The sequence below is a fragment of the Xenopus laevis genome, chromosome 3S, assembly GCF_017654675.1.
Source record: "Xenopus laevis strain J_2021 chromosome 3S, Xenopus_laevis_v10.1, whole genome shotgun sequence".
Lineage (NCBI taxonomy): Eukaryota > Metazoa > Chordata > Amphibia > Anura > Pipidae > Xenopus > Xenopus laevis.
Genome location: NC_054376.1, coordinates 123637877 through 123708582, shown reverse-complemented (window position 1 = coordinate 123708582; position 70706 = coordinate 123637877). Strand labels below are relative to the sequence as shown.

The following is a 70706-nucleotide window of genomic DNA, read 5'->3' as shown; positions in this document are numbered from 1 at the left end:
TTATGCATGGTTACTGATTGTGAAATCAAGAATGTTCGACAAGCCTAAAGGGAAATTAACTGTCAGAATATGCAAATGTTGAAAACGTCCCCTATAGGATGTTACTATTAGGGATGCACCGAATCCGGCCGAATATCAAACCGAATCTGAATCCTGAATTGCATATGCAAATTAGGGTGGGAAGAGGAAAACATTTTTTACTTCCTTGTTTTGTGACACGGGATTTCCCACCCCGCTCCTAATTTGCACATGCAAATTAGGATTCAGTCGGCCGGGCAGAAGGATTCGGCCAAATCCTGGCCAAATCCCGAACCGAATCCTGGATTCGGTACATCCCTAGTTGCTATACACCTATGGTGTTTATGATGTAAGAACTCTTATATTCAGTGTCGGACTGGGCCGGCCCCGGGCTCTTGCGGGCCAGATCTGCTTCCTAGTGTTGCGAAACCCCTCTTTGTCGGGGTCGCGGCAAAATAACATTTTGAGCATGCGAACAAACGCTGCGCCGTGCCCACATGCTGAGACCTGGCACCATGCGTGTATGCAGTAACGCGACGCATGAACTAGAGCGCCATCGGGGGGGCCCTCGCACAGTAGCCTCGGTGGGCCCCAAGCCCCCCAGTCCGACCCTGCTTATATTATGTTTCCTTTGTCTTTATGTGTTATTTTTTTAATGTATTGAAAACATAAAACCGAAAATAAAGAATATATGTATATAAAAAAAAGGGGGGAAATAATTTATGGATGATCTTCAACCAGTACATGGGCAAAAAACAGGAATTATTTATTATCTTTTTTATTACATAGTGTGGACATGTTTATCCAGCATTTTAAAGAAATTGTTAATCATTCACATCAGTTCCTGCCCCAGTGGAGCTTACAATCTAAGGACCTCATCACATTCACACTGGGGTCAATTTTATTAGAAGCCAATGAACCTGTCTGTATGTTTGCCGCCCGTAAGAATCGGATGCAGTTAGTCCTGCACTCCTTTGTGGTCAGTTTCCCACCAGTCTGACCACCAAGTAGTCAAGGAAGTTGTCAGGAGAAAGAAAGAGGCTGCTCTGATGTTCTTCTGCTTAGGAAAAGAATTAGAATAGAAACCTCATGTCTTTCCTAAGCAGAAGAACATCAGAGCAGCCTCTTCGAAATAGCTTTCTCAATTCAGACGCTGTGAATTGAATTAAGAAAAGCCAGTTGGATGACTGGTGAAACGTCTTCAAGGAAACACACAGCAAGTCCAGTTGATCTGACTTATTTCTACAGACACTATATACAGTTTGCTTATTCTATTTCAACTGCTGGGTTTGGGCTGCAATTACTGTAATCTAAATAATTAGCTGGTCTTACTAGTGCAGTTTGTGTAAATTGCAGCAGGAGGTTCAGCTCTGATGAAGCTTCACTTAATTAAAGGATAAGATGAAGGGGTTTAAGTAACAAGCCCATTACATCAGGACTTGTGTTTGGCACACCCAGTAATCAATGGAGAATCACTCTGTTCTCAAGGGAATGCTTTTCATTTCAAAGTAATATACACTGGGAGTGTGCATATATAAGGATACATCCTGCATATGAAGGTTTTATAAGTCAGGGCTGCAAATCCAGGCTCCTTGAAAAAAGCTGTCCCTTTAGATTTGGGGGAAAAGGGACTTGAAATCAGTTCAGGGAAAATCAAAGATTTGAAAAAAATAGCCCTTTCTTTCAAATTCAAAGGAGAGTTGGCCCATTTAGTACACATTGAAAATATCTTTTGACACACTAGTGTAATATTTAATAAATATAAGTTATTAAGTTCTAATGGAATAGTCAAACCTAAGTATTTTATCAGATTTTTTGGATATTTAAGTTTAAACTTTTTCAGCAGAGAGTTAGATAACGAACCATATAAGTTCTGATTTATCAACATTGACTTTATAACCAGAAATGACTGAAATCTTGAAGTAAGTAAATACAGTCGTAAAGAGATACTGACATCAGAAAATAGCCTTTTTTATCATCTATCTTATTCTGTCATAACATTGTATTTGAATTCTATTTATAATTTTGCCATAAATGTATTTTCCTGATGCTTTTACATTACCTTTTTTACTACCCTGTTCGTCTATGAGGGGGCTGCCATATTTGTGTGTCTGTAGCATTAGAAACTGTAACTGACAGGTTAAGAAGGGACAGTCAGGTTGGCAAGACAGTCAGGTTAAGGAACTTCAAGTAACAATTACTTAGGAAAGCAGAACTATCACCAAAAAGTGATCAACATGACCTAAAGGTAACTTTTAATGTAGATCAATATTTATGAGTTGTTTATCATTAATGTTAATTCCCTTAATTGATTTAGAAGAATCTAGAAATTAAATTAACGGTTCTAACGCAATATTGAATAACAGATGTGATAAGGGGCAGCCTTGCTTGGTCCCTTTGAATATTTCATATTGTGATGACATTGCCCCCCAAAGACTATTTGACTATAAATGGGATTTTTGTAGAGATATAATAGTAAAATGGACCTGTAATGCCAAATTTTTCAAAGGAGACAAGTGTTCCCAAGAAATATTATCAAATGCCTTCTCCACATCAATATTAGCAATAGAGATAGGAATCTTTTGTTTTTTAGTGACTAATATTATATGCATTAGAGCACTAATAGTCTTTACCCCTGATCTATTTTTAATGAAACCATTTTGGCCCATCAAAATCACTGAAGGGAGAATTAAAGAGAGCCTCTCAGCTAGGATTTTAGATAGTATCTTAATATCTTGATTTAGTAAGGAAATTTGCCTATAAGAGGAAGGAAGGGATAAGTCTTTATATTTTTTGGGGATAACTCTGAGATTTGAAAGTTCGCTACAGGGTAAGCTTTTTCTAAAAAAATAAGATATCGTGGAATAAATTTATAAGAAAGGGAGAAATTTTGTCTTTCAAAATTTTGTAAAAGGGGGGAAGGCCATAGGCCCCCTGATTTTGAAGCTTTCAAATTGTTAATAGTATTAGAAACTTCGTTTGTAGTAATTAAACTGTTAAGGCTCTCCAATTGTTCAATTGAAATCTGAGGGATATTGTTAACTTCAATAAAAGGACTTCATTTTCTCAGAATTAACTAATGGCTTAGAGTATAATTCTTTACAGTAATTCATAAAGATAAACAGTTGTATTGTGATAATTAGTCAGCACTTTATTATTATCTTTAATCTTTATAAATTTAGCCTATCTGTTCTCTAATCTAGTTAGATTAAAAAGTAGCTGGTTGGCTTTGTTACTCAAATTATTGGATTTAGCATACAAGTAAGAAGCAAAGAAGTTATTCCTAATTTTGATCCAAGATTTAAGATCATCCAAAGCTTTCCTATATCTTTGGGTCTTATCTTTTGAAGGATGTTGCTTAAATTTGAGAGAAAGAATTCAGGAATTCAGCATTTTCCTTAAGCAAATTTGGAAATGACCAGGTAATGTAGTTTTTGGAGGCTTCTGAAGTAAAACTGGTGTATGGACAGAAAGATCTGTATTACCAATATCAGATTCTATAATTCTATTAATTAGATGTTTGAAAGTTAATATATAATCTATTCTGGTGTCTATATTATGGGCAGATAAAAAAAAGTAAAGTATTTTTCAGTAGGATGGAAGAGGCTCCATACATTAAGATTTGTATCTCTCAAGAAATCATAAAGACTTTTAGATTTTCTGAAAAGACCATTCAGTTTCCAATCAGACCTATTTAATTTTTAAGTCTCCTGTCAATATAATATTGTTAGATTGAAGTGAAGAAACCTGATGTTTTAGGGGGTTGTTAGTTATTTAGCTTTTTATTCAGCAGATCTTCAATAAATATCTCATCTTTGGCTGACTTTGTTATTGCAACATTTAAATTGTGATGAAACAGAATAGCAACTCCACATTTTTTATTAATGGCAGAAGAAAAGGCTCTCTCTCCCACACAGTTTTTTTAACCACATATTCTCAGGTTCATTAAAGGGATACTGTCATGGGAAAAATTTTTTTTTCAAAATCAATCAGTTAAAAGTGCTGCTCCAGCAGAATTCTGCACTGAAATCCATTTCTCAAAAGAGCAAACAGATTTTTTTATTTTCAATTTTGACATCTGACATGGGGTTAGACATATTGTCAATTTCCCAGCTGCCCCAAGTCATGTGACTTATGCTCTGATAAACTTCAATCACTCTTTACTGCTGTACTGCAAGTTGGAGTGATATCACCCCCTCCCTTCCCCCCCCAGCAGCCAAACAAAAGAACAATAGGAAGGTAACCAGATAACAGCTCCCTAACACAAGATAACAGCTGCCTGGTAGATCTAAGAACAACACTCAATAGTAAAAACCCATGTCCCATTGAGACACATTCAGTTACATTGAGAAGGAAAAACAGCAGCCTGCCAGAAAGCATTTCTCTCCTAAAGTGCAGGCACAAGTCACATGACTTGGGGCAGCTGGGAAATTGACAATATGTCTAGCCCCATGTCAGATTCCAAAATTGAATATAAAAAAATCTGTTTGCTCTTTTGAGAAATGGATTTCATTGCAGAATTCTGCTGGAGTAGCACTATTAACTGATGTGTTTTGAAAACAACATGTTTTCCAATGACAGGATCCCTTTAAAATGCATCTCTTGTAAAAGGCAATGTCACACTTTAAGGGACTTATTTATCAAGGGTTGAATTTAGAGTTTATGGAAGTTTATAAAAACTCCCATAAACTTGAATTTTATATTCATTTAAAAATTCAAGTTTTTTAAGTTTGGGTGAATAGGATCAACCTGCAAACTCAAATCAAATTCAATTCTAAAAGGGACAGTACATGATAAATTTCAAAATGTAAGTTTCAATTTTTTTTTAAATCAAATCAAATTTGGACTATTCCCTAGTCGAATTACACAAAAAAAACCTCAAAATTCAAATGTACAATTCGACCCTTGATAAATCTACCCCTAAATGTTTTAGTTTATTAAGTACACAATTTTTCTTGAAGCAATGATTTAATCCATTTATGTTCCGAGAAACAACGGATAAGGAATCCATTTTATGTGAGAACTTCGACAGGTAAGATGAGCTTGAGCGGACTTCAGTAGAGCAATATAAAGACTGAGTCATCCATTAGGTTAAACAGAATAATAAAGCAAACAATAATCATTTTTGCAAGCATATTAACCTGGAATCAGTAACTTTATAAAACTATAACAGAAAATCAACTTTGTCAAAGTGAGAAGGTACTTCCTTTTTTCCCTAAGGATGGAAGACTGAAAACTCTCTAAATAAGATGAGCTAAACAGAGAACACAACACCTGCTACAGGGCCTTAAAGAAATTAATAAAATCGAATTCCTTTCAAAGTCAAATGTCAGAGATCATATCCTCTTCACCAGAGTGTGGAGGGTTGCTCGTTCTAGGAGGAAGAGGAGATCTAGATCTGAACCTGGATTTAGCCTGAATTTGAGAAGACTGTAAATTGTTGGTAAACAAAGTGTTTCTCCGCCATCTTTGTTCCTCAGAGGAGGAGGAGCTATTCTAATTGAATGTAGAATCTGAAGTAAGGTCTCCTGAATATGCCTCTCTAGGGTCACTAAAAATTCTGGCTCCGGAAGGCAAAAAGATTTTTAGTTTGGCAGGGTACATCAAGGAGAAGTTAATATGCAGATATTATCCAGATTATATTATCCAGATATTTTACTGGTCTCAAGGGTTGTAAATCCTTAGGGGTCCAATCATGTGGAGTCTTTCTATCTTGAAGTTGTAGCATTCCTGAGAGAAACCTAGCTTTTGTGGAAAAAAGCGCCGGCAAAGCGAAACGCCCCACATTCGCCCATCACTATTTGTTTATATTAACTCCTATATTTAGTATGTTTTAGTCAGAAAATGTGTACAGTAGTAATCATAAAACTCTTCCTCTTACTATATAGTCTATAGAGTATATGTAAACAGCCTCTCTTATGGGGAGTCCCAATGTGACATTAAGCGGGCAAGTTAGCAGCAGTATCAAGGGATTCTAAGTGACGGACAATATTTGCTTTAGTAGAGTATGAAGTGCAGAACCCAGTGCTCAGAATATGTGAATAAATTCTTACTGGTCAAAGTGGAATTCATGTGCACTCCCTGGCCTTTCCGTAATGCAATAATCTGGTGCTATTTAAGGGCTGTTTTTATTAGCTTGCCACATCACCTGACGAAGGGGCCTGCCCCCGAAACGTTGTGCTTGTTTGACACAATAAATCCATAGGGGTATATCCCCTTTTGCATTCAACTCTGTGTGCCGTTTCCTCAATTGTTTGTTTCCAATAAATTCTTACTGTTATGAAAAGTCACTGCAACGGAGATCTCACATCACTGCTGACAGTGGCGGAACTACCGGGGGAGCAAAGGGTGCAATCATACCAGGGTCCGCTCCCCCTGCGAGCCTGCAGGCAGTTCGCACAAGCAAAAAAACTGCTAAAAAAAAAAATGATGAAGGTGGGTTTCTCCATATTTACGTTACTGACTGCTGATCCTTATTCGGATACGTCATCTTAAGTCTTTATTATATCTTTTCCTTTTTCCAGCCACAAACCCCTGGCAAAGAGGGCCGTCAGCACCCTGGAGGCGCCCCATAAACTGCCAAACACCAAGTAGCACCAGCTCTCCAGGCGGTGACACATTAAAGTGCGCGTTTTTTTGGAAATGGCGCCCCCCGAAGCAGCTCCACAAGCACTCTGACAGAGTCTAAAAACCCTCGTGCACAGACACAGACAGTGTATCCTCACCCTTCCTGGATTCCCATTGAGCTCCAGAACCCAGTTAGTAAAGATTTCAGGGGGGAAGCAGCTTCGTACAGTGGATTTTATACCCCAACAAGCAGGAGCCCTAACTCTGTGCCACTATCTTAATGGGTGTCAAACCGGAAGTCATATCAGCTTCCTCTATAGCATTTAAACTCCCACACAAGGCCCCTCTGAAGTTGCAGATTATGCAGCTGGACTGGAATGATTTACATTTCAACAGTTTAAAGGGGAAGTCAAGTCTAAAATAGAATTTGGCTCAAAATGCTGTATTTTCTATACTAAACATGAACTTGTTGCACCACAAGCCTAATCAAACAAATGATTTATGCTTTCAAAGTTGGCCACAGGGGGTCACCATCTTGTAACTTTGTTAAACATCTTTTCAAGGCCAAGTGTGTGTGGTCTGGGCTGCTTAGCGATCGTAAATAAATTATGACCACAGCAGTAAATGAAGGGAGAATTTCACTGCATACAGTCAGGTTTCTTATTAAAACGGTACACGTTTTTTAATTAACGTATATTGGAAATCGGTTTCTTTTTCATTAAAGAAAAAAAGTAACAATTGGATTTTATTTTTTTGCCTTTACATGCCCTTTAAGGTCCAAGCATGCTCTTCACTGACACACGTGCATCTTTAAGTTTACATGCACCATGAGCCACCTCCTAGGATCATAGACATTTTTTTCATTTATTTACTTGTAGCTGGTTAAATAAATCGTACATCTCAATTTTCTGACCTGCCACTAACCATTCAGATTAAATAAAGTAGTAAAAGAACAAATCATATGACGTTCTGGCCGTGAGAGCAATCGTATGAAAGTTATGTCTGACAAATAGTATTGACAGTCACCCATTGATATTGTCAGATACAAGGCAATACATGCAGAAATGTTATTGTTATCCAACAAAAATCTTCTAACCTGTCTGATCGATTAAACGACTGCCATGGTACTACAAATGTTGGGACAATCCACATGTGGTCCAAAATCGCACGACCCCTCGATTTGTACAACTTTATCTTTGCGTCTATGGCCAGCTTTACTTTGAGGATTCATTCATTCCTGGCTAATTTAAAGGAAAATTAGCGAGTTGCACTCGCACACCCTGGCCTTCAATTGAAGATAATCCCTGGTGCACAGCGATGGTGGAATCGGCGTCCCACCTTATAATGACGGATCAGAAGAAAATTCACTGGCACACAGGTACTGCTAGCAGGGTAAACCCTTGCTGATTTATTCAATGGTTTGCAGCATGCAACGTTTCGGGGTAACCCCCTTTATCAAGCATGAAAGTACAAACTAGCCAAGGTATGGATTTGGGCTACTTCAAGCAAGCAATGGGGTTTGCAACAAGCTAAGGCCTCTTAATTGGCAAATTACAAACACCTGTGGTGAGCAAGGAGGAGGAGGAGGAGGTGAGCAAACGTATAAGGTAACAGAGTGTCTTTAATCATACAAGTAGAGTCGGACTCTAAGGCTAAGGCCACACTAGGCGATAGCGCCGCGATTTGACTCGCGGCGACTTTTCGCCGCGACTTTTAAGCCGCAATCGCTGTAGCGAGGCAATTTCGAGCGACAGTAGAGAAAAGATTGCCGCGTGTGTTTTTACGCTGGCGATTTTTCGCGATTCCCCATAGACGCCAGCGCAAAAGTTTCCCCAGCGATTGCGGCTTAAAAGTCGCGGCGAAAAGTCGCCGCGAGTCAAATCGCGGCGCTATCGCCTAGTGTGGCCTTAGCCTAAAGGTCTCCAGTGGCTCGATGAAGCAATGCTGAAGCTTGCAAGTGTACAGTTCAGAGTTCATTTCCGAGTAGCTCCTGACAGTCGCAATAGGAGGCAAATTTAAAGTCCTTAAGCCACGAGTTTAATTTTTCTGAACACCAATGTTTTTGTTTAATTTTTTTAATCCCCTGGCCACCATAATACTCTATAGGCCCCTGCCACCAATGTTTTTTTTTTAAATATTCTCTGGGGCCCCAATTTTATTTTTACTTGTAAGGGGGGCCCTGGCACCAATGTTTTTTTTTAAAAAAATATTCTTTGGGGCCCCAATTTTTTTTTACTTGTAAGGGGTACCCTGGCACCAATGTTTTTTTTTAAATATTCTTTGGGGCCCCAATTTTTTTTTTACTTGTAAGGAGGTCCCTGGCACCAATGTTTTTTTAAAAAAAACTTTTATGGGGGGTCCTATTGACAATGTTTTTTTTTAACTTATAAGGGGGCCCTGACTATCAATAGCTTTTTATAACTTGTGTGTGTTGGGGGATTCCCTTTTTTTAGCACTGATGTCTGTGTGGTCTTTTAACCGTGGTGTGGAGTGGGTGAAACTGTTGTACGGGGCCCCGTGATTTCTAATGGCGGCCCTGGTTACGGGCAAATTTTTCCCATTTTGCTTCATGGAAATGGATTGGTTTCCAGTTTCTTCTTTCTTCGCTCTGGTACGCATGTGCGGTAAATCAAAAAGCCAAACTTTAATAAAGAAGTCAGCTATTTCCTTCTACTGTGCATGTGTCTGTCCCTGAAAATTTAAAGAAAGAAGAAGAAGGAAGAGGATCACGCCGTGGTCCCCATTGGAAGAACCCGCGGACCAGTGCAGTTTTCTGCTGATAGGAGCACCAGCCCGGAGTGTGAGATAAATATATACAATCAATTGGGCACCCCCAATTAAGTATGCCTTTCCTTCTCCTTTAAGATTAAAAAAGGTAAAAAAAATGTCCATGTGGAAATCATGTTTTAAGTTACAAACAGCTTCATCATTCTCATATCAGTCTGTCTATATACAGAGCTGTCAACCTTGCAGAGCCTGCAGCCGGGGAACTTGCAGCACAAACCAGCATGCCGCAGTAATATCTCCAGATATATGATGTAAGTAGATGTGACATCAGCGGAATCTACATCACACGCATGTGCACAACTACTCCTGTAGCCACAGAGACATCGCTACGCATGCGAACATTAGATTTTCGTGAAAATTGTGGAAAATGGGGGGCATGGTTTCTGTCTCGATGTGAGAAGACGGGTTTTTGTGTGGCTCCGCCGGCCTGTGCTAATAATTCCCGTGAAAGAGGCTTAATTACGGCCATCTCTGTGCTCGGTACCCTTGGTGCTACAGAATGGGCCCAGGCAAGTTACCTAAAAAGAATGTGGAGGCTGCATCACGGCTGGAAAAGTATGCCCATTGCGAGAGACTCAACAAAGATGGCGCCGCTCCACGTGCTTCTTCGTCGCCAGGCTCATTGCCTCCGCATAGCCGGCAGCGCTAACAGAGCATACGCTGGCTGACTTGCTTGCGGAAATAAAAGCGTCCAGAGATTCGTGCACAGCTTTAATCACTGAATGAGTCATTTGATGTCGCCATGCTTTCTACTACATTCACTGTAGAGCGGTCCCACTGGATCCCAATGTGCCCACCAATTCCAAGTGCACCTCCAGGCGAAGTACTTACCTTCTCTGCTGTAAAACACAGCATGTGAGCAGTTAAATACGCCCTACTAAAATGTGTTTAATCTGTTTGTTTGGGGTACAAATTCTGCCTCAGTTTGGGTTGGGCAGAAAGGGTGGGACCCTCCATAACAATAGGAGGGGTAAGGGAGCTGTTCTGTTGAATGTTTTCAGGGTCGGACTGGGGGGCCCGGGGCCCACCGGGACTGCTGTCCAGGGGCCCCCCTCCGGCCCCCTGCACCCCTACTAAAATGCGTCGGCCCAGCAACACCGCCGCTTGGCGCGTATGCGCAAGAGCGCCGTTCGGCGCGCATGCGCAAGAGCACCGTTCGGCGCGCATGCGCTGGCGGCGCTGCGCATCGCCGGAATTTTTTTTTTATCTAGAAATATCTAGAGAAGGGTTCTGGCCCGGCAGGGGGCCCACGAGGGTCGGGGCCCACCGGGTTTTTTCCCGGTTTCCCGCCGGGCCAGTCCGACACTGAATGTTTTGAATGTTACACAGGTAGTACTATGATGTTCTTATGTCAGGAATGCCTATAAGCTAATTTGGGGGTGTCGGCCCTCTGCAAATATTATCAGTGATATAACACTATCAAAATGTCTGCTAACTTAAAACCCTCATTACTGTCCTGGAATGTAAGGGGCCTAAACTAAGGGTTAAGAGGAAATTGGTACTGGATCATGTCAAATCACTGGGGGCAGAGATTATAATGTTACAGGAGACCCATCTCACCGGTAGCAAGATCTTGGCACTTAGGAGGCCCTGCAGGGGCGATCCTGGCCCCTCCGCTGCCTGAGGCAGCAGCCCCCCTCCCCCGGAAATTAAAGTACCAGGAGCAGCATTTTGCTGCCCCTGGTACCTAGTGGGGCGCTGCTGCCTGAGGCGAAAGCCTCAACTCGCCTCATTGGCAAAGCACCCCCAAGGCCCTGGGTGGGTTGGGCCTTTCATGCCACGCACTCCCCATACACCGGTGGTGTCTCAACTCTGAATAAAAATCAGTTAACTTCAAGCTATTTGCTCTAAAATCTGATCTGAAAGGGAGATTTCTTTTTCTTAACTGCCTAATTGACTCTGTTCTAACTATTCTGGCAAATATCTATATTCCTCCCCCTTATACGGATGACTGCATTGTGCAGTTTATATTATATATAGCTGGTTTCCCACATGCCCAAAATATTTGTGCTGGTGATTTTAACACAGTTCTCAATGAACAATTAGATAGTTTGAAAGGTGTGGGTACTACTTCCACTAACCGCACAACAAATTTAGCGGCCTTAATGGCAGACGTTTCCTTAACGGAGGCCTGGAGGTATTTTCACCCAATACAACTGGGACATTCCTGTTTCTCAGTCTCGCATATGGCTCTATCTAGAATAGATATGTTGTTTCTGTCTAAAAACTTGCTGCCCACTGTTCAAACTGTGCAATACCAAACTAGAGGTATCTCAGATCATGCCCCTCTCAAGTTAACATGGCATACAGATTTAGTACAACAGGGACATAAAAGATGGTCCTTTAATCCTGTCTGGCTAACGATAATTAATAATGACGCAGCTATTGCCAATTCCATTAAGGAATATTTTACTTTAAATCATGCCTCGGCATCTCCTGCAATGGTATGAGAGGCATTTAATGCTAAGCTAAGATCCACCCTACACTCTGAAATCAAAGCAGTTAAGAAGGCGTCGCAACAAATGGAACAGCAGTTGGGTAGAAAAGTGGATGCTTTTACTTTGCAAACAAATACACAACCCTCCCCCTCCAATCTGGCTGCTTTAAAACTAGCTGAACAGGCCTACTCATCTCATTTGCAAAATCAAGCCAAAAAAAAAGCTGTTTTGGCTTATATATCTAAGGCTCAGACCTCCCTTCCAGTAATATCCGAAATTTATAACTCATAGGGAGTATTACTTCACAACCCCAATGACATTATGTCTTCCTTACAAGAATACTACTCCTTCTTATACACTTCAAGGTTAGCAGTTTCCCCAAAGGATTTGCAAAAATACTTTAGGGATATGAGCTTACCCACTTTACAGCCTGACCAAATTGATATACTAGAGGCAGACATAACAGAGCAAGAGTTGATAGAAGCCATTGAAGCTTTTGCCTCTGGGAAGGAACCTGGTCCAGATGGGCTTCCCATCAAAATTTACAAACGCTTTCAAAAGGCAATTACCCCTGCAATAGCTAAAACCATTGAGAACTCCATGGATACTAAAATCTTACCCTCCTCTATGTATGAAGCCACAATAGTCTTGCTGGAGAAACCTGGCAAGGACCCAAGGCAATGTGAAGCTTATCACCCCATTTCATTGTTGACAACGGATACTGAAATCTTGGCAAAGGTCCTTGCATTAAGGTTGGCCTCAGTAATTCACCATTTGATCAACGAAGACCAAAATGGTTTCATACCAGGTAAATCCACAGCCCTATATATATACGTAGACTGTGTATATATATATATATATATATATATATATATATATATATATATATATATATATATATATATATATATATGTATATATATATATATATATATATATGTATATATATATATATATATATATATATATATATATATATATATATATATATATATATATGTATGTATATATATATATATATATATATGTATATATATATATATATATATATATATAAAATGATTGAAGGACTCGCACACCAAGGATACAGTGCATATGTTAGTGTGGCTATTTATACACCATTTGAATTTGGCGCCAAGTATGACGTCATAGACAGTGCCAGACATTCCAAAAAGTACATATCATTGTACAGACTTAAAAATGCAGTACCTAAAATCCACCACAAGATGCCAGTGCTGTGCAAGTGCTTGAAGTGCTCTTAACGTGTTACAAAAGTGTCCAATTGGCTTATTCTTTTTTCATAAGCCTGCAAAATTTGTACAAAAAACAGATACTTAGTTTCACCTTGACAGAATATTATTAACAATGTTATACTTATACAGTCAAATAATTTAACAATAAAGCTTTAAAGCAATCTTTACAAGCAATCTTCGATATTTTTCAAAAAACATTTCATGGTATTCTGTCATAGTGTGTCACCATGGGAAAGTTTAGTTTTTAGAAAAAAAAGAGCCAGGATGTGGCTCGAAACGTTACTGTATCGTTGGTCGTAGCCATGCAACAATAAAGGCTTTTTATCTATGAAAAGGTGCTGTCCGTTATCAAGAAAGTTTAGTTTTTAGACAAGAAAACAACTTAACACCTGTTGTCCATTTAGCCCTTTCGGGCTAACGCAGTCAAGCTCATAGATCCAAAAAACCTCTCTTTTTAGTAAAATGTTATCAAAGTTTCCACCCCTCGCCCTCACTGGTATTTGTTCAATGGGCATGCACCTAAATGCTGATGGGCTATGTTTGGCTTCCGCCCAGTGTTTTGCCACCAACTGCTGGGATATGTCCTGTTTTTTACTTTTGGCCTTCGATTCTCTGTCAGGGTCTAACGCTTCCCTAATGCTGGCCCTGTGCATGCCCATACGTTCCTTGAGCATCCTGATTGTCTTCCCACAGTATATTAACCCGCACGGGCATTTAATCAAATAAATCACCATAGTAGATGTACAGGTCATCCTTTATTTTAGCTCATATTTTTTGCCCGTTCTAGGATGTGAGAAGTAACTGCCCAAGATCAAACTGCTGCACATAATGCAGCCACTGCACTTGAAAACCCCGGGGCGTTGGACCAGAAAATGTTTTACAGGCGGGCTGACATATTTATCAGTGGGGTCAGATGGGCTTAAGATGTCCTTCAGGGATCTACCTTTTTGGTAGCTAAATCTGGGTCGGGATGGCAGCTTTTTACACACACTCTCATCACTGGTTACCAACGGCCAATGTTTAAGCACACAATTACGCATGAAACTTGAGCCTTCCCCATATTTACTTACATAGTAGATATGATTAACACCAGAACCACCCCTCCTCTTTTCTGGTGCCTGTCTGTTGGGTGCTGAACTCAAAATTTGCGAGTCCCCTTGCTCAAGATTTAGTGCCCATTTTTTTGTGGTTAAAACCAAATCGGGTGGATAAGCTCTTTCTAAAAATTTATTTGCCATAACCTCCAGATCCTCATCCCTCTTTTCCTTCTCACTGGTAATTCGTATTACCCTGAGCATTTGTGATTTAGGTAGGGAGTTAAGTAAATGCTTCGGATGGCAGCTTTGATAATGGAGAATCGTATTTCTATCTGTGGGTTTCACATATATGCACGTCTACAATCGGGTGGCACCTTTATAAATTTTAACATCCAAAAATTCAATATTACTTGCATTGTGGTTTAGCGTGAATTTCACCGGGTTATTCATAGCATTCAATTGGCCCACCAAAATAAGGGATGTTTCAAGATGCATTCATTTTCATAGACATGCATGAAAGAATTGGCATATGCTGGTGCCACTTTACTTCCCATTTCTGTCCCTGTTTTCTGTATATAGAATTGTTTTTCAAATTTGAAGTAATTTTTGTAAAGAATAAATCGTAACAGGGACAGCAAAAATTCACCCGGGGGTCCTTTATAACATTGGTTCTCATTGATCATCATAGAGACTGCTTCAATGCCCCCCTCGTGCGGGATGCAAGTATAAAGACTTTGCACGTCCATAGTAACTAGGGATGTCGCGGACTGTTCGCCGGCGAACTTGTTCGCGCGAACATCGGCTGTTCGCGTCTGCCGCAAGTTCGCGAACGTCGCGCGACGTTCGCCAATAGGCGTTCGTGTCAAAATCATTCGACCATTCGATCGCTAAAATCGAACGATTTTCGTTCGATTCGAACGAAAATCGTTCGATCGAACGATTAAAATCCTTCGATCGTTCGAATCGAACGATTTTCGGATGTTCGAAGTTCGCAAACTGTTCGCAATTTTTGCCGGTGTTCGCGAACACATTATCGGCGGTTCGCTACATCCCTAATAGTAACTAAAACAAAGTCTGCCACCGGTATATCAATGCTTCTGACCACACTCAAAAAATCGTTAGTGTCTTTCAAATAGCTCCCCATCTGGTGTATGCATGGCTGGAGGAGGTAATCAACAAACTCAGCAATATTTTCATTTAAAGAACCATTGGACGAGATAATTGGTGGAGTGGTAAGGCTTTTTATGTATCTTAGGAAGCGTGTAAATTACAGGCCTAACAGGGTATTTGGGCAAAAAGTATTCCATCATGCTTTTAGTAATATAGCCATTAGCAACCCCCGTATCAAGAAGGGCTCTTAACTCCTCTTGGAAGGTATCAGTGGGATCACAAGACAGTTTAGCATGGTTTTCAACATTATTTAGCTGGGACAATAGTTCCTCTTTATAGTACTTATAGTCCATCAAGACCACTCCTCCCCCTTTATCAGCCTTTCTAATGATAATGCTTTTGTTCTTTTTTAACACATGCAATGCTGTCTTTTGTACTGCCGTCAAGTTGCCCCTCCTTTTGTTCCCTGTCCTATACCACGCCGCCATTTCACAATTGAGAATGCGATTCAAAGATTTTACAGATGCATTATTACTAACTGGGTCATAAATACTTTTGTTTTTAAATTTGGCCGACATTTCACTTGGGATACTTAACATATCAAAGTCTTTCCCATTGTCATTAGTTTCTGCAGGTAAATCTGTCAAGGCTGCAGTCTGATATGTCCCCAATGCACCATCAAAGTGCTCCCTTAACCGCAAATGTCTAGAAAACTTGAAATTGTCAACAACATGTTCAAAAGGTGTAGAACTCACCGTTGGAACAAAGCCTAGGCCCCTCTGCAGCACCGATTTCTCTGCTGCTGTAAGCTGATGGGAGGAGAGGTTGAAGATCATTTCCCCCTCTTCGGCTTGCCTTGCTGCTGCTGCGAGCGGGTCAGCACTTGAGCCGCTTCTTTTCCCCCTGTGGGTGGCCTTCGTGCTCTGGCGCTGGTGCTGGCCTGCGTCGTTTCCTCTTCGCCGCTCGATGTGCGCTCCTCTAAAAAAGCCGGCCGTCCTCGCAGAGATCCAGATGCGCTCCGTTCTCCCTCACTGTCTGACGCTCTATTTCCGGCTCTACGCGATGGTGAACCAAGTGGGCGCCAATCCAGTCTTCTCCTCCTGGGTCCTAGTGCTCCTCCCTGCTGCCAGCGATACACGGAACCCTCTCTGTAGTCCTGCTGTACGTTCAGGCGCTTGGAGTTCTTGAAAGCCAGCAATTCGGATCTGTATCTGTTGGTCTGTTCTTCTAGCCTGGTAAGCCAATCTGTGCCCTTGTCTGCATGCAGGACAGCCTGGTTTGTTGCTTCAAAGTGGGATAGATCACTTCTCACTGTCTTTAGCTCCCGACCTACTTCTTCCACAACCAGTAATATCAGCTCCAGTGAACAGCGGTCAAGAACACTGCATATATATATATATATATATATATATATATATATATATATATATATATATATATATATATATATATATATATATATGTATGTATGTAGACTGTATGCCAACCTAAGTCTCCCACATGACAATCAAGGCCACAGAACTGCACTAGCTTTGGATATCGCCAAGGCGTTTGATATGGTAGAGTGGGGATACCTATGGCAAATGCTACAGTCATTTGGATTTGGTCCCAAATTCATTAATATGATTAAATTTTTATATGCGGCCCCAACAGCCGCGGTAAAAATCAATAATTCCTTAACAGCTCCCTTTCAATTACACAGAGGAACCAGGCAGGGGTGCCCTCTCTCTCCTCTCTTGTTTGCCCTGGCAATTGAGCCCCTAGCCCATCTTATCAGGAAACATGAGAATATCTCTGGTATTAAATTTGGACATAGAGAGGACAGGATTCAATTATATGCAGATGATGCTTTGCTTTACTTGGGGGACAGAGGAGACTCTTTAAAAAATACAATGACCATTCTGCCAGAGTTTGGCACAATGTCTGGACTAAAATTTAATCAAACAAAATCTATTGCACTTTTAATAGACCCACTTACAGAGCATGAAAGATTGGCTAGCTTCCCCTTTAAAATAGTAACTGAATTCACTTATCTTGGGGTGATAGTGACGTCTACTCTTAGGTCTTACCAACACTTAAATCTTGACCCACCTCTTGACTGGATGCCGAACAAGCTGAAATCATGGTCCAATTTACCCATTGGTCCTTCAGGAAGAGTCCAGCTTATCAAAATGCTGTTCTTGGCCAAACTCTTGTACATGTTTCAGCACGCTCCGGTGGGGATACCCAAACCCTATTTTGCTAAAATAAATGCTCTTTTTAGACAATTAATTTGGGCTCAGTCCAGACCCAGGCTAAAGCTGGAAAAACGAATACGTGCTAAATCTAAAGCAGGTCTGGCCTTACCAGTGTAAGGGTTTAGGTAGCTGGGATCAGTTTCCTGGGGATAGCACAGCCCATGGCACAAGCACAACTCGTGAGAGTATAGTCCCTTTTTGGCAGTTCATTATCACTTGTAGCGAACGGCGGAAAAAATGTTCGCGAACATATTCGCGAACTTGCGTCCAAAAATGCGAACGGTTCACGAACGTCGCGAACCCCATAGACTTCAATGGGAAGGCGAATTTTAAAAGCTAGAAAAGACATTTCTGGCCAGAAAAATGATTTTAAAGTTGTTTAAAGGGTGCAACGACCTGGACAGTGGCATGCCAGAGGGGGATCAAGGGCAAAAATGTATCTGAAAAATACATTGTTGACACAGCGCTGCGTTTTGTGCTGTAAAGGGCAGAAATCACACTACGTCACTCAGGTGATGTTTCTGGACATGGAATGTGAAAAAGCTCACACAGCTAGGTGGCACTTGGTTAAAGACTGGGCAAACAATGCCTGCAAGGGCAACGTATACAGTAGTGGATACAGAATATATTATTGCTGCTGTAAAAACATCACTCAGGTGATGTTTACTGACACGGAATTATTATTCTTATTTAGACAGAATGTGAAAAAGCTCACACAGCTAGGTGGCACTTGCATACCTCCCAACTGTCCCTCTTTTGACCACTCAACCCCTGTCCCTCTTTTGTACTGGAAAGTCCCTCTTTTCTCTGCACTGAACAGCCAGAAAAAAAACAGTTTCTAACTTAATTAGCTTTTGGCAGCGAGCTCAGAACAGCTAACAGGTGCAAATAAGATACTTTGTAACAATTTTGACTCTGGTTGGTGCTGGTGGTGGTGAACTACTAGGAGGAGCAGCACACCAGTCCCTCTTTTCTCTGCACTGAACAGCCAGAAAAAAAACAGTTTCTAACTTAATTAGCTTTTGGCAGAGAGCTCAGAACAGCTAACAGGTGCAAATAAGATACTTTGTAACAATTTTGAATCTGGTTGGTGCTGGTAGTGGTGAACTACTAGGAGGAGCAGCACACCAGTCCCTCTTTTCTCTGCACTGAACAGCCAGAAAAAAACAGTTTCTAACTTAATTAGCTTTTGGCAGAGAGCTCAGAACAGCTAACAGGTGCAAATAAGATACTTTGTAACAATTTTGACTCTGGTTGGTGCTGGTGGTGGTGAACTACTAGGAGGAGCAGCACACCAGTCCCTCTTTTCTCTGCACTGAACAGCCAGAAAAAAAACAGTTTCTAACTTAATTAGCTTTTGGCAGAGAGCTCAGAACAGCTAACAGGTGCAAATAAGATACTTTGTAACAATTTTGACTCTGGTTGGTGCTGGTAGTGGTGAACTACTAGGAGGAGCAGCACACCAGTCCCTCTTTTCTCTGAACTGAACAGCCAGAAAAAACCAGTTTCTAACTTAATTAGCTTTTGGCAGAGAGCTCAGAACAGCTAACAGGTGCAAATAAGATACTTTGTAACAATTTTGACTCTGGTTGGTGCTGGTAGTGGTGAACTACTAGGAGGAGCAGCACACCAGTCCCACTCCCCAACACAGCTAGACTAATAGCACTGGGCTCTTACAGTAGCAAAGTAAAAAAACAAAAAAGAAAATAAAAGCAGTCCTTACAAGGACTATTGGGTTACAGGCAGCAGTCAGCAGATGAGATCAGAAGCAGTGCCCACAGCAGCTACATACAGAGCACTGCAGTAGGAGGTAGATTACTAGTCAGCAAAGCTAACTAACCTAAACTCACTGTCCCTCAAATCCCTGCAGAGTTCTGTCCCTACAATACAGAGCAGTATCAAGTAGATTACTAGCCAAAGTTACTATCAACTGTCCCTCAAATCACTAACCAGCTCTCTCCCTACACTAGCTCTTCCAAGCAAACACAGGCAGAATGAAAAAACGCTGCAGGGCTTCAGTTTATATGGAAGGGGAGTGGTCCAGGGGGTGTGGGGGTGGTCCAGGAGGGAGAGCTTCCTGATTGGCTGCCATGTATCTGCTGGTCTGGGGTGAGAGGTCAAAAATAAGCGCCAGCTAAGGCGAACCCAAATTGGCGAACGTCGCGCGACGTTCGCGAACATTCGGCGGACGCGAACAGCCGATTTTCGCGCGAATTAGTTCGCGGGCGAACAGTCCGCGACATCCCTAATCACTTGCAGCAGAATAAACAAAACAAACAATTTAAAATAAAATCCTTGCCACTTAATGGGCTTCTAACTAGGGATGGGCGAATTTGACCCATTTCGTTTCGCCAAAAATTCGCCGCCAGCGAAATGTCGCAGACGCCCATTAAAGTCTATGGACGTCAAAAAAATTTTTGTTGCGCGGCGAAATTATTTTGACGCGCATCTTTTTTTTTTGACGCACGCCGCCATACAAGTCTATGGGAATCATTTTTTTGGCGAAACGAGGCAAAAAAATTCGCCCATCCCTACTTCTAACTAATACAGGTCAGTTCTCCTAACTAACCAGGAGTAGGCCTACTGCCTGTCTCCTCAAACCAAATGAAAAGGTAGTACAAACAAAGTTCCAACCTTGTAGAGATTCCAAAATCTCTCTGTGCTCACACAGACAAGAGCTTCGCTGTGTCTTTCTTTCTCATACTGCAGCTCTCCCACTCTGGCTTGAGCTGCCTTTTTAATTATTCACCTGAGATGCCTCAGGATAACACAAAAAACCTGGGCTGGATTAACAGTCCCCGAACCACTCTGTTAGGAACCTGGGGCATAAATAAGCTCCGTCCTGGACTTTCCCAGGTATCCTAGTGGTGACCTCACCACATACCCCCCACTCCTTGTTTCAACCCAATGGTTGGAACAACTGAGGCCCAACAGGAATGAACCCAGGACCGGGCATCAACATTGCCCATTTCTGACCCAGGCCTTTGTTTCACTGTGAAACAGTAGTCCTGCAGCGTGAGGAACCAACGATTCACTCGTCTATTGGTCTCCTTCTTTTGGGCCATCCATTTTAGAGGTGCATGGTCAGTAATAAGGTCAAATTTTCTGCCTAAGAGGTAATACCTTAAGGCGTCTAAGGCCCACTTTATGGCCAAACACTCCTTTTCAATCGTGGCATACTTCTTCTCACAATCATTTAGCTTTCTGCTTAAGTACACCACTGGATGCTCTTCCCCGTTATAAAGTTGGGATAATACTGCCCCTAAATAGGGATGTCGCGGACTGTTCTGCGGCGAACTTGTTCGCGCGAACATCGGCTGTTCGCGTCCGCCGCAAGTTCGCAAACGTCGCGCGACGTTCGCCAATAGGCGTTCGCGTCAAAATCGTTCGACCATTCGACCATTCGGTCGCTAAAATCGAACGATTTTCGTTCGATTCGAACGAAAATCGTTCGATCGAACGATTAAAATCCTTCGATCGTTCGAATCGAACGATTTTCGGATGTTTGAAGTTCGCAAACTGTTCGCGAACTGTTCGCATTTTTTGCCGGTGTTCGCGAACGGCGTTCGCGAACACATTATCGGCGGTTCGCTACATCCCTACCCCTAAACCCACATCTGATACATCTGTCTGGACCACAAAGTCCTGTGAAAAATCTGGTTGTGCAAATAACGTATCATTGAGGGCCTGAAAAGATTTTTCTGCCTCAGGGGACCACTTGACCATGACAGAGTTTTTTTCCCTTTGTTAAGTCTGTTAAGGGAGCAGCCAATGTGGCAAAATGAGGAGTAAACCTCCTGTAATAGCCAGTGATAATTCCTTAAATAGAGTAACAGAGAAAGTGCTACTAAGTATCCGCACACCCGCATGTTAAATTATGTATCTATGCTTGAAAACGTTTGAGGAATTGCTAAATGGAAACAATTATATCAACTGTCGCCACCCTGCAGTCCTCCAGTTAAACCAGTTAAGGTGCTTACAAAAATTTTTTTTGCTCAATTTAAAATTCAACTTTTATTTCTCTCATTTAAAAAGCATGCCACGCTGCCTACTACACACAACACAATGCTGAAAATCCATTTCAGAGAAGCTGGACCATGTTAAAAAAAAAAGTTTGTGTTTTTGTAAGCACCTGAACTGGTTAACTGGAGGACTGAAGGGTGGCGACAGTTGATATAATTGTTTCCATTTAGCAATTCCTCAAACGTTCAAGAATAGCCAGTGATACTCAGAAAAGCTGCTTCTTATTAAGAGGGCGTGGCCACTGTTGAATGGCTGCTGTTTTATTTACCTGGGGTTTTACCACACCTCTGCCAATGGAGTAACCTAAATACTTGGCCTCCTCCAAACCAATGGCACATTTCTTGAGGTTGGCAGTAAGGCCTGCTTTACGGAGGGAATCCAACATAGCTTGAACTCTGTGCAGGTGAGACTCCCAATCTGTAGTGTGTATCACCACATCATCTAAATATGCAGCTGCATTCTGTTAGGGAGGTCTTAATATTCTGTCCATAGCTCTTTGAAACGTGGCAGGGGCATTTTGTAGGCCAAAGGCCATTACTTTGTACTGGAAAGAACCACCTGGAGTGACAAAAGCAGTTTTTTCCTTGGCCTGTTAAGACAATGGTATCTTCCAATACCCTTTTGTTAAATCCAATGTTGTCAGATAACGAGCAGTACCCAGCCTGTCTATGAGCTCGTCTACCCTAGGCATTGGGTAAGTTCAAACTTGGATACTGAATTAAGCTTGCGAAATCATTACAGAACCGCCAGCTACCATCTGGCTTAGGAACAAGAACAATCGGGCTAGACCAGTCACTATTGGACTCTTCAATTACCCCTAACGCATTTTTGCCACTTCATCAGCCACCACTTTCCATCTAGCTTCGGGAATCCTATAGGGTTTGAGTTTAACACGAACCCCCTGCTCAACAATGGGAGTCTTTCCTGGGAGGTCAGAGAAAGTATCTCTATTCCTCATTAAGAATTCTTTTACCTCCTGTTTATGGGAGGTGGACAAAGTTTCTGCAATGGTAACCTCAGGGACCAGAGGAGTCTCGCGAGTTACCTTAGGAACAGCATAGGCTGGCACTGCAATCAATGATATCCTGTCTTTCCAGGGTTTAAGTAAATTAACATGATAAATTTGTTCTGGCTTCCTCTTGCCAGGTTGGTGTACCTTGTAATTTACCTCTTTTGCCATTTTGCAAGGAGCTTATGTTCCACCGTGGGGACCAAAACTAGTACTCTGTCTCCAGGTGAAAATATGTATTTTAGCATTACGGTTGTATATCCTTTGTTGGGCTGTCTGGGCGTGGGCCAAGTTTTCTCTTACAATGGGCATAATTGAAGCAATTCTGTCTTGCATTTGTGAAATGTGTTCGATTACACTCCTGTGGGGTTTCACTTCCTCTTCCCAGGTTTCCTTGGCTATGTCTAAGTGCCCCCTAGGATGTCTTCCGTAAAGTAACTCAAATGGGGAATAATCTGTGGAAGATTTGGGAACTTCCCTAATAGCAAACATAAGATAGCAGTCCCAGCCTTTTCCATCTTTGTCCACTACCTTTTTCAACATACTTTTTAGGGTCTTGTTGAACTGTTCCACAAGACCATCTGTCTGAGGGTGGTATACAGAGGTTCTCAATTGTGAAATTTTAAACAATTTACAAAGTTCCTTAGTTACTTTGGACATAAAAGATGTACCCTGATCGGTGAGGATTTCTTTAGGGATCCCAACCCTACTGAACACATGAAGTAATTCTTTGGCAATTGTTTTAGCAGAAGTGTTGCGCAAAGGAATAGCTTCCGGGTAGCAAGTGGCATAGTCCATGATCACTAAGATATATAGGTGACCGTGGGCAGATTTTAACAAAGGGCCCACCAGATCCATGCCTATTCGCTCAAAGGGTATTTCAATAATTGGTAATGGGATTAAGAGACTACGAAAGTGTGGTCTTGGAGCAGAAATCTGGCAAACAGGACAGGACCCACATTAATCCTTTACCGGGTGATACACTCCAGGCCAAAAAAAACCTCTACAACACTCTCTCGGTAGTCTTTTCAACACCTAAATGTCCCCCTATTACATGTCCATGGGCAAGGTCCAACACCATTTTTCTGTATGGTTTGGGTACCACTAACTGTTCAATCACCTCATTTAATTGTTTTGATACTTGGTACAGTAAATCCCCTTTTAAAGCCATGTGAGGATAGGATAACCTGAGGTCTGACTCAATGGGTTCCCCATCAATTACTTTCACATTTTCTCTAGCTTTTACAAGACTAGGGTCTTTTAACTGTTCTGTACCAAAATTCTCTTTGTGTACCTCCAAGAGAGAGAAATCCACAACATTGTCATTATTAACTGACTCACTGGTTTCCCCACTAGGGTTTGGAACATCCAGGGGTGCTTCGCCAATGAGGCGAGTTGAGGCTGTCGCCTCAGGCGGCAGCGCCCCACTAGGTACCAGGGGCAGCAAAAATGCTGCTCCTGGTACTTTAAGAGAGAATTTCTGGGGGAGGGGGGGCAGCAGCAACTGCTGCTGCCTCAGGCGGCGGAGGGGCCAGGATCACCCCTGGGAACATCTTCAGGGTCCTCCAAGTCTCCCGCTAATACAGAGAAAGGGAAGGCTGGAGTTTCCTGAGGAGGATCCTCTGAACCTGTTACCTCTGAATTTTCTGTGGGTACATGTCCTTCAACTGCTGCCTCTGAGCAGGGAGAAACGGATTGATCCCAGAGATCCCAAAACTGGGGAAAATCCCTCCCAATTGTAGCATCATGCAGAAGGTGTGGTTCTATCCCTGCAGAGTGAGTCACTGTACCAAGGCCCGTTCTAAACTTTAGGGTTGCCACGGGATACTCCCGTGTGTCACCATGAATACAAACCACACCAACCCTTTTTGACTGGAACTTCACAGGACCTACTGAGTCTAACTTTATCAAAGTGACTAAACTACCGAAGTCTAGCAATCCAACCAATTGTTTCCCATTCACACTCACTTTACACATTTGCTTTTCTTGAACCGGCACCGCAGTGCAGGCAACCATAGCAAACAGGGACAGGCGTCTATTCCTGGATGAAAAATCACACTGCATGGGATCATCAAGCAAAGGGCAATTTGCCGCAATATGACCAAAATCATGGCAACGGAAACATTTAACAGTCTTGGAATTAAATCTAAGAGTCTCAGACTTTCCAGTCTTAGATAGCCAGCCTCCCGAGTTTTTGCCAAAATTCTCTCCCTTTAAGGATGACTTACTTTTACCACCACCCGTGTCCCCATGAACAGTCTTACCTGTTGCCAGGGTGTACCTCCCTTTCAGGTGTGGAGCCCGGAATGATGAGGGAGGGGTGCCAAAGTTCTCAGTGGCAAAGTACCTTTCCACTTACTCCACAAGGTCATCTGCAGTTTTAGGGTTTCCATGGGTCACCCATTTGCGCAGGGCAACAGGAAGGGACCTCAGGTAGCGATCCAGCACCACCCTCTCAATAATCTCAGGTCCAGTCAGGGACTCCAGCTGCAACCATTTTTTCACCAGGTGGATCAGGTCAAACATCTGGGAGCATGGAGGCTTGTCCGGGTGATAAGCCCAGCTGTATACACATTGGGCACAAAGCGCCAGGGTAATGCCAAGGCGGGCCAGAATCTCTTTTTTCAGTTTCTCATAATCCTTGGCAGTAACAGAGTCAAGATCAAAATATGCTTTTTGCAATTCACCGGGTAGCAGGGGTGCCAAAAGACCTGCCCACTGCTCTTTAACCCAACCCTCTCTTTCGGCGGTCCGCTCAAATGTAGATAGATATGCCTCCGGGTCATCTTTTGGAGAAAGTGGCTTACATTGATTTTGGATACATTGCTATGTACTACTGCAGGTGGCTCCTGGGGTTTCTGTGCCAACTCTTGGACCAATCCTGTCAGTACCTGCTGGTCTCCCTCTGCATCTTTTGCCAGCTTTTTAAACATGGCCATCATCTGCTGTTGCTGTGCCTGTTGCTGAGCCATTGTCTGTTGCTGCAACTGTAAGACCAGCTCCTTATGGCGGGCTTCCACTTGTTGCTGTGCATGTTGATTTGAGGCATTTGTTGCCTTCTGTTCAGCATTGGCTTGCTGAAGTGCAGCATTAGACAGCATTAACTGTTTTACAATCTCCTCCATGCTGCACAGTTCTTAAGGGATCACCACCCCTTTATTTCACAGTCTCTGCAATATTATACTGGCTTTTGTTGCTTTATTTTGTGCCAGAGCACCTCCACCATATGTAAGGGTTTAGGTAGCTGGGATCAGTTTCCTGGGGATAGCACAGCCCATGGCACAAGCACAACTCGTGAGAGTATAGTCCCTTTTTGGCAGTTTATTTTCACTTGCAGCAGAATAAACAAAACAAACAATTCAAAATAAAATCCTTGCCACTTAATGGGCTTCTAACTAATACAGGTCAGTTCTCCTAACTAACCAGGAGTACACCTACTGCCTGTCTCATCAAACCAAATGAAAAGGTAGTACAAACAAAGTTCCAACCTTGTAGAGATTCCCACATCTCTCTGTGCTCACACAGACAGCTTCCCTGTGTCTTTCTTTCTCATACTGCAGCTCTCCCACGCTGCCTTTTTAATTATTCACCTGAGATGCCTCAGGATAACACAAAAAACCCGGACTGGATTAACAGTCCCGGAACCACTCTGTTAGGAACCTGGGGCATAAATAAGCTCCGTCCTGGATTTTCCCAGGTATCCTAGTGTTGACCTTACCACACCAGATATTTACTTATATTATTTGGCAGCCCAATTGGGGCATTTAGTCACTTGGGTAGAGAGTGCTCATCATAGAATCCTCCATTTTCTTTGGGCGCAATTAACTGGGTTTGATTTAAACCTGATAAGTTGGTTCCTGGGTAAGCCCATGACTACTCCAAATCAGGTGCTGAGCTTGCCCCTATTCCAACCACTGCGTAAAACTTGGCAACTAGCTAATAAAGCAATAAAGTCTTCAGTTACAGACCCTCTCACGCCACTTTGGAACAATCAGCACTATCCAGCTATTGGCAAGCTCGGCCCCATTCCTCAGTGGGTACAGTGTGGTATTATTACAATTGGGGATGTGTGGCAGGATGGTAAGCCAATGCCCTTTGCACAGTTACGGGATCACCAATACCTCCCGCAGAACCAGTGGCTTAATTTTTATAGGCTCAGTCGTGCCCTTAAGGTAGCTCACAAGCAAAGTAATATCATTCTTTCTACTCACCCGCTCCTGTCATACATCAATAGGGGACACACTAAAGCAGTGATCCCCAACCAGTAGCTCGTGAGCAACATGTTGCTCTCCGACCCCTTGGATGTTGCTCCCAGTGGCTTCAATGCAGGTGCTTATTTTTGAATTTGGGCATTGGAGGCAAGTTTTAGTTGCATAAAACCAGGTGCACTGCCAAACAGAGCCTCAATATAGGTTGACAATCCACATAGGGGCTAGTAAATGGCCTATCACAGCCCTTATTTGGGTCCTCAGGAACATTTTTTATGCTAGTGTTGCTCCTCAACTACTTTTACTTCTGAATGTTGCTCACGGGTTCTAAAGGTTGGGGATCCCCGCACTAAAGGTTTGGTTACTATGCTGTACGCTAGACTACAACAGGGTGTCCATGGTAACAATCTTCAGGAGCTATATCACAAATGGGAAATGGATGTGGGCAATATTTCAGATGAAGAATGGCAGGAAGCACAAGAATCTATTCTTTTGGTATCCCCCAACTATAGACTACGTTACATTCAAATGTATATCTTACATAGAGCATATTACACTCCAGCCAGACTTGACCTTGTCAATGTTGATACTCCTGACCTCTGTACCAGAGGTGCCTTTGAAAAGGGGTCTCTCGACTCTCATACATATGTTGTGGAGTTGTAGCAAGATCACTCTTTACTGGGGATCCATTTTAGATACTTTGGATGTGATTATACAAATTAAAATAGATAGGTCACCGAAAGTGTGTATCTTGGCTTTACTGCAAGACCTTAAGCTGAATCAGTATCAGTTGCTTTTCCTGCAGGAGGCTCTGTTACTGGCTAAGAGACGTAGAACTCAGAATTGGAGGAATATGGCCCCTGCTACATTTGCTAGCTGGAAACAAAACATGCTGGATATATGCAATATTGAACAACTGGTGTAAATAAAAAGGGGGGTCCCTACTAAATTTCACAAAATTTGGGGACCAGAAAAAAATGGTGTAAATTCCAGAAAAATCAGGGAACTGTATTATGCATAATATATAGGTGGGACCAAAAAACAACAATGTAAAATGACGGAAAACTTAAAATCAGGGGATGTAAAATTGAGGTTCTACTTGTAAGGGGGGATAAGGGTTAATGCCCGCCATCACCATGGCAACCAACCTTCACTGGAATGATGGATATCCACACGATGGTAAAATCACAAAAATTAAGAACTTTTATTGGTAATGCTTTCCAGTATCCATTAACTTTGTACAGTCCATACACAGTCCCATGGGTTTCACTTACTCCCTTCCTTGCAGAGCAATAACTTCCTTTTACGAACCCCTCACACGAAATCACTGGAGACACAGGAACACCCCTTTCCAAGGCGACTTACCACCTTCCTACTTCAGTCAGGCTGACACCACAGCAGTGCACCGCTGACCTTTTAGGATAGGAATTTTCCACCTTCTGGTCCTACCAGTCCGGCATACGTCCTATGCCCCTCTGGCCTACTCCAGATAGGATTTTCTTGCGCCCCTCCTTCAGGATGTTCGTGTTCCCCCTAACACTTCAGCCCTCACTGGCAAAGCCTTGGCTCCTAAGCCACTTACTCCTCGTTGGGGTCTTGGCTACCCATTCTAGTGGTCCACTCACTATCTATAGTACCTAGTACTTTTACTGTAGCCCTGTCACTATCTACTTTTCTTCAGAAGCATCCACTGAGCACCCATTACTGTGTTTCACCCCTTTAAATACTATCCCTAATTAACCATCCCCTTAACATTCACTGTACATGTGCTTTTAACATTTCCCTATCATATACTGTCCTCACTGCAGTGCATGTGCCTTTCCCCAGGTCACCACATGAAATCTTTACCATTCATTTGCATGACAACACTGCCACCTTGTGGTGCATTTTACACATTACAGTCTCCAAAACATTTAACACTTTCAATCATTTACATTTAACACTTTCAATCATTTCAACATTTTTACAACACTCACATTCACTTTACACATACAATACACATTTTCATGCACACAACCCCAATCACCTTCTTACATACTGTATTGTATATGGTCCTGCCAAGGAAATGTTATGTAGGTCAGTGGCATGTTCATTTTGTAACATGTACAAGGCAGAAGAGACACCGCCTTGAAATTATGCTACAGCCCTAGGCATTGACCTCTTCTATCCCTAGTCCTGGCCGTGGTTAGACAAGTATTTCATACTGACTTGCCTCTCAACTCTCCTGACCTGTGTGTGCACTTAGGAAGAGGCAAATCACGTAAAGCCAAGAAGCGGGGAACAAGACTCAGTAAAAATCCCTCCCTGTCCCTTCCTCCCTCATTTAAAACCAGGTATCTCTATGTGCTGCATTTACCATATGAGATCTGCAGGCTGACTGCCAGGTAAGAGACATAAAAACCCCCCTCCCCCAGGGTGAGATGGTCTCTCCTCACCTGCTCCTACCTACTCTCCCAATAACTTCACCCACCCAATAACTTGCTTTATTTGCTTTGTATTGTACAATGATTCTGCAAAAATTCTCTTTTTCTTTTACCCTCTCTCACCTCTTTTTATCTCTTTTTATCTCTCACCAATGTCCCTCCCGGCCTTGTACTTAGGGTTGCCACCTTTTCTGGGAAAGAATACCAGCTATCCAATATATTTATGTTTTTTTCTCTATTAAAAACATTGGAATCAACCATCATTTTTACCAGCCAGACCGGTAAAATACTCTCTACTCTGAACCCTGAGTTGTGCCATTTCTCTTTATATAGAAAAAAGAACTTGGGACAATTGCAGACCTCCCAACTGTCCCGTATTCTGTGGGACAGTCCTGATTTTGACAGCTCAGTCCACAGTCCCGGGTTTCTTACTGAAATGTCCCGACTTTCTCTTTATCTCCTGCACCGATGCCAGAAAAAGATACAATGTTTCTAATTTAATTAAAATAAGAGTTATTTTGGCAGAGAGCCCAGAACACTGAGCAGCTGTACTTGGATATGTTTGTAACAATTTAAGATAATTAAAGAAACAATTGTAACTATTTAAGATAAGCAGGTCTCTTGGGAGAACTCAGCTTAAAGGGCAATTTCACTTTCATTAGCAAAACTGTTATAACACATAAAACATTGCATTAAAATGCCCAGAAATGTGTTCAAACTTTCATAAAAATGGACATGGTAATTAAGGGGTGTGGCCAAAATGTCCGTGTCCAAAAATTCTCAACGGCATACATTTTTGTCCCTCTTTTTATTTTTAAATGTTGGGAGGTATGAACAATTGTATATTACCTGATTTTTAAATTATTATTAGCTTGTAGAAAAACCTACTGATTCCTCAGTCAGAGGCCAGCCCCACTTATTTGTTTTAAAAAATCCCTTTCTCTTCCCACTTTTCTCTTTTCTTTTATTATCTGAGCCCTCTGCTCCCTTTTTACTTCCTTTTAAATGGCAATTAACACAAAAAAGTTTTAATGTAATTAAAATATAGCGCGCTGGTAAACGGGTGTGGTCAGGGCCGCCACAACAAGTCACGGGGCCCCGTACAACAAAGTTTTTGGGGCCCGCTGGGCTAGAGCCAGTGATTCTAGTGTTTGTGTTTGAAACAGTGGCTGGGAAAAGGTTACAAAACAATTTCTAAAGAGTTTGGACTTTATCAGACCAGGCAGATCCTGTTCCAAGTGAGGAACTTTGACACCAGTCTTACCCTCCCCAGAATTGTTCCTCCAACAAAGAACACACCAAAATCAAAATGTCATGTATTACTCTGGAAAATCTCAAAGAACCCTAGGCTAATTTCTATGGAACTAAAGGACATTCTTGCACTGACAAGTGTCAGTATCTATCCAGAACGCTGACATTTGTTTAAGTTGTTTCCTCCCCAGTTTGTATTATGGTGCCCTATAGTGAGAAATATTTCTAAAGGGGAGTAAAGATAGATTTTTTGTTATAAGAAGATAAGGAAAATGGGTAAAGGTGGCCATAAACGTAACAAATACGATTTTTCCAGGAAAAGATTATACACGTGTAGAGCTGAATGGTCACTCGTCAGATATACAGGTAGAAACAATAGAATTCTACCTGTATCTGACAATTCAGCACTAAACAGTGGCCAATATCCTGGTGCCTTCAAAGGAGCCCAATCAAAATTTCTGACCGATATCCAAGCATTCTTCCAATATCAGTCGACTTGTCTGCCGAAATGCACGCACCGAATATTGTACAAAAATGTGTTTTGTACAATAATATTGGTGTGTCTATGTAGTAATTTACTGAATGTAGTAATTTTTCACACAGATTATCTGACTTGGGATACTCATTCCAAGCAAACTTTCTTTTACTCAAGAGTACTCATTTACACTTCACATAACGTTGTTGCATTCTTCTAGATCAGTGGTCCCCAACCAGTTGCTCACAAACCAGTTGCTCACAAACCTGTTACTCACCAACCCCTTGAAAATTGCTCCTAGTGGCCTCAAAGCAGGTGCTTATATTTTAATTCCTGACTTGGAGGCAAGTTTTGGTGCATAAAAACCCATAGTAATGCCAAAGAGAGCTGCCAGTTCCCACAGGGGCTACTAAATAGCCAATCAAAATTTGGCACCCCTGGAACTTTTTTTTATGCTTGCGTTGTTCCCCAGCACTTTTTCCACTTGAAAAAAGTTTAAAAGGTGTGGGGTCCTTGTTCTAGATAATTTCATTGTTTTGAAGAAAATTCAGAACAGGATTTCCCATTAAGCAAGGAACAAGAATAACAGGATTTTCTAGCATCCATGAAATGTCAAGGATTTTAGTTACATGGTTTTATAGGCAGATGTCTAATTGCTAAACATTTTTATCAATAGGGGCTGTGGTATTGTATAAAGTGAAACAGGTGTCACAAATGTGAAACTATAAACCAGTTTTTCTCACTACACAAACATACCCACCGCCTCTGCCCAGACCTGTTGTAAAGAGTCTTTTTGGCATCATCATACAGTGGACCAGAAGTGAGAGCCATTTGACCATCTTTCTAGTGTTTCATCAGGTTCACACAATATAACTAAGTGGAGTTTTCTTGTCTCGGGCTGATATACCCAATAGTTCATTTACTTTTTGCATTTCTTGGAACACATGGATACCGATAGGCTAGGCCGATAAAATACCGGCCAAGTGGCAACCTTACATATGAGTGGCATCCCTGCCGGTGCTGGGCCAAGGTAGTTTGGCACCGTAGGCAAGAGCTTCAATCAGCGCCCCCCTGTCCTGCATTACCATTTCCCTCCTTACCATGATGGTTTTTAAATAAAGAGAGCAAGAAAGTGTAAAACATTTTCTCATTTATATTACTGCCCCTGTACCTGTACCAGTAAGCTCAGCAGCCCTCCATCATACAGCCCTCCTGCAGCCATCACATTGCCCCCAATCTTTACCTGTGCCAGCAGCAGCCAAAAATAAATCTGATCACATCATATTGCTCCCAAGTATTTATGTACCTGTGCCAGCGCCCAGCCCAGCAGCAACAGCAAATATATGGCCCCCAAATCTGTACGTGGCTGTGCCAGCAGGAAGCTTCACACTTTACAGTAATAGAAAGAAAGTCTTCAGTTCAGTGCAACTGTGCAAGTCTGAGAGCAGCGAGAGTCACACCAAGCAGCCCCCCAGCTCTCTGCCCAACACATCAGTGATGTCATTGACGCGTATACGCACGTAGCGCCGCACCGCACAGAAGCAGCTATTACTTGCTGGCAAGAGGGAGAAGGTGAAGGAGGGGGATTCCACCTGAGTGACAATGATTACTGAAACAAATTATTAAATAAATGCTTGAAAAAAAGAAAAAGTGAAAAAAAAAACACATTAAAAGTGCGCCCCTCAATGATGGCTTCCTAGACAGCCGCCTACTCTGCCTTCCCCTAGTTCCAGCCCTGATCCCTGCAGTGAGCACCAACCATCTGGTTTTTTGGTGTGCTATTAATGTGGACATGTTCTAGCGGTAACATGGGTGTGGTCTAAAAACAGGGAGTGGCTAACACTGGCTTCCATTCCATTATCGGCCCTCCACCATGTAGTTTAGAAATATTCCAGCCCTCTGTACCATAAAAATTGGACAGCACTGTTCTATGGGATTTATTTTCCACTTATAAGGCTGTTGTTACCAGCACTTGCACAGACTTCATTTTTTTGGCTTTGCCCGCTTCCAATTTTTGGTGTTTCATTTGCACTAGTGATAGGGAATAGGCCACACTTACTTAGGTGCCTCTGAGAGGACAAAGCGCCAGTTACTCTATGCACACCGTATTGGAAACTTATATGTCTGTATAATACTGCAAGGTCCAGTACACTGGGTCTGTCCTCCGTTTGTATGCTCTACCTTTGGTTATTTACCCATTGTGTTCATGTCCAAACTTTTGGTGTTGCTTTAACACAAGACATAGGGAATAGGCCATACCTACTTAGGTGCCTCTGAGAGGACAAAGTGTCAGTTTACTCTCCCTGCACAACATTTTGGAATTAACACTTGTGCGATACTTCAAGGTCCAGCATACAAGGTGTTTGTTTGTCTGTTGTTTTTCCCAAAATGGGAGCCACCCAATTTCTTTTACTATAGACACCCTCCTGCTCCCCTCCCCAACTCATACTACTACTAGAGGGCATATAGGCTGATGTAATGATCTAGGTGGGGCCAGTATTTTCATTACTCAGATATACTGTAATCCTCACAACTGTGAAACCAGATCGGGATACATCATAATTGTAAGTGTTTTTATATTTCATCAATTCCCTCTTTTGATTTTAAATGAACTATTAAATGTTATGTTTTATTGGGTGATTCCTTCTTCTACAGACTAGTGGAATGCGAACTGTGGCTTACGTAATTAGCACTCCTTGCACTATTGCACTTTATTAATTTATTACTCTTAATTGTTTATCACAAGATACAATAATGACAACATATCAAAGTGTGGACACAATGAATTTATTTTAAATTAATTTATTTGCACTCATCAAAAAACATTTTTCAAGGTATTAATTATTCCTGTTATGGTTTCCAAGTTACACACATAATCAAATTTTATTTGTTAACAAGGCTGTGCGACCTCGTTAGCGCTTCTTTGCAGTTCCTTTCTTTTGGGTGCAAATTTCATGTCAGTTTCCCACCAGTCTGGCCACCAATATTGTGATATTGTGTATCTGCTGGTTCTGGAAACTAATTAAGCTTTTCTTTTTAATATTCTTTTGGATTTGCATTTGAATAGATTCAACGCATGGACTTTTTCAGGTATACTGATGACACCTAGTGGGGGGACTGCTAATATGTTTTCACATAAGTAATTTTTTGAGAGATTTTTGCACCATTATACTATGTCTATGGTTATGACATCATTTTGGCACTGTTTTTGTACAAGGGGATGGGTATATAAATTGTTATTTGTATCACTAGCACTTTATCCTTGATAAAGGCCCATCGTGGGCCGGAACATTGGATGCACAAATGATGGCTTAATAAAATTGTGAGATTTTTGGTGTGCTGGTCCTTCTACAAGCATTATACATTAATAATTGACCAAGCACACACAACCGAACAATGGAAAAAGAGTGTGAGTAATTACTAGACTTTTATATATATTTATATTTATATATATATATATATATATATATATATATATATATATATATATATATATATATATAGTGAATAAAGTACCCCCTTTTGTAAAATATAAGGATATTATAAGTTACCGAGGAGTTTCATGACCATATAAAAGTACGAGGCCGAAGGCCGAGTGTTTTTATACAGGTCAGGAAACTCCGAGGTAACTTCTAATATCCTCATATTTTGCAACTGGGGGTACTTTATTAATTATAATACACAAGTTTCGGTGAGTCATGTGACAGAAATGACATCAGAACTCACCGTTTATAACTGATGACATCAGAACTCACCGTTTATAAGGATATAATTTACAGGATATTCAAGGCTTTTGTGTATTATATATATATATATATATATACACTATGTATATTACATTAACACTAGGCTAAATGTATGTTCAGGTACTATTCACTGCACTTATGTTTCAAAGTTGGCCACAGGGGGTCTCCATCTTGTAACTTTGTTATACATCTTTGCAAGACCAAGACTGTGCACATGCTCAGTGTGGTCTGGGCTGCTTAGGGATCATCATAAATTATCAAAACAGCACAAGTCAAATAATATCTGCCAGAAGCCGATACAGCAAGACTGATTAATAATCAGAATATACAGACTGCACTGGGTCCTGTGTTGTCATGTAATCTAATGTGGATTTTATAGTTTTTGTATTGTTTAATACAAACTTTCTCCAACTCTGCAGAACCAGTGGCTGCAGCAAAATAATCCTCCAAATAGAATCCCAGTTTATCTGTTTAAATCTGGCTCCATGATCTTTGTCCCTGCAGCTGGAGTTGGAAACAGTAAAGGGAATATAAAGGCAAAAACAAAATCCAATACAAATCACTACACAGTCACCGACTGCTCTACAGGGAAACAAACAAAGCTGCTTGAGTTCTGCATGGCTGGGAAGATGAGGGCTCCCCCTGCTGTTCATAAGTATGATTGTTTCTCTGCAGAGCAGTTAGGGACCGTCTGACAATTCCTATCCACAGCAGTAAATGAAGGGAGAATTTCACTGCATACAGTCAAGTTTCTTATAAAAATAGTACACATTTTTTAACTAAAGTATATTGGAGATAGGTTTCTTTGTTGTTTTGCTTTTACATGCCCTTTAAGGTACAAGTATAGGACCCATTATCCAGAAACATGTTATCCAGAATGCTCCAAATTACAGGAAAGCTATCTCCCATAGACTCCATTTTAACCAAGTAGTTCATTTTTAAAAATGATTACAGCACTATGCAATATGTTGGCGCTATATAAATACATGTTAATAATAATAATTTCATTTTTTTCTGTATTAATAAAACAGTACCTTGTAACTCATCCTTACTAAGATATAATTAATCCTTATTGGAAGCAAAACCAGCCTTTTGGGTTTATTTAATGTTTAAAGGAACAATAACACCAAAAAATGAAAGCATTTTAAAGGAATCACAGTATAATATAGTGTTTCCATGCACTGGTAAAACTGGTGCATTTGCTTCAGAAACTCAACTATATTTTATATAAACAAGCTGCTGTGTAGCCATGGGGGCAGCCATTCAAGCACAGGATACACAGTAGATAACAGATAAGTACTACTATAGTTTATATAAACAAGCTGCTGTGTAGCCATGGGGGCAGCCATTCAAGCACAGGATACACAGTAGATAACAGATAAGTACTACTATAGTTTATATAAACAAGCTGCTGTGTAGCCATGGGGGCAGCCATTCAAGCACAGGATACACAGTAGATAACAGATAAGTACTACTATAGGTTATATAAACAAGCTGCTGTGTAGCCATGGGGGCAGCCATTCAAGCACAGGATACACAGTAGATAACAGATAAGTACTACTATAGTTTATATAAACAAGCTGCTGTGTAGCCATGGGGGCAGCCATTCAAGCACAGGATACACAGTAGATAACAGATAAGTACTACTATAGTTTATATAAACAAGCAGCTGTGTAGCCATGGGGGCAGCCATTCAAGCACAGGATACACAGTAGATAACAGATAAGTACTACTATAGGTTATATAAACAAGCTGCCTAATTTATCTGGAGACAGAATGTGTGACTCGTTAAAATCATCCCCATCATGCAGGAATGTTGTTACCTGTAGAATTATATAGAGGAAAATGAATCTTGTCTAACAGGTAGGACCTGATTCTTAAAATATAATGAAACTCATGATAATGATCTTTCCTTGTACAGATATCAGACCGGTTATGCAGAATGCTCCGGCGGGACCTGGGGTTTTCTGGATTATGGATCTTTCTTTAATTTGGATCTTTATACCGAAAAATTTGTGAAACGCATTGAAGTCAATGGGCGTCAAAATAATTTTGACGCTCGACAATTTAGAGCGATCGACAATTTTTTACGTGCGACTGTTTTGTCCAAGTGCATTAAAGTCAATGGGCGTCTGAATCATTTTGAAGGGCAGTAATTTTTATTAATTTTTTTTTGCTGTGGCGGATTTTTCATTGCAGTTTCACGAATTTATTAGCTGATGGCAAAACGTGGAAATTTACCGCAAATCCTTGCCTGCCAAATTTCTGACCCCATCTAAAAAAACAAATGCTCTGTAAGGCTACACATTAAGGGGCAGATTTATCAAGGACATTTAAGGCTTATAAAAAAAGACCAACCGAAATTTATTTAAAAAATGTAAGTATTTTAAGTAACATTGTTTTCCATCGGATTAGATTGAAAGTTTTTTCTAAAAAAAATTTAGATTTTTCAAAGTCCACTAATTGACTCCAGGTGCTAGGAGGTCCCCATAGGCTAGAACAGCAGTTCAGCAGGTTTTAGATGATGAATGGTCAAAGTCGAACTTTTAAAGAGACAGTACATTTAAATAAATTTCATTAATTTGGAAATTCAAATTTTCTAATTTTTTTTCAAATTCAAATCGAATTTGGACTATTCCCTAGTCGAAGCTCGAAATTCGAATTTTTTTATTTCGAATTTTCACTTCGATCCTTGATAAATCTGCCACCAATTGTTATTTCTGTTTTTTACTCCTTTTTTTGTAACTTATAATTTTATTAGAGAGAGAGCAGAAAAAAAAGATACAGTCGTACATGTAGAATGCACTTGATCATCAACATTGTTAAGGACAAGCATATGTTATGTAATATCGAAGGATAGTCAATAATATCACAAAACAGATTAACTGTGTGTACAGCTGAGGAGGCTCTAATTTTTATCCAGATTCAAAGGCAAAGAGAGGAAATGTGAAAAAGGTAGAGTAGGGAAGGGGGGGAAGAAATAAGAGGGAAAGAAAAAAGGGGGGAGAAAGGGGAAAGAAAGATAGAACAGGTATGCGCCCAGTTTTGAATTAAATACATGAGAGGTAAGGACAAAATTATAGCAAAACATAGGTTCACCAATCTAAAAGAACATCACTATGGAGGTTGCAGAGTCAACAAGTGATAGCCGGGGTTGAGGCCAATGGAGGGTGAATATCCGTCAGTCCACGAATTTCCCAGATGTCCCAAGTGTCTAGATGTTGTTGGACTTGAGTTTGTATCCATGCAATTCTAAGTTCAAATTCCCTGTTTGCATTGGTTCTCTGCAGTACTTCAGTGATGGTAGGGTATATATTGGATTTCCAATTCCTGGCAATTGTCAATCTAGCTGCAGTGAGGATATGGTTAGCCAATTTTTGTGATTGCCAGGGTAGGTGTGGGATTGGTTTTCCTAATAGAAACGTTGTGATGTCTTTTGGGATCGGAAATGGCATTACTTTATTTAATAATTAGGATACATTATCCCAAAACGGTTGAATTATATTGCAGTCCCAAAATATGTGTTCTAGAGTCCCTCTATGTCCGCAACTTCTCCAGCAATTTGAAGGTGAATTTGGGAAAAGCTTGTTTAGTTTGTCTGGTGTATGGTACCAGAACATCATGATTTTGTATATATGCTCCCTTTGTTTGGTGCAGGTTACCATTTTTTGGCGTTTCTCCAGATCTGATACCAATCGTCATTGGTCAGTGTGTGCTGAGTTATGTTGTTCCATTTGACTATATAGGAGTGTTGTGGGAGGGAATCTTCGGCTTGATCATTTAAAAGTCGGTAGAGTCGAGATATTAATCCTTTTTGAGGTAAACCTTGCAGTGCTATGTTTTCGAATGACGTTGGGGGTGTATGAAGCCTATGTTTGGCATAAGCTTGTATGAAGTGCCTCAGTTGGAAGTATTCAAACATTCTGATGTGTGCATCTGGTGCCCTTTCGGTTATTGCCATATAAGGTAGCATGGTGCATGATGTCTCATGTAGTACTCCTCATCTTTCTATTCAGGACTCTCCTATTTATATTCCAGTCTCATATTCAAATCAGTGCATGGTTACTAAGGGAATTGCAAGCTGTTTTATAATATCGCTCTTTTCATCATACTTAGGTGCAGATTTATCAAGGGTCAAATTTCGAAGTAATGGGAGTTTTTTTTGAACTCCCATAATTTCAAAATTTGAATAAAAAAAGACCAACCAAAATGTATTAAAAAGATCAAAGTTTTTTTCTGCAGGTGAATAGGCTGTATTCGATCATTCAAATCGAAGTAAGATCGAATTCAATTTGAGATATTTTCAAAAAAAACCTTTGAGGAGAGAGAAAGAGGCTGCTCTGATGTTCTTCTGCTTAGGAAAGATGTGAGAAAGGTTTCTAATTATTCTCCTAAGCAGAAGAACATCAGAGCAGCCTCTTTCTTTCTCCTGACAACTTCCTTGACTACTTGGTGGTCAGACTCGTGGGAAACTGACCAGCAGGTGGCGCTGTTGTAACAAAATTCATTCATATTAACAGTACATGTATCCCTTAATATCTTGGAATAAAAACAAAATAAATAATGAATGTAAATTACAAAAGTGATAAGAATTGCACCCTCATTAATTTTACGTTCACTTATTTTTAAGGTTTACTTATCCTTTAAAGGGGACATATAGCACATAGTTTAACAATGTAAAATGGAAGAAATAGCTTTTATTTTAATACCATTTGGGTCAGAAACATCTTTTTTAGCTTGAAAACTGCTCAGCCCTCCCCCTTTAATGTCCAGGATTTTCCAGTATCAGGCTCTGAATATGAAGGTTATATTAAATGTCTCCTTTAATTAACTTTTAGTATGTTAGAGAATGGGCAATTCTAAGCAACTTTATAAATGTTTGCCTAACTCTTTCCAGCTTTCAAATGTGGGTCACTGACCTAATCTAAAAACAAATGTATTGTTATTGCTACTTTTTATTTATAAAAAAATATTTGGATCAGGCTGAATAATATATAGCCTTTAGCCCGCAGGTTGGTAACAGTCTCTAAACAAAAAAAGGCAAAAAAACAGCTACTGTACATTAAATAATGGAGAGTGACACACCCATCCAGTTATAATGCAGCCAGCAAACCAGCAAACGCGTAGGGCGGCGTAGGTGGAAGGTGGTGTGAATAGCTCCCACTCTTCCCAACGTAGCCAGGTAGAAGGAGAGCTGGGGGAAGGGTGGAAGGGTGGGAACGTATGCTAACTGTACTCTGATAAGTACCCCTGCTGAGCTGGTACTGACAATGGATATTTGAATCCGTTACTTAATATATTTCATTATCCACCACCATTTCAGCCTACGCATTGGATTTTAGTTGTGTGTTATTTTAGGGACCTATGTACCTATTAGTTTAGGGACCTATGCCACCCTACGCATTTCGCTGGCAAGCGGCTTCGTCAGGGGCATAAATGCTGGTCACGCTCCTTTCTCCCCTTTAAATAGGCATCTTCCTCGAGTATCCGCGTTCCACATTCGCGTGTGGCAGCGTGACGTCACTTCCGTTTTTTTGCCGATAGTACTGCTCAGTACTGGCGGAAGTGCGTGTCTTTTACTTCGACCATTAGCAATACAACAGTAGTTTGCCAGTGCAGCTCCGCACAACGTACGTTCTACACGCTGTGAATGTGTATGTTGGTGTTGCCAGATATTCCTTTTTTTAATACAATTTAAATTAAAAGTTACATTTTAATACATTGTTGCAATCTTGGCCTGAACTGGTTGGCTGGCTGCATTATAACTGGATGGGTGTGTCACTCTTCATTATTTAATGTAGCTGTTTTTTGCCTTTTTTGTTTACTTTTTATTTATCTCATATTTCTATTCAGGCCTCTCCTTTTCATATTCCAGTCTCTTATTTAAATCAATGCATGGTTGCTAGGGTCATTTGAAGCCTAACAGCCATACTGCTGAAATTGCAAACTGTATAGTTGTTGAATAAAAAGCTAAATAACTCAAAAACCACAGGTAATAGAAAATGAAAACCGTTTGCAAATTGTCTCAGAATATCATTCTCTACAACATCATACTAAAAGTAAATTTAAAAGTAAACAATCCCTTTCATACCCTACAAACCAAGACCTTCATCGGGAACAGCAGAGCTGATTTAGGACCGAAACGATGAATAAACTCTCCTTTTTAGCATAATATACAAACAATATATATACAGTCATATGAAAAAGTTCCCCCTCTTAATTCTTTGGAGTTTTGTTTATCATTGGCTGAGCTTTCAAAGTAGCAACTTCCTTTTAATATATAACATGCCTTATGGAAACAGTAGTATTTCAGCAGTGGCATAAAGTTTATTGGATTAACAGAAAATATGAAATATGCATCATAACAAAATGAGACAGGTGCATAAATGTGGGCACCCAACAGAGATATTACATCAATACTTAGTTACAAATGTAACAGCCTCTAGATGCCTCCTATAGCCTTTGATGAGTGTCTGGATTCTGGATGTGGCTATTTTTGACCATTGGTCCATACAAAATCTCTCCAGTTCAGTTAAATTTGATGGCTGCCGAGCATGGACAGTCTGCTTCAAATCATCCCATAGATTTTCCATGATATTCAAGTCGGGGGACTGTGACGGCCATTCCAGAATATTGTACTTGTCCCTCTGCATAAATGTCTTTGTAGATTTCCAAGTGTGTTTAGGGTCATTGTCTTGTTGGAATTTCCAACCCCTGCGTAACTTCAACTTTGTGACTGATGCTTGAAGATTATCCTGAAGAATTTGTTGATATTGGGTTGAATTTATCCGACCCTCGACTTTAACAAAGGCCCCAGTCCCTGAACTAGCCACACAGCCCCACAGCATGATGGAACCTCCAGTAGAAAATATTTGATGAGCACTCCATTCAACCGTAGAGTTAAAAAAAGGTAAATTTTTATTTTCAACTTCTTAAAAGCATCATTTCCCTGACGCGTTTTGAATCCACCAATACGTAGTCATAAGTATATGGAACCTCCACCAAATGTTACAGTAGGTAGCAGGTGTTTCTTGGAATGCAGTGTTCTTCTTCCGCCATGCAAAGCGCTTTTTGTTAAAACCAAATAACTAAATTTTTGTCTCATCAGTCCAAAGCACTTTGTTCCAAAATGACTGTGGCTTGTGTAAATGAGCTTTTGCATACAACAAGCGACTGTGTTTGTGGCGTGAGCAGGGTTGGACTGGCCTGGTGGGACACCGGGAAAAAAACAGATGGGCCCCGACCCTCAGACTCCTGACATTCGGAGTTTACCAAAAAACAACTTTTCGGCACCGTGCAGCGCCATTTATGCATGCACACCGAGAGAGCATGCGCGCCGGCGAATCACAGTAGGGGGGGTCTGAAGGGGGGCACCCCCAGTCCGACCCTGGGCATGAGTGCAGAAAGGGCTTCTTTCTCATCCCCCTGCCATACACATGTTCTTTGTGCTCATTGTGCTGAATTGTAGAACGATGTACAGATACACCATCTGCAGCAAGATGTTCTTGCAGGTCTTTGGAGGTGATCTTTGGGTTGTCTGTAACCATTCTCACAATCCTCTGCATATGCCAATCCTGTATTTTTCCCATTTGATTTAATGTCATACATTGAATTCAAAACATACATTATTTATCCAAATAATATTTTAATATGGAATGGTTAGTGGTCCAACATTTTTAGATTACAAACTGGTGACCTTCCTAAGCAAACTGAATTGTGAAAACCACAAACCTGTAAATACCCAACCCCAGGATAGAAATGGTGACAAAATCATGCAACAAACAGTGTAATCACTTGGCGCCAATGAAACTGCTGTTACTTAATAAGTAACCATACAGCAAAGCAATCAGCCTAATGTGGGACATGGATAAGGGACAAGTATGTAGCCAATGACTTAATAGCACATGTATATGGATTTGGACTCAGTACTGAAACGGAGGCCCAATGGCTACAGACAATACCCCACAAGAGAAAGCCCATGGCCACAAGAAACTTTTTGGGTTTCATATAAGTTCCGTTTGTGATAGCTAACTGCCTATTGGATGTGAACACATTAATAACCTGAAGATTTCTTCATACTTTACTGCTGCAAGTTGTTAATGACAACTCAACTGTGTTCATTGTTTCTGCTTCTAAAGGGTTTGGTTATCCGTAGAAATTAATTTTTTATAAGTCATTGTTCTCGGTGAATTATTTCGGCTCATTGAATTACAACAATGCAGGTGTTGACGGAAACATGTTGCAGCCCTGACATCAAATAGGAGTTGTTTTAATCTGTTGTGTGCTCCTTCCCACCAATACTATTTACTCTGGATAGAACACATTGTCCTGTGCTTGAGACAAGGTACACACACTTGTAGCACCAAAGTCAATTGGAACTACAAGACTATTGAAGTGTGTTCACTGGAACCTATAAGACAGGTAAGTGTTTTTTTAATGAATGTTAATTATTTTGGTCATGAAAGTCACCAGCTGAACACTGTTTGTTCTCTCCCTGGTTTCCATATTATATATCTGTAACTGGACCTGTTGAGAGCCTGTGAGTTCCTGTACCCTCTAGCCCAGGTGTCCCCAACCTTTTTTACCCATGAGCCACACTCAAATATAAAATAATGTTGGAGAGCAACACAAGCATGCAAAAAGTTCCCGGGGTTTCCAAAGAAGGGCTGTGATTGGGTATTGGTAGCCATTATTTGGATTTGCAGCCAACAGGAGACTCTGTTTGGCAGTATACATGATTTTTATGCAACTAAAGCTTGCCTTTAATCTAGGTATTTAAAAAGAAGCACCTGCTTGGAGGCCACTGGGAGCAACATCCAAGGGGTCGAAGAGTAACATATTGCTCATGAGCTACTGGTGGGGATCTCTGCTCTAGCCAATAACCCATATTTTAGTGTGCCCAACTGCTCAACCAAATTAGACAATTATAAATGTATTAGGTTATTTCTGGGAATATGTATAAAACATATTCCTCCCAGCAACCTATATATTAATTAACAAACTGGGAGCCAAAGTCGCACCAGTAGAGGTCCCACATTTTAGCTAATAGTATTTTATGTTTACCAAGAAATAAAACAATGTATTAAAAGGTAATTGTTTTACCTTAAAAATAAATAGTTTGGTCTCATTAATTAAGGTTTAAAAAAAAGAATGTCCATTTGACTTTTGGTCTGAATGAAACCTGCCTAACTGATACAGAAAATGATGCTAAGGGCAAGGCCAGAGGCGGCGTTTTTACATTGCCTTTTTAAAAAAGCTCCGTCGAGTGTAAATAGGCCTCTGAAACCACAGACAACAGTCAACACGTAGGTTTGTTTTCCCAACATGCACTTCTCATTGTTCTCGTTCCCCATAACTCCGCTGGCTAGAAATAGAAAATAGAAAGGCCATTTAGAAATAGAAAAGCTATTAACATGCAAAATGGAGCGTCACTGGCCTTATACGCCATTAAAACATATATGCGTCATTTATCTCACGAGAATTTGGATGCCATATTTAAAATACACTGCGTATTTATGTAAAGTGTGGTTTCAAAACTGCACATCCCATAGAGTGTATTGATTTGGTAGTTTCTTGATGAATTGGCGTTTCTGCTGAAAAACTCCTAAACTGGCGTCCTGTGGTGGATTTCAGGCTTACAAGAACCCTGTGAGAATTGCCATAGTGCGTTTTCCATTAGTTTCAGTGGTTATGCAGTTTATGTGTATTTATGCCCGATGGAGCTTAAAAATGCAACGTAAAAACGCCACGTCTAGCCTTGCCCTAAAGGTGGCTATACACATTGAGATTTTTGAAAGATATTTTCATTATCATAGGACCAAGCTTATATTGAAATGATTGTTTAAATATACGATTAGTTCATCAACTAAAAAGACCATTTCAAGCAGTAGTTGAAGCCAGGGAAACTGTAGCTAGCTGCCAGCCAAACAACTGAACAATTGATAGATAGAAGAAGAGCCTGGTGACCTTGGAATGATCCCCGCACACCCGGCACAGTGGAGCTACAAGCAGCAGGCACCTGATGGGAACACCGGGAGCAACTCCCCTGGTTCTGTTACCCCCAGTCCAGGCTCATCTGCCCCCAGTGCCGGACCCACTGCCACAACCACCGAAACTGTCCCCTTGGAGGAGAGAGCCGCCCACATCCAGGTGAGTCCCGACTGCTTAATGCTCACCCAACCTCACCCTGGCCACTGGAACCCACAGGGTTACACTCTCCCCCATATACAGTTATACAGTACCGGCTGCTGGGCTCTGGAACTCATTTCTAAAAGAGGGGTAGATTTCCTGGGTGAACTGGGGGGCACACACTATACCCAGCCATGCAGGATGTCAGCGTCCCCATCCAGTCCAGTGATACTGGGCATAGGACTGGTAAGGCAGCACTGTACATAAGGACAGGTGACATAAAGGTGTTGCCTACCCACCCCACTAGTTAGCCATTAGCCTGGCCACTGACTAGCAGCCACAACTTGATTAATTTCCTTAGGCAACTTGCAGTTGGTCCTTTCTGGTTTGTGAATGAAATCACTTTCTGCATTGCAGATTTTGTAAAATGAACATGGTAATTAGGGGGTGTGACCACAAAAATGGGTGTGGTCACAAACAAAAAATGTCGCCGCACTTCCCGCGCCAACTTTTTTGTCCCTCTTTTTATTTCCAAAATGTTGGGAGGTATGAAACATATTTATCCTCACAGAACCCAGACCTGTTTTATCAACAGTTTAAAAAACTGGTGATGGGTTCAAGGCAATTTCAGCTTTCCGATGAGTCCAAACATGACTAGGTTTGGTGCTCTGTGTATTAGTTGTGAATATCTGGGCAGGGGCAGGTCACACAGTATTGATGTTTAGTATCTATGGAATCCCTGAGAGAATTAATAACCAATGAATATAATATCATCTCTCTCCTATGTTCCCATAAGGAGTTATGGTCATTATATTCTTGGTCCAGTTCCTACTCACAGGAGCTCATAAAAACTCAATCTTTGTCCTGCTAGGCCACGCCCCCTTGCATTCCTGAGGGAGGGGGGAGTGTGCAGTTACCTGATGCCCTGAAATCACTAATAAATAGTCAGCTCTTCTGCTAAGAATTGGATTTACTTAGGAGGACCAATTGTGATTGGAAGGTCATCCCGTTTGTTTCCCCTTGCCTCCAGGATGAGGAATTCTATATCTTCGGAGTTAAATATAGGTTTTCCATGTTTTCCCATTTATTTTAAAAACTGTTTGTAATTGTATCATTGAATGGATGTCTCATTTTGCAACATCTTTTGTTATACCCTTTATAATATTAATATTTGGTGCTCTAAAAGAACCGAGCCTGAAAGAGTATAACTGTGAGCCTTAACCCTCTGCATGCTGAGTGCAAATGTGTGTATGCTAGTCAACCACTTGAGTGCTGGTAGGAAGTGTGTGTTTCAATAACATTAACCCTTTCACTTTTAGAATACTTGGTTTCTCTCACCACCAGTGTGAAGTTTGAGAGTGGTGGCAGCCAGTTGGTGTGATTTGTGTGGGTGTTGGTTGGTGTTTTGGGTGCTGTTATGCTAGTCTAACCTGTGTGTAAGGTGTGTGAGAGATTAGTGACCCCTGATAGCCACACCTAAAGTCACGTAAGTACCGTATCCATGACAAATTGTTAGGCAGCGGTGGCATATTTTTTATTTAGAGTATTAATGCTTGGGTTAAGGCATTACACTTTGCACTAAAGAACTGTAAATCCTTGTGAGGAGTATACAATCTTCAAAGACAACCTCAGTGCATGTTATTTTTATTAAGACATACTTGAAAACAGTTTCCCTTCCCTTCTTGTTTTTCTTTTCTATCTTTTAGGGTAGGACTACATGAATGATTTTGCTGCGACAAGTTGCATGCAACAAAAATAAGGTAAGAGATAGAATTGCCGCATGGTGTTGCAGTGTTGATCCACGCTGTGACACCATGCGGCAATGCATTCACTTACCTTATTTTTGTCACATGCGTTTTGTCGCAGCGTTCATGTAGTCCTACCCTTATTTTGGTAAAGTGTTGCAAGATGGCAGCATTTTACAAGGAGCAGGCCAAGGAGACCCTCATCAATCTCTGTGAGCAAAGAGAAATTGATGCAGCGGACAAATCACAGGAAATGTTGATTTGTGCCTTGGTGGAACAGGAGCAGCAGAACTACACACCTGAGTCAGGAGACTGTGCAACTCAGGATGTCCCAGTGATGAACTCTGTTCCTGGATCCTCTCAGCCAGAGGACAGTTCTAGTTACAGAGGGCAGGATGACAGGAATTCATCCCTGCAAGCAGCTTTGCAATTGTTGGGTTCAGATGACCCCCAGCTGCGTCTTCATCTTATCCTGCAATATCAACAGTCAGAGAGAGATGCAGCTGCTGCAGAAAGAAAGGCAGAAAGAGATGCAGCAGCTGAAAGGCAGGCAGAAAGAGATGCTGTTACAGTAAAATGACAGCATCTACTGAAGTTAGCAAAGCTCCAGCAACAAAACTCACACCTACAGTCCTTGGAGCCCAGGGAGGCACATCCTTTCCATATTTCCCATGACAAATTCCCTACCAGGAGAAGGAAGGAGATATGGACACCTTCTTGTGTGGTTTTGAGAGGACTTGTAGACAGTACCAACTGCCCAGAGAACAATGGGCAAAGTACCTTACCCCAGGGTTAAAAGGCAAAGTCCTGGAAGCCTTTGTGGATTTACCGCCAGAGCTCGATGGGGATTATGATGCTATGAGACAAGCCCTAATTGACCGGTATAATCTCACTCCAGAAAGATATAGGAAACAGCTTTGTTCACTACAAAAAGGCCCTGCTGACAGCTACGCAGATATCCTAAGTAGTTTGAAAACAACATTTAAACAATGGGTCTCTGGACTCGATGTTACCACAGGAGGATTTATCGGATTTAATGGTAAAGATCAGTTACTACACATCTGTCCATTGGAAGTATAGCAGTTTGTTATGGACCGGGAGCCTAAAACAGCAGACCAGGCTGCCAAGTATGCAGAAGATTATGATACTAGTCGGGTGCCAGAGGGCCACAAAGCACCTTCACCAAGCTGCAAGGAGCGATCAACAGGAGGAACAGCACACAGCAGTCCAAAGTCTGGTGAGAATTTATCTTTTGGGGGGTTTATTGCAGCTGTGGGGCAGAAGGATACCCACAGATGCCACCAGATGGGCCATGTGAGGACTGACTGTCCACAAAAGAAGGAACCAACTTTACCTGGACAGCCTGTTGTGATGCTTGTATCTGGTAAGCCTGAGAATCTACATCATCATATGCAGTCTGTGATTGTGGGGGACAAAGTGACTCAGGGACTAAGAGACTCAGGGTCTAATTTTTCTCTGGTGGGTCCAGAGATGGTAAACACTGGCTCCCACCCACTGTCCATAGAGGGAGTGGGTGGGAGCCACCCAAAGGTGCCTGTGGCAAAAGTTTTCATTGATTGGGGTGTGGGGGGAGAGGTCTAAGGGAAGTGGGTGTAACCAATGAAATTCTTTAAATATTTTGTCGGGGAATGATTTGGTTTACATGGCAACTGCTTTTGTGCCCAATGACCAGGTCTCACTAGGTAGGGATGTAGCGAACGTCGGAAAAAAAGTTCGCGAACATATTCGCGAACTTGCGCAAAAATGCGAGCGGTTCGCGAACGGTTCGCGAACCCCATAGACTTCAATGGGAAGGCGAACTTTAACATCTAGAAAAGACATTTCTGGCCAGAAAAATGATTTTAAAGTTGTTTAAAGGGTGCAACGACCTGGACAGTGGCATGCCAGAGGGGGATCAAGGGCAAAAATGTATCTGAAAAATCTGCCTGTGTGTGCTTGGAAGAGATAGTGTAGGGGGAGAGCTGTTAGTGATTTCAGGGACAGATGATAGTAAGCTTGCTGGCTAGTAATCTGCTTGATACTGCTCTGTATTGGAGGGACAGAAGTCTGCAGGGATTTGAGGGACATTTTAGCTTAGGTAGCTTTGCTGGCTAGTAATCTACTGTTCTCTTTAAACAACTGCCATACGTTGACCTTGTAGGCATTGTTTGCCCAGTTTTTTTGGACGCAGCCACTGAAGCACAGTTGCCAGAAAAAATATGCCATATAAATGCTGAAAATAGTAATTTTTCGCCATACGTTGACCTTGTAGACATTGTTTGCCCAGTTTTTTTGGACGCAGCCACTGAAGCACAGTTGCCAGAAAAATTATGCCATATAAATGCTGAAAATATAAATTTTTTTGGTTGCAGCCACTGAAGCACAGAGGCCAGAAAAATTATGCCATATAAATGCAGAAAATATGCATTTTTTTGGTCGCAGCCACTGAAGCACAGTTGCCAGAAAAATTATGCCATATAAATGCTGAAAATATAAATTTTTTTGGTTGCAGCCACTGAAGCACAGAGGCCAGAAAAATTATGCCATATAAATGCAGAAAATATGCATTTTTTTGGTCGCAGCCACTGAAGCACAGTTGCCAGAAAAAATATGCCATATAAATGCTGAAAATAGTCATTTTTTGCCATATACGTTGAGTCAACGTATGGCAAAAAATTACTATTTTCAGCATTTATATGGCATATTTTTTCTGGCCTCTGTGCTTCAGTGGCTGCGGCCAAAAAAACTGGGCAAACAATGCCTACAAGGTCAACGTCGTTGACCTTGTAGGCATTGTTTGCCCAGTTTTTTTGGCCGCAGCCACTGAAGCACAGAGGCCAGAAAAAATATGCCATATAAATGCTGAAAATAGTAATTTTTTTGGTCGCAGCCACTGAAGCACAGTTGCCAGAAAAATTATGCCATATAAATGCTGAAAATATAAATTTTTTTGGTTGCAGCCACTGAAGCACAGAGGCCAGAAAAATTATGCCATATAAATGCTGAAAATATAAATTTTTTGGTTGCAGCCACTGAAGCACAGAGGCCAGAAAAATTATGCCATATAAATGCAGAAAATATGCATTTTTTTGGTCGCAGCCACTGAAGCACAGTTGCCAGAAAAATTATGCCATATAAATGCAGAAAATATGCATTTTTTTGGACGCAGCCACTGAAGCACAGTTGCCAGAAAAAATATGCCATATAAATGCTGAAAATAGTCATTTTTTGCCATACGTTGACCTTGTAGACATTGTTTGCCCAGTTTTTTTGGTTGCAGCCACTGAAGCACAGAGGCCAGAAAAAATTAAACCAGTAGGGTTTGCCACCCTAGTTTGTAACGGTGGCGGAGGGAGGAGGAGGACGCTAAAGGACAGCTGTGTGTGGAGTCATGAGGCTTGAAGAGAAGGACAGCTGCATAGAAGTCAGAACAAGTCTTCCGGCGTGCAGTAACCCTCCGAGATCCACCCCTCATTCATTTTAATAAAGGTCAGGTAATCGACACTTTTGTGACCTAGGCGAGTTCTCTTCTCAGTTACAATCCCTCCTGCTGCACTGAAGGTCCTTTCTGAGAGCACACTTGAGGCTGGGCAAGACAAGAGGTTCATGGCAAATTGTGACAGCTCTGGCCACAGATCAAGCCTGCGCACCCAGTAGTCCAGGGGTTCATCGCTCCTCAGAGTGTCGATATCTGCAGTTAATGCCAGGTAGTCCGCTACCTGCCGGTCGAGGCGTTCTTTGAGGGTGGATCCAGAAGGGTTGTGGCGCTGCCTTGGACAGAAAAACATTTGCATGTCTGACGTTACAGACTGGCCAAAGGGCTTTGTCCTTGCAGGTGTGCTCGTGGCAGGATTACTGGCACCTCTGCCCCTGGAATGTTGATGAGTTCCTGAAGTGACATCACCCTTAAAAGCATTGTACAACATGTTTTGCAGGCTGGTTTGTAAATGCCGCATCTTTTCGGACTTGTGGTATGTTGGTAACATTTCTGACACTTTATGCTTGTACCGAGGGTCTAGTAGCGTTGCGACCCAGTACAGGTCCTTCTCCTTAAGCCTCTTGATACGGGGGTCCTTCAACAGGCATGACAGCATGAAAGACCCCATTCTCACAAGGTTGGATGCAGAGCTATCCATCTCCGCTTCCTCATTATCAAGGACTGCATCATCCACGGTCTCCTCCCCCCAGCCACGTACAAGACCAGGGGTCCCCAAAAGGTCACCACTAGCCCCCTGGGAAGCCTGCTCCTGTTGGTCCTCCTCCTCCTCCTCCACAAAGCCACCTTCCTCCTCTGACTCCACTTCTGGCACCTCTCCCTGCGTTGCAGCAGGTGCCTGGGTTCGTTCTGGTGATTCCGACCAGAAATCGTGCGCTTCCAGCTCCTCGTCACGCTGGTCTACAGCCTCATCTGTCACTCGTCGCACGGCACGCTCCAGGAAGAAAGCGAAGGGTATTAGGTCGCTGATGGTGCCTTCGGTGCGACTGACCATATTTGTCACCTCTTCAAAAGGTCGCATGAGCCTGCAGGCATCGCGCATAAGCACCCAGTAACGGGGGAAAAAAATCCCCAGCTGTGCAGATCCAGTCCTACCACCCAGTTCAAAAAGGTACTCGTTGACGGCCCTTTGTTGTTGCAGCAGACGTTCCAACATAAGGAGCGTTGAATTCCAGCGAGTCTGGCTGTCAGAAATCAAACGCCTGACTGGCATGTTGTAGCGCTGCTGAATGTCAGCAAGGCGTGCCATGGCTGTGTAGGAACGTCTGAAATGGGCCGACACCTTTCTGGACTGGGTGAGAACGTCCTGGAATCCTGGGTACTTGGAGACAAAACGTTGGACTATTAAATTTAACACATGTGCCATGCAGGGCACATGTGTTAAATTGCCTAGTCTCAACGCTGCCAACAGATTGCTTCCATTGTCACACACCACTTTTCCGATCTGCAGTTGGTGTGGGGTCAGCCACCGATCGGCCTGTGACTGCAGAGATGACAGGAGTACAGATCCGGTATGGTTTTTGCTTTCCAGGCACGTTATCCCCAAGACAGCGTGACAACGGCGTACCTGGCACGTCGAATAGCCTAGGGGGAGCTGGGGGTGCACAGGTGTGGAGGAGGAGAAGGAGGACCCAGCAGCAGAGTAAGAAGAAGAAGAAGACGAGGTAGAGAGCGATGGAGGAGTAGAGGTGGTGGCAGAACCGCGTGCAATCCGTGGCGGTGACACCAACTCCACTGTTGTTGTTGAGCTACCCATTCCCTGCTTCCCAGCCATTACCAAGTTCACCCAGTGGGCAGTGTAGGTGACATACCTGCCCTGACCATGCTTGGAGGACCATGCGTCAGTAGTCATATGGACCTTTGGCCCAACACTAAGTGACAGAGATGCGGTAACTTGGCTCTGCACATGTTGGTACAGGTGTGGTATTCCCTTTTTAGAAAAAAAATTGCGGCTGGGTACCTTCCACTGCGGTGTCCCAATTGCTACAAATTTGCGGAAGGCCTCAGAGTCCACCAGCTGGTATGGTAAAAGCTGGCGGGGCTAAGAGTGCAGACAAGCCAGCTGTCAGACGCCGGGCAAGGGGGTGACAGTCAGACATTGGCTTCTTACGCTCAAACATGGCCTTCACAGAAACTTGGCTGGTGGCAGATGACTGGGAATGGGAACAGGTGGTCAAGGTGGAAGGCGGAGTGGAGGGTGGTTCAGACGGGTCAAGGAGAGCAGAGGTAGAGCAGTAAGATGCTGGACCAGAAGGAGTGTGGCTTTTAGTTTGCCTGTTGCCTTTGAGGTGTTGCTCCCAAAGTGCTTTGTGCTTGCCGCTCATGTGCCTTCGCATAGAAGTTGTACCTATGTGGCTGTTGGGCTTACCAAGGCTCAGTTTCTGACTGCACTCATTGCAAATTACAATGCTTTTGTCAGAGGCACACACATTAAAAAATCCCACACTGCTGACTTTTTTGGAAGTGTGCGATCTGGCGGTAACAGTAGAAGTTGGCGGAGTTGGCGGTATTGGCGGCAATGGCGGGTGCGTTGCCGGCTGAACACAGGTGCCGATACATGTTGTTGCCCTGCTGATCCCTGCGGGCTGTCCTCCCTGCTTCTTCTAAGTCTTATTCTCCTACTGCCTCTCTGACTCTCCGTCTCTCCATCTGAACTACCCTCCTCTTGCTCTCTTCTACTAGGCACCCACAAAACATCAATCTCCTCATCATCATTCTCCTCAGATGCATCAATTTCTTCTGACACATCACAGAAGGAAGCAGCAGCGGGGACCTCCTCCTCATCACTCATTATGTCCATCTCTATCGTGTTCTCTGCCAGAATTAAATCTGGTGTAAGGTCCTCATCTCCTTCATCTTCTTCTGGCAATAATGGTTGCGCATTACTCAGTTCAAGAAACTCATTGGAAAATAACTCCTCTGACCCCAGAAGAAGGGGCACCGGTGGTGGAGGAAGTGTTACGTGGGTGGCCATAGCAGTGGAGGATGAGGAGGATGTTGTGGTAAAGTTAGAAACGGTAGAGGATGGGGTGTGCTGTGTAAGCCAGTCAACTACCTCTTCAGCATTTTGGGAGTTCAGGGTCATTGGCTTTTTAAAACTGGGAAATTTGCTAGGGCCACAGGATTGCATAGCAGCACGGCCCCTAGCACGGCCTCTGCGTGGCGGCCTGCCTTTGCTGGCATTATTTTTAAAAAAACAACAACAACAACAAAAACTCAGTTGGTTTTTCTGGAAACGATAATACACACAGCTAGATGGCGGGTTGAAGAAAACACTGTGCAAATAATGCCTACAAAGTCAACGTATACACTACTACAGCGGTGGATACGGATTACGTAAAATATATGAATTGCTGCTTGAAAAAAAGTAACTCAAGTGGTTTTTCTAGAGACGATAATATTATCAATATTTAGACAAAATGTGAACAAGCTCACACAGCTCGATGGCGGGTTGAAGAAAACAGTGTGCAAATAATGCCTACAAGGTCAACGTATACACTACTACAGCGGTGGATACGGATTACGTAAAATATATGAATGCTGCTTGAAAAAAAGTAACTCAAGTGGTTTTTCTAGAGACGATAATATTATCAATATTTAGACAAAATGTGAACAAGCTCACACAGCTCGATGGCGGGTTGAAGAAAACACTGTGCAAATAATGCCTACAAGGTCAACGTATACACTACTACAGCGGTGGATACGGATTACGTAAAATATATGAATGCTGCTTGAAAAAAAGTAACTCAAGTGGTTTTTCTAGAGACGATAATATTATCAATATTTAGACAAAATGTGAACAAGCTCACACAGCTCGATGGCGGGTTGAAGAAAACAGTGTGCAAATAATGCCTACAAGGTCAACGTATACACTACTACAGCGGTGGATACGGATTACGTAAAATATATGAATGCTGCTTGAAAAAAAAGTAACTCAAGTGGTTTTTCTAGAGACGATAATATTATCAATATTTAGACAAAATGTGAACAAGCTCACACAGCTCGATGGCGGGTTGAAGAAAACAGTGTGCAAATAATGCCTACAAGGTCAACGTATACACTACTACAGCGGTGGATACGGATTACGTAAAATATATGAATGCTGCTTGAAAAAAAGTAACTCAAGTGGTTTTTCTAGAGACGATAATATTATCAATATTTAGACAAAATGTGAACAAGCTCACACAGCTCGATGGCGGGTTGAAGAAAACAGTGTGCAAATAATGCCTACAAGGTCAACGTATACACTACTACAGCGGTGGATACGGATTACGTAAAATATATGAATGCTGCTTGAAAAAAAGTAACTCAAGTGGTTTTTCTAGAGACGATAATATTATCAATATTTAGACAAAATGTGAACAAGCTCACACAGCTCGATGGCGGGTTGAAGAAAACAGTGTGCAAATAATGCCTACAAGGTCAACGTATACACTACTACAGCGGTGGATACGGATTACGTAAAATATATGAATGCTGCTTGAAAAAAGTGACTCCGGTGTTTTTTCTGGAGACGGTAATATTATGGATATTTAGACAGAATGGGAACAAGGTCACACAGCTCGATGGCGGGTTGAAGAAAACAGTGTGCAAATAATGCCTACAAGGCCAACGTATACACTACTACAGCGGTGGATACGGATTACGTAAAATATATGAATGCTGCTTGAAAAAAGTGACTCCGGTGTTTTTTCTGGAGACGGTAATATTATGGATATTTAGACAGAATGGGAACAAGGTCACACAGCTCGATGGCGGGTTGAAGAAAACAGTGTGCAAATAATGCCTACAAGGCCAACGTATACACTACTACAGCGGTGGATACGGATTACGTAAAATATATGAATGCTGCTTGAAAAAAGTGACTCCGGTGTTTTTTCTGGAGACGGTAATATTATGGATATTTAGACAGAATGGGAACAAGGTCACACAGCTCGATGGCGGGTTGAAGAAAACAGTGTGCAAATAATGCCTACAAGGCCAACGTATACACTACTACAGCGGTGGATACGGATTACGTAAAATATATGAATGCTGCTTGAAAAAAGTGACTCCGGTGTTTTTTCTGGAGACGGTAATATTATGGATATTTAGACAGAATGGGAACAAGGTCACACAGCTCGATGGCGGGTTGAAGAAAACAGTGTGCAAATAATGCCTACAAGGCCAACGTATACACTACTACAGCGGTGGATACGGATTACGTAAAATATATGAATGCTGCTTGAAAAAAGTGACTCCGGTGTTTTTTCTGGAGACGGTAATATTATGGATATTTAGACAGAATGGGAACAAGGTCACACAGCTCGATGGCGGGTTGAAGAAAACAGTGTGCAAATAATGCCTACAAGGCCAACGTATACACTACTACAGCGGTGGATACGGATTACGTAAAATATATTATGGCTGCTTGAAAAAAGTGACTCCGGTGTTTTTTCTGGAGACGGTAATATTATGGATATTTAGACAGAATGGGAACAAGGTCACACAGCTCGATGGCGGGTTGAAGAAAACAGTGTGCAAATAATGCCTACAAGGCCAACGTATACACTACTACAGCGGTGGATACGGATTACGTAAAATATATGAATGCTGCTTGAAAAAAGTGACTCCGGTGTTTTTTCTGGAGACGGTAATATTATGGATATTTAGACAGAATGGGAACAAGGTCACACAGCTCGATGGCGGGTTGAAGAAAACAGTGTGCAAATAATGCCTACAAGGCCAACGTATACACTACTACAGCGGTGGATACGGATTACGTAAAATATATGAATGCTGCTTGAAAAAAGTGACTCCGGTGTTTTTTCTGGAGACGGTAATATTATGGATATTTAGACAGAATGGGAACAAGGTCACACAGCTCGATGGCGGGTTGAAGAAAACAGTGTGCAAATAATGCCTACAGGGCAAATAATGCCTAAAAGGTCAACTTATACACTACTACAGCGGTAGTAAAATAAAAAAAAGTAAAATAAAAAAAAAATGAATATTAAAAAAAAAAATTAAAGTTGGTGCTGCTGAACTACTAGGAGCAGCAGATTAGCACACCAGTCCCACTCCCCAACACTGCTAGACTAATAGCACTGGGCTCTTATAGTAGTAGTAGTAGTAGTAGTAGTAAAACAACAAAAAAATAAATAAAAGCAGTCCTTACAAGGACTACTGTTATTGCAGCAGTCAGCAGATGAGATCAGAAGCAGGACAGCTGCCCACTGCAGCTACATACAGAGCACTGCAGTAGAAGGTAGATTACTAGCCAGCAAAGCTACCTAAGCTTAAATGTCCCTCAAACCCCTGCAGACTTCTGTCCCTCCAATAACAGAGCAGTATCAAAACGATTACTAGCCAGCAAACTTTCAACTGTCCCTGAAATCACTAACAGGCAGCAGCTCTCTCCCTACACTATCTCTTCAGCACACACAGGCAGAGTGAAAAAACGCTGCAGGGCTTCGGTTTTTATAGGGAAGGGGAGTGGTCCAGGGGAGAGCTTCCTGATTGGCTGCCATGTACCTGCTGGTCTGGGGTGAGAGGGCAAAAAAAAGCGCCAACAATGGCGAACCCAAAATGGCGAACGTCGCGCGACGTTCGCGAACTTCCGGCGAGCGCGAACACCCGATGTTCGCGCGAACAAGTTCGCCGGCGAACAGTTCGCGACATCTCTATCACTAGGTAGAGTCATGCTGGAGTATGGCCGCCCACCTCAACAAGTAAATGTAAAAAGTAAAATGCAGCAAAGTAACTGGGTGGACTGTTAAGTAGGAGCCAGAGTCAACCAGTGCCTGAACCAATGTTGTCCCAAAGTAGAGATAAGAAGGGAGAGGGGGAGGAGAGGTTTCCCCTAGGAGTCTCCCTGGTACAGACCAATAGTGTACCGGCAGTGAGAGATTTCCAGCGTGCAATCCCTGATCCTGTACCCAAACTGCCTGAGGTCTTGAGTGGGGGTCAGCAGCTAGGCCAAGCTCAGGAGTCAGTGCAGAAGCATGAGGGGCAGGTGGTGAGGACTCAGGGTAGGGTCCTAGTGGATAGTGCCACTCAGACTGGAGAGAGTGATGATGGTAGCGGTGGGCCAGAACCAGTACTGAGGGAAGCCAGGTGGTCAGTGCTAAGGAGGGATGGCTGGTATTACCAGGAGTTGCTCCCAAGTCAGATAGCAACAAAGCAGTTTTTACAGAAGTCTAGGATATTAGGGATGAGCCCAGTGGTTTATGCCAACCCAAGAATAAGCAGGTCAGTGGAGACCAGGGTGGCATCAAGGGGGTGAAAGGCTGCCAACTAGTTTCTAAGTCTAGGCCAAGGGAATGGGGATTAGAGATAGGCTGGAGGGCCCCTCAGTGAGCCGGGTGGGAGGAATAGGTCAGATGCCTGGGGAGAACAGTGATAGAGTATTGCCTATTATTCAAACCTGCACTTTACCTACTTCAAACCACTCTAGTAGCTTGGATTATGCTGATATAGCCCTCAAGGAGCAAGACTTTAGGCCTAGGAGGTAGCCTGATCCCTCATACTGTATAATGTAAATAGATATATCCATGAGAGAATTAATAACCAATGAATATAATATCTCTCTCATATGTTCCTATACGGAGTTATGGTCATTATATTCTTGGTCCAGTGAGTTAGTGACCCCTGATAGCCACACCTAATGTTACATGTGGCTGGAAGTACCGTATCCGTGACAGTGGTTTTTTTTAATGAATGTTAATAGTTTTGGTCATGAAAGTCACCAGCTGATCACTGTCACTGACACTAAAGTGCCTTTAGTGCCTTCAGGGCTGCCCTTCAGAGTAAAGAAGCTAATAGGAAAGAATAGAAAAGCATTTAAAAACTACAAATCTGTTGGGACAGAAGCTGCATTTAATGAATATAAATACTATAATAAATTAGGGATGCACCGAATCCACTTTTTTGGATTCAGCCGAACTCCCGAACACTTTGTGAAAGATTCGGCTGAATACCGAACCGAATCTGAACCCTAATTTGCATATGCAAATTAGGGGTGGGAAGGGGAAAACATTTTACTTCCTTGTTTTGTGACAAAAAGTCATGTGATTTCATGCCCACCTCTAATTTACATATGCAAATTAGGATTTGGATTCGGTTCGCCCAGGCAGAAGGATTTGCCGAATCCGAATCCTGCTGAAAAAGGCCGAATCCTGAACCGAATCCTGGATTCGGTGCATACCTATAATAAATTTTGTAAAACAGCTATCGGGAAGGCAAAGAAAGGAAATGAGGAGCGCACTGCAGCTGAGGCTAAGACTAAGACCAAAAAGTTTTTAAACTATATTAATAGTAAAAAGATGCAGGTTGAGAGTGGGTAGTAGTGGGTAATAGTGACCATAATGTTATATCATTTAATGTCTGGTGCAAAAAACAAATATACACTGGGGCAACAAGAACCATGAATTTCAGAAAAGATAATTTTAGTGCCTTGAGGGCTGCTCTTCAGAGCATTGATTGGGACATAACGTTTTCAGCTAAAAACAAAGCACAGAAATGGTTTTCATTTAATATGATGTTAAATCCTCACTGTTCTCAATTTTTTCCCTTAAGGAGTAATTGTAAAATCTCTAAGAATCACCTTTTGTGGCTTAATACAGAAGTAAAGAAGTTAAAGGGAAAGAAGAGAAAGGCATTTAAAAACAAGTCTGTTTGGACAGAAGCTGCATTTAATGAATATAAACACTATAATAAGGGGCCGATTCACTAACTTCGAGTGAAGAATTCGAAGTAAAAAAACTTAGAATTTCGAAGTTTTTTTGGGCTACTTCGACCATCGAATGGGCTACTTCGACCTTCGACTACGACTATCGAAGGATTCGAAGTAAAAATCGTTCGACTATTCGACCATTCGATAGTCAAAGTACTGTCTCTTTAAAAAAAACTTTGACCCCCTAGTTCGCCATCTAAAAGCTACCGAAGTCAATGTTAGTCTATGGGGAAGGTCCCCATAGGCTTGCCTAACTTTTTTTGATTGAAGGATATTCCTTCAATCGTTGGATTAAAATCCTTCGAAGGATTTTATCGTTCGATCAAAGGAATAATCCTTCGATCGTTCGATTGTACTATTTGCGCTAAATCCTTCGACTTCGATATTCGAAGTCGAAGGATTTCAATTCCCAGTCGAATATCGAGGGTTAATTAACTCTCGATATTCGACTCTTAGTGAATCAGCCCCTAAGTGTTGTAAATCAGCAATACAGAAGGCAAAGAAATGAAATGAGGAGCGCATTGCAGCTGAGTCTAAGACTAACCCCAAAAAGTTTTTTAAATATATTAATAGTAAAAAGATGCGATTTGAGAGTATTGCTCCTTTATATAATGTTGTATGGTTGTAACAGATACAGAAAAGGCAATTGTACTAAATTCGATTTTTCTTCAGTTCATACAATAGAGGAGTCAGAGTTCCCAGATTCGGGATATGGTTCATAAAGTTTTAACAAAAATGAATGTGAACAAGGAGCAAGGGCCAGATGACATACACCCACAGGTACTTAGAGAGCCTAGTTCACTTTTAGCCAGGCCCCTATTTCTGATTTTCACACATTCGCTTTCATCTGGTATGGTACCTATGGATTGGAGGAAAGATGATGTCATTCCAATATTTAAAAAGCGATTACGATTTAAATAAATAATTCAAAACTTATAAAAAATAAATAATGAAGATGAATTGAAAAGTTGCTTAGAACTGGCCATTGTATAACATAATAAAAGTTAACATAAAGGTGAACCACCCATTTAAATACTTACTCTGGCCCCACCCCAAAGTCACAATAGAGGGCGGGGCACGCTGGCATGAGTATATAAAAAGGCACGCATCTGGACATAAGTGGGGCACTAAAAGGTCACTGAAGGTTCCGCAAACATTGTGTGGATGTCGCCCTGAACCCGTCCAACCCATGGGCATTCGGTCATTCACACATCACTATTTAGCAGGTATTAGACAATTAGAAATGCTGTTACAGGGGAGATTTATGAAATGTCACAGTGTTTTAATGGTAAATTGTCAGGGGGCTGTTTATCCAGCAACATATGAATGTAAATCCCAATATATGGGTAAAAACCACACGAACAGCAGGAACTCCGTTTTTAGAACACTTGTGTCTGATTGACAGGGGGATATAATAACAGCGATCTATAAATATGATGGTTATGCAAGGGTTAAACTTTCAGATAATGGATAAACCCAGACATCAGGTGAGGAAAGGAGACTCTGAATGAAGACTAATGAGAGGTGCAACATATTAGTCTTCCCTGCTGAGACCCGCTGACTCTTATGGGAATTTGAATCATGAGAGGGAATTGTCATATCTTATTGATGGGAAATAGTCTGCTAGTATGTCATTATATATATTTACTCTCCATGGTAACACTTGTTCTATGATATATATATATTTGTGGTGTATATGTGACTATGGAAGGGTTAATGTTTTTAAAGAGAGGGGGGGGCGTGTAGTAAGGAGGTATTTATATGTGTAACTAAGCCCCATGGGACCAGATGCTCCTGAAGAAGTGGACGGGGGCTGTGAAACGCATAGAGCAAGTGATCTCCTCTGCAAACTGTTTATTCTTATCCATGTGATGAGATATGCTTTTAAATTGAAACAGTAACAATACTGGACTTTTAAACTTTAAATCCACAGTGCAAGGTTTGCTTCACTTCAACTGATTTGAATTGGATCCAGATTCCTTTGTGTTGTACGGGGTGTAATGGCCGGTAAGTGATCCCAGAAGATTCTGTAACCACTGTTTTTAATGATAAAGTAACACAGACAGGAGGGAACTATGGGACATGAGTCTGTCCCTCCCACTCTCCCTACTATACCTGCTATCCCACAGTCACACTCCCTTCCCAGAGACTATTATCCACTGTTACTATAGGCACCATCTCTCCCTACTATATCTGCTATCCCACAGTCACACTCCCTTCCCAGAGACTATTATCCAACTGTTACTATAGGCACCATCTCTCCCTACTATACCTGCTATCCCACAGTCACACTCCCTTCCCAGAGACTATTATCCACTGTTACTATAGGCACCATCTCTCCCTACTATATCTGCTATCCCACAGTCACACTCCCTTCCCAGAGACTATTATCCACTGTTACTATACACACCATCTCTCCCTACTATACCTGCTATCCCACAGTCACACTCCCTTCCCAGAGACTATTATCCACTGTTACTATAGACACTATCTCTCCCTACTATACCTGCTATCCCACAGTCACACTCCCTTCCCAGAGACTATTATCCCACTGTTACTATAGGCACCATCTCTGCCTACTATACCTGCTATCCCACAGTCACACTCCCTTCCCACAGACTATTATCCACTGTTACTATAGACACCATCTCTCCCTACTATACCTGCTATCCCACAGTCACACTCCCTTCCCAGAGACTATTATCCACTGTTACTATAGACACCATCTCTCCCTACTATACCTGTTATCCCACAGTCACACTCCCTTCCCAGAGACTATTATCCACTGTTACTATAGGCACCATCTCTCCCTACTATACCTACTATTCCACAGTCACACTCCCTTCCCAGAGACTATTATCCCCTGTTACTATAGGCACCATCTCTCCCTACTATACCTGCTATCCCACAGTCACACTCCCTTCCCAGAGACTATTATCCACTGTTACTATAGACACCATCTCTCCCTACTATACCTGCTATCCCACAGTCACATTCCCTTCCCAGAGACTATTATCCCCACTGTTACTATAGGAACCATCTCTCCCTACTATACCTGCTATGCCACAGTCACACTCCCTTCCCAGAGACTATTATCCACTGTTACTATAGGCACCATCTCTCCCTACTATACCTGCTATCTCACAGTCACACTCCCTTCCCAAAGACTACTATCCACTGTCACTATAGGCGCCATCTCTCCCTACTAAACCTGCTATCCCACAGTCACACTCCCTTCCCAGAGACTATTATCCTACTGTTACTATAGGCACCATCTCTCCCTACAATACCTGCTATCTCACAGTCACACTCCCTTCCTAGAGACTATTATCCACTGTTACTATAGGCACCATCTCTCCCTGCTATACCTGCTATCCCACAGTCACACTCCCTTCCCAGAGACTATTATCCCACTGTTACTATAGGCACCATCTCTCCCTACTATACCTGCTATCCCACAGTCACACTCCCTTCCCAGAGACTATTATCCCACTGTTACTATAGGCACCATCTCTCCCTACAATACCTGCTATCTCACAGTCACACTCCCTTCCCAGAGACTATTATCCCCACTGTTACTATAGGCACCATCTCTCCCTACTATACCTGCTATCTCACAGTCCCACTCCCTTCCCAGAGACTATTATCCCAATGTTACTATAGGCACCATCTCTCCCTACTATACCTGCTATCCCACAGTCACACTCCCTTCCCAGAGACTATTATCCACTATTACTATAGGCACCATCTCTCCCTACAATACCTGCTATCTCACAGTCACACTCCCTTCCCAGAGACTATTATCCCCACTGTTACTATAGGCACCATCTCTCCCTACTATACCTGCTATCTCACAGTCCCACTCCCTTCCCAGAGACTATTATCCCAATGTTACTATAGGCACCATCTCTCCCTACTATACCTGCTATCCCACAGTCACACTCCCTTCCCAGAGACTATTATCCACTATTACTATAGGCACCATCTCTCCCTACTATACCTGCTATCCCACAGTCACACTCCCTTCCCAGAGACTATTATCCACTGTTACTATAGACACCATCTCTCCCTACTATACCTGCTATCCCACAGTCACACTCCCTTCCCAGAGACTATTATCCACTATTACTATAGGCACCATCTCTCCCTACTATACCTGCTATCCCACAGTCACACTCCCTTCCCAGAGACTATTATCCACTGTTACTATAGACACCATCTCTCCCTACTATACCTGCTATCCCACAGTCACACTCCCTTCCCAGAGACTATACAGTATGTCACACTGCTATTTCTTCCTTCTCACTGTACTTGTCATTAGGCATCAGTATGAACCACTAACAGGCTAATAGCCAGTTCCCTTCATTACCTGAATGTGTTTGTGCTAGAATAGAATCAGTCAATCAGCTCACCCACTCAGAGTGGATTTTGGTGTAAAAATGCATACCTTTGTATCTCTATAGTGAAATATGCTCTATGTTTGCACTGACAAGTTGAATTCCATAACTGTCATTCAAGTAGAAGGATTACCCATTTAGGATTACCCAATGGCACATACTACTTAAAAAGTATATTATTATGAAATTGGTTTACGGTATTTACTTGAAGCAGGGTTTTACACATGAGTTGTTTTATGCAATATCTTTTTATAGAGAAATATAAAAATAATAGTGTAACCAAAACCTCACTAGGGGTGCTAGATTACTTCTTACATCAACCACGTGCTTTGCTTAAAGTTGGGTACTTACAAACGTTTAAGACTTTAAATTCATTCAACAATAGTCAGGAGGAGGTACTCCGTGATTACTCCATGCTGTCAGAAGATGTAGAGTGCAAATAATAGTGTAAACCTTTTATTTTGTATATGTAAAAAAACAACTATTTCAGCTAGGAAACAACTCCACCTGAGGAAGAGGCTGTTCTGATGTTCTTCTGCTTAGGAAAGACGAGAAAGGTTTCTTTTTCTTTTCCTAAGCAGAAGAACATCAGAGCAACCTCTTTCTTTCTCCTGACAAGTTCCTTGACTACTTGGTGGTCAGACTGGTGGGAAACTGACCAAAATTCACTCATATTAACAGTACATGTATCCCTTAATATCTCGGAATAGAAAGAAAATAAATAATGAATGTAAATTACAAAAGTGCTTAGAATAGCACCCTCGTCAGTTTTATATTCACTTATTTTAAAGTTTTATTTATCCTTTAAGGAGGCTCCAACATACTTCGATTTAGTTTATAACTCACAATTGTGTTATTTCTGCCAAAGTGCATAACCTTGTGCTTAGCAACACTGACCCTCATTTTCCAGTTTGCTTCCTTTATTCCAATTTAGTCAAATCATTCTGGAAAGTGGCAGCATCCTGCTTGGAACTTTGGCACAATTTAGTTTCATCCGCAAAGATAGAGGCAGGTGCTTTCAATGCCCACGTCAAGTTTATTAATAAACAAGTTAAAAAGCAAAGTGCCAAGGACAGAGCCCTGCAGATCTCCACTAACAACACTGGTCCGATTAGAAAATGTTCTGTTACCCTCCCTCTTTGTAATTAATCCTTCAGCCAGTTATTTATCCAGGTACAATCCAGGTTACAGGCCAATATTCCTTCATTGAATCAGTAACCTTCTGTGTGTCACTGTATAAATGCTTTAGCAAAATCTAAGTAATCACATCCACTGACATCCCAGAGTCTAGGCTTCTGCTCACCTCCTCAAAAAAAGGTGATAAAATCATGAAAGCACAAGCCCATTATAGCACAAACTCATAGTATTGTGATTTGCAATGTACTCCAGTATTATATCCATTATTACCCCTTCCAAAAGCTTTCCTACCATTGATGTCAGTCTAAGAGGCCTATATAGTTCAGGGATTATTGAGGTTTAACACAGAACTGAACTTTTTTAGTATACTGAATACCATGCAATCATGCAGCTTTGTTTAAATTTACATGTTCTAGATGTTAATGTCTACATGTTCTTCTGTTGAAGAACAACATTCTGCTATTATAGACCAAACAATGCAAAGCAACTCTTCAATTGGTTTTTAAGATATTTTAGGTGTTTTGATTTGTTTGCCCACCTAGTTGTATTTACTTTGCTTATATTTTAAGCAGTCTAATGTTCTATTCTAAACTGCCGTCTGGTTGCTGTACTTTTTTTTTTCTTCATAATAATATCAATGTATAGCTTAAACGGTTCTTTAATATTTGAATTAGGAAACAAACTGTGTTGTGATTGGGTGAGTAATAACTGAAATGTAATACCATTTCATTGTTTTTGTGCCTAACAGAAAACATCTAATATGGGTAAAAATATTACTCAAAATCTACGGAAAATGCTGAAGCTTTATTTGTTATTTCTCTTTTTGGCTGCATTGGCCTTCATGGGATTACAATACCTTTGCATAACTACAACTTTGGTTTTTAACACAGTGCATCCCAGAATTATAGGACCTTTGTATCCTTATCTAATAGAGGAGCCATCAAAATGTGGAGGAGACCCCCCATTCTTAGTTCTGCTCATCCCTTCCAAGCCTCAAGATGTTCTTATAAGGGATGTCCTGAGAAAGACTTGGGCCAATGAAAGTTTAGTCCTGGGAATCTCCATCAAGAGGATTTTCCTTCTGGGTAGGTCCTTTGTTAATAACACTGAAGTATCTGTAGAACAAGAGAGTTCTACATTCCATGATATCATCCAACAGGATTTCCTGGACACCTACCATAATCTGACCATAAAAACACTGATGGGTATAGAGTGGGTGAGCCGTCTCTGCCCCCGAGCCAGTTATGTCATGAAGGTGGACGCTGACATGTTCTTCAATCCTTGGTTCCTGGTGAGGCAGATCCTACAGCCAGAGAAGCCCCTCAAGCTGGAATTTTTCATAGGGCTGGTAGCAAGAGGCATACCCTTCAGGAACAAGGACAGCAAGTGGTACATATCATATGAAATGTACTCTAACAATTATTATCCTTACTATTGTTCTGGCACAGGCTATGTCTTCTCTGGGGAATTGTCACCAAGGATATATAAAGAAGCAATGAGGTTGGCTTTCATACCATTTGAGGATGTATTTTTAGGTATCTGCTTAGCAAGGATGGGGGTTCACATTTATAAGCCTGCGAGCAAATGGTTTGTAGGAGAAAAGGCAGAGTATAATAGGTGCCATTTTACCAGGCTTGTTACTGTTCATCATTACCGTCCCGACGAATTGTTGAAGTTGTGGCCTGATTTCCTGAAGGCCCTGGAGGACTGCACTGGATAGGAGGATGTCTTATAATGGCACCTTGAAAATATTAAAGGGCAAGTAAAAGCAAAAGAATAAAATCCCATTTTTACTTTCTTTAATGAAAAAGAAACCTATCTCCAATATACTTTAGTTAAAAAATGTGTACTATTTTTATAAGAAACTTGACTGTATGCAGTGAAATTCTCCCTTCATTTACTGCTGTGGATAGGAATTGTCAGACGGTCCCTAACTGCTGGGCAGGGAAACAATCATACTTATGAACAGCAGGGGGAGCCCTGACTTACTTCCCAGCCATGCAGAACTCCAGCAGCTTTGTTTGTTTCACTGTAGAGTAGTCGGTGACTGTGTAGAGATTTTATTTTTGCCTTTACAGCCCTTTTATTGTTGTCAACTCCAGCTGCAGGGATAAAGATCATGGAGCCAGATTTAAACAGATAAACTGGGCTTCTATTTGGAGGATTATTTTGCAGTAGCCACTGGGTCTGCAGAGTTGGAGAACGTTTGTATTAAACAATACCAAAACTATAAAATCCATATTAGATTACATGACAACACAGGACCCAGTGCAGTTTATATATTCTGATTATTAATCAGTCTTGCTGTATCGGCTTCTGGCAAATATTATTTGACTTGTGCTGTTTTGATAATTTATGACGATCCCTTAGCAGCCCAGACCACACTGAGCATGTGCACAGTCTTGGTCTTGCAAAGATGTTTAACAAAGTTACAAGATGGTGACCCCCTGTGGCCAACTTTGAAAGCATAAATCATTTGTTTGATTAGGCTTGTGGTGCAGTAAGTTTATGTTTAGTATACAAAATACAGCATTTCTAGCCATTTTCCATCTTAGACTTTACTTCCCCTTTAAGGACTATTATTTTTTCATGTTCTCTTTTCCATGAAATTAATTAAAAGTAAACAATGTTTTCATAGGTCCCTATGGAGACTTTTGCCTGAGCTATGGATTTGCTGGGTTCTCCAGAGTTCTGTTCTGACTGCTCAACTCAGACTGTAAACGTTTGTTCAGTTAAAGGATAAGAAAACCTTTAAAATAAGTGAATGTAAAATTGATGAGGGTGTTTTTCTAAGCACTTTTGTCATTTACATTCATTCTTTTTTTTTCTTTCTATTCCAAGATATTAAGGGATACATGTGCTGTTAATATGAATGAATTTTGTTACAACAGCGCCACCTGCTGGTCAGTTTCCCACCAGTCTGACCACCAAGTAGTCAAGGAAGAGAGAAAGAGGCTGCTCTGATGTGCTTCTGCTTAGGAAAACAATTAGAAACCTTTCTCACGTCTTTCCTAAGTAGAAGAACATCAGAGCAGCCTCTTTCTCTCTCCTGACAACTTCCTTGACTACTTGGTGGTCAGACTGGTGGGAAATTGACCAGCAGGTGGTGCTGTTATAACAAAATTCATTCATATTAACGGTACACATATCCCTTAATATCTTGGAATAGAAAGAAAATAAATAATGAATGTAAATTACAAAAGTTCTTAGAAAAGCCCCTTCATCAATTTTACATTCCCTCATTTTAAAGTTTACTTATTCTTTATTTTGTGCCCTCATCTGCCAAGGGCATTGCAAGTAATGACTTCCCTATTAGATGTCCCCTTTATTAGTGTCTGGTGGGCACCAGTGCTGCTATGCATCCTCAGATATAGGGTTAAGGGGCAGTTAATTGAGGTGCATTAGATGCAGTATGGAAGGGGCTCTTTGCTGGGGGGAATGGGTCACTTTTAAAAAATCACGAAGGGGGTTGCATTCTCCTGGAAGCAGGCAAACTCCACAACCTAGGCCTTAACCATTGAGAAAGCAAACCTTGTTAGTATGGGGGGAGCAAGGTATAGTGGGACCAGTGGGGAACTTTTGGGGGGTTCCAAAATGATTTACCTGGGGGCACAGTAACTTCTAGTTAGGACACGTGTGACAATGACATCCTTTTTAAGGAAATGCCACTTATGCACCTGGTCATGCGCTCAAAACCTCACCCATTTTCAAGTGTGCCATGTCTGTTTTATAAAGTGTTTTCTTTAAGTTAAATGAACTGTTCAGTGTATAAATGAAACTGGATAAATAGTAGGGATGCACCAAATCCCAAATTCTTTGTGAAAGATTTGGCAGAATACCGAACCAAATCCATATCCTAATCTGCACATGCAAATTACAAATATTATTTAATTCCTTGTTTGTGTGATTTTAAGTATTCAGATTCAGTTCGGCCAGACACGAGGATTCAGCTGAATCCAAATCCTGCTGAAAAAGGCTGAATCCTGGCCAAATACTGAGCCCAATACTGGATTTGGTACATCCTTAGAAACTACTTCCTGCTACTTAAAGTGATACTGACACGAATATAAAATATATATATATATAAAATAAAAAAAGACCAGCAACACCAGGTTTTTTGTGAGTAGAAAAGTGTTATTGCATATGTAACCGACGTTACGTTTCGGTCCCCTTTGGGGGACCGAAACGTCCCTTGAGAAAGGTCCCAAAGGGGACCGAAACGTAACGTCGGTTACATATGCAATAACACTTTTCTACTCACAAAAAACCCGGTGTTGCTGGTCTTTTTTTATTTTATATACTGGTCTTACCGAGCACCCAGGTAAAGGACTTGGAACGGAGTGCTGTCCACTACAATAAGATATATATATATATATATATATATATATATATATATATATATATATATATATATATATATATATATATATATAAATACTGTCAGTGTCAGACTGGGACACCAGGGGCCCACCCAAAAACCTTTGACCAGGGGCCCACCAATTAATCTTAGACCAGGGACCCACTCTTAGTACTATTATTCTTTCTCTACTCACTCAACCTCTATTCTCCTAGTCTCTTTCTTTTACATATTATTATCTATTATTCCATCTATTTAGCCTCTTTGTTTTCATAGAATTTGGGAATGGCCATGAAATTGGCCAAATGTCTAGCAAAATAAGGGCCCACCGGGACTTTTCCTGATATCCCGGTGGGCCAGTCCGACACTGAATACTGTTCATCTAAAGTTATAGGTCATGCTGATTATTTTTTGCTTTGCTAGTAATTGTTACCTCAGAACCTGAAACCCAACTGCTTTGGATCCTGACTGCCACTTCTCATCCTATCTGTTAAACAGCGTCTTCACTGATATGGTTGGATCTATTCTTTAGTTTTTCCCTAACTTCTATGCAACTTCAGGCTGATTGTCTCTGCATGTGACTATGTACATTTTGAAATCTGCACTGTGTGTGAGTTAGCTGTCTATTAATCATGTAAATGTTGCCTTATATGTTAGAATAAAAGTGGTTATAGTTTATTTTAGTTAGTTTAGTTTATTTATTTGTTCTAATCTGCCAGCATAAATCTATCTTCTCAACACAATCCCACATGGAATAGCCCAAGATCATGCTGCTGTGAATAGTTATAGTTCAGCAGATTAATAGTAAATAGATCTTTATGAAAATCCTGCTTGGATACATTTTAATGCAGATTTATTTACCCCATTTGGGACACTTTTCATAACTGTGTTATGTCATCATACTGATACTATCACTGCACAGTTTAATTATTCACAGCAGTCTTGCCCTGCTTTATGGCAGCTGAGATTCTAGCTATCTATGTGCAGTTTGTTTTCTATGCAGATAGACAAATACAAGAGTCCTCTGCACCCAGCCCATTATCAATATATTAAGGAAAATGAAACATTTTGTGCATACTGCTACTGAAAAATGCCTTACCCTTTAAACAAAACAGGGATTGTTTGTCCATATATTGCAATATATTTAAGATGAACAACTGCGTCAAAGTCATCCCATATCTGGCCAGTTTTCTATGCAGGACATGGCAGGCTTTGGGCATCTGTTGACAGGTTTTTATATAATATTCCCCTGTATAATTGTCTCCAAAGAATGGATTAAAAAAAAATTTGCTCCCAATAAAGACTAATTATATCTTAGTTTGGCTCAAACTACTGTTTTATTATTACAGAGAAAATGAAATCAATTTTAAACATTTGGATTGTTTGCATATAATGGAGTCTATGGGAGATAGCCTTTCCTAATTTGGAGCTTTCTGAAAAATGGGTTTCCAGATAACCAATCCTATACCTGAAGTGGGCTGCTTTCATTTTTACACAGCAGCTTGTTTATATAAACTATAGTAGTACTTATCTGTTATCTACTGTGTATCATGTGCTTGAATGGCTGCCCCCATGGCTACACAGCAGCTTGTTTATATAAACTATAGTAGCACTTATCTGTTATCTACGGTGTATCCTGTGCTTGAATGGCTGCCCCCATGGCTACACAGCAGCTTGTTTATATAAACTATAGTAGTACTTATCTATTATCTACTGTGTATCCTGTGCTTGAATGGCTGCCCCCATGGCTACACAGCAGCTTGTTTATATAAACTATAGTAGTACTTATCTGTTATCTACTGTGTATCCTGTGCTTGAATGGCTGCCCCCATGGCTACACAACTTGTTTATATAAACTATAGTAGAGTTTCTGAAGCAAACACACCATTTTTTCCAGTGCAGGGCAACACTAAAATATATGTTCATTACTTTAAGCCACTTTTAATTTTTTGGTGTTATTGCTCCTTTAAGCCATTGCACATCTAGGGCCCAGTTAGGGGCAGAGGGAGTTGCTTAATAGAAGCAGTAGATTCATTAGTCATGGCCTTTCTCTGAGCAGAGTAGGTCAGAGTCCAAGTGCCCATTAGGGTCGGTCACCCCTGTTTGGAGAGTGGCCCAGTTCTACGATTCTGATTTACGTGTTCTAGTAAA

At 41.5% G+C, this 70706-nt stretch overlaps 1 protein-coding gene across 4 annotated transcripts; it reads left to right on the top strand.

Annotated features, from left to right (window-relative positions):
- The first annotated feature begins 59733 nt into the window (after positions 1 to 59733).
- LOC108703477 (beta-1,3-galactosyltransferase 2) lies at positions 59734 to 66001 on the top strand. 4 transcript variants are annotated; one of them, XM_018239613.2, is made up of 3 exons: positions 59734 to 59890; positions 60598 to 60671; positions 65089 to 66001. In XM_018239613.2, exons 2-3 carry the CDS (start codon positions 60665 to 60667, stop codon positions 65916 to 65918), a joined length of 837 nt encoding a protein of 278 aa, XP_018095102.1. In that variant the 5' UTR covers positions 59734 to 59890; positions 60598 to 60664; the 3' UTR covers positions 65919 to 66001. The 4 variants fall into 4 exon arrangements, with proteins under 4 accessions (XP_018095102.1, XP_018095098.1, XP_041444805.1 ...); XM_018239609.2 differs by having other exon boundaries at positions 59735 to 59890; positions 64947 to 66001; XM_041588871.1 differs by lacking the exon at positions 59734 to 59890 and adding an exon at positions 59983 to 60290.
- Positions 66002 to 70706: the final 4705 nt, after the last annotated feature.

Excerpts from the sequence above, each read along its gene's own strand:
- LOC108703477 (XM_018239609.2), top strand. The coding sequence starts at position 64,959 with ATGGGTAAAAATATTACTCAAAATCTACGGAAAATGCTGAAGCTTTAT.